The sequence below is a fragment of the Mytilus trossulus genome, chromosome 1, assembly GCF_036588685.1.
Source record: "Mytilus trossulus isolate FHL-02 chromosome 1, PNRI_Mtr1.1.1.hap1, whole genome shotgun sequence".
In the NCBI taxonomy this organism is placed as follows: domain Eukaryota; kingdom Metazoa; phylum Mollusca; class Bivalvia; order Mytilida; family Mytilidae; genus Mytilus; species Mytilus trossulus.
The window spans coordinates 24,957,982-25,030,070 of record NC_086373.1 but is presented as its reverse complement, the minus strand read 5'-3'; the positions used below and the strand labels follow the sequence as shown (position 1 = coordinate 25,030,070).

The window sequence follows — 72,089 nt, the reverse complement described above, 5'->3', positions numbered from 1 at the left end:
TAGAGAATCGTACACTTAATCACAAGTTATAATTGTCTTGAAACAAGAAAAATGCATGTGTTGACCCCTTTTTTGGTCCAAAATTTTTAACCAGTTCAGACAATAACCCCCCAAATCAATCCCAACCTTGTTTTGTGGTATGGAACCTTGTGATATGATTTTATAGAGATCCATACACTAATACTCAAGTAATTCTTACAATTTCACAGAATTAAAGGACCGCAAACGTTTGTTGCAAAAAAACCATCCTCCTTTCAAAATCAAATTCTGGACTGATAGTAGATATAAGTACTCGGTATTTTTTTTCTCAAAACAGCATTTCATGTCCCCCCAATTTAAAAGCATTTTTTTAATGGTTGTCAACTTTATTTTTTTAACTGATGGCAAATGATTGACCCATCAGTAAAAAGGGCGAAAGACAATCCATGCAATAAAAACAAGCTTTTTTTTAGTTTTATCAAACTGTTTTTGTGAGTTTATATAAAACGTCAATGATATGAGAATTATAATATATAACCCCTTCAACATTTTGGAGCAACGTACGTCAGTTAAACAACTTAATAAGTAAGAAGATGCGATATGATTAGCAACACTATCACTCACTACCAGAGACCAATTGACATAGAAGTTAACAACTATCGAGTTGCAACAAGTCACAAAAGCAATACCGCATAGAAAGCTATCAATTGTATATGTACGTTTTACTGGACAGATAGGTTTTTTTATAAACGTCAAACTAAAATTGCTCTTTCTGTCTCAATACCAGTGCAAAATTATTACAATAAATAAACATTTTTTAGATAAGGGCAATAATATATGTACTCAACTCAACCACTTTTACCAATTTTTCTATAAAATTTGAAAGGCTTTCAAATATGTCTTCTTGTTTTAAATGTACACACCTCCTCCTCCACGACTGCCACCACCACCACCACCACCGCTTCCTCTGTTTTGACTATAAGCTATCCTACTAGTTGACGAAGAACCACCGGATGGTGTCCGACTAGGGATCACTATGCTACTTCCTGGTGAATAACCTGCTGTTCTCGGACCATTTATAGTATCAGCAAGGGCAACTGTGCAGAAAACAATAATAATTTCAAAAGTAAATGTTCATTATGAGTTATAGACGTTTTCAAATTATCTTTGATCGAAATGATTCAGAACCAATTTAGATACACATCGTTTGATAATTATAATCAGTATAAATGTCGTAACACTAAAAATAATGTGTTCTGGAACTCATTCATCATTTGTTCTTCATGTGATCATCATTTCATAATATTTATGTTTCATTGCGTACATCGCTTTATGTGCTCCAGTTTTAGGAGTTTTATACAGGACAGTGTAGGAATCCGTGTTACTTTCCCCTCTCTTCTCAGTGACGAAACTGCTTAGCAGGCCGTGTGCACAACTGCAAAGAACATTCAGCGGATAGTTTGTCCAAAACCCGAGGTCCAAAGGAACAATTCGTGGCTAACCACAGCGTGAGTTACATTTAAAAAGACAAATCATGTCTTTACATAAGCGATGAACTGTTTTAATATATTTTCCTATGTTATAAAGAACATTTCACCGTTCAAACTGTTCGTATCTGCGAAAACACAATTAAATCCAAGACAGAACCAGACGTGTGCAAGCATACTCGTCCATTTATTATTATAAAGAACTTGAACAGCTTTATATATCTACGAACTGTTTGTCCGTATTTTTTTATGGAGTTTAACTATCATTGAACACATTGAAAAAGTGTATTTATTTTTGAATTTTCAGGTTTCACCATTTGGATTGGTAGTGAAATAAAAGTCAGCTCCTCAGACCTGATTGTTTTATCTTTACTTAAATCCAGTCATCTTGGTTACACTCACTGGTCCGGCCAGTACATAATGTATCTAAAAAGATACTACATGTACATGTTGACCACTGAATGTCTCTTTAATTTGCTGTTGGGTCCCATTTGTGTATGATCCTTGATTTCTTTTTATGTGATCAAATGTGTTAATTTTTTTCAGCTTTGTTTTGTTTTCTCCATTCATCGTGTTCTTCTTTTCTTTTTTTTCTTTTCATTCACAACATCCACTAGATTGAGGTGTCGTTGAACAAATAAAACGCTTTTCGACAAAAGATTTACATTTCGTTTAGTATAATTGCCAATGAGAAAACTCGACCCCAGAGAGAAAACTACGTAGAAGTAAGTACTATCATAGTATGTATAATCTTAATTTAAAGTAAACCAAACAGTTTAATGGTTGAATATAAAAATAAAGTTCAACATACGTCTTGCATCTTCGTCTTCTTCATAAGCTCCGAGATCTCGTTCGTCTGGTTTTGTAACAACCATAGAGGTCAAAGGTGTAACAAACTTGTACTGAAAATATAAACAGTTCATAATATGCAATTCAGAATAACAGAGAGTCGAAAGACACCAAAGGGGTATTTAAGCTCATAAATTGAAAAGAAATAATGACAATGCTACATGTAGGCAAAACATGGACAAATTAAATTTAAAAAAAACACAATTATTTTTCTCTTACTATAAAAGTGGCAATGGCTGAGCTCCATCAAATAGGTTTGATTATCAGACAAGGGCAATAACTCCTATCAGATGTCGATTCCCGAATTCGTCATTTGGGTTTATTTGTAGTTACTATTTTGCTTAAAAATATTGACTATTCTATCTTCTATAAAATAAATTATGGACTAAAAAGTAAGATAAAACCCGTCATTGCATGAAAATAACTCCTATAAGAAGTCGTCTGAAGATTCCGTGTAAAGTGGTGCTCCTAGATTAGTATGTTCAGTGTATTTGTGTCTATTCCAGGTCCGGAGCCTAAAATTCAGAAGTTGTCGTTGGTTGCTGGTTGTCATTTATGCTTTTAGTTGCATTGACAAGTTCGTTCATAGTTTAGGCTTTTTGTTTTTCTTTTGAATTGTTTCATATTTTGTCATGTCGAGGTACATGTAGGTCACTTTACGGTGCGGGATTTGTTCCTTGTAGAGAAAACCTATAATAGCTTCTTAAATTCCAGTCATTTGAATTTTTGTGGAAAGTTGTTTCATTGAAACTCATATCCTTATTCTATACAAAATGGGTAATTTAACTATGACAGTACATGCTCAATAAGTCCTTTAAAGAGTTAACTGAAAACTATTGCAAATGACCAGCTTGTCTTCGTGATCATGTATGCTATTCAAGCATTCTTATTCTCTCTACATAAAAGTATATTGTCGTTTTAAAAATAACATCCAATTGAAACACACCAATATAAAATAAACTATTATTTGAGGGATGCTGCTATAATTTCTTTCATAAGTGAATTGGACATTTCGGCAATATTTATTTATTTTGCCCGGAGATCTTGTCTTGATGGTCATTTACGTAAACCACATTTTGTCTTAATTTCATAGTTTTCAAGACGATAGCAAAAAAAATGTACTGCGAAGAGATTTTTCTTAATTAAAGATTATATAATTGTTTTTTTTTCAATCCATTCGAATACTAAATTTAAAAGTTTCAATATACGTCAATATGAAACGATTTTTACTACGAGGAAAATCAAAACCCCCTTTTCTTTATTATGTTTATTAGTTTTCAAAGAGTTATTAGATACAATCAAGTAATTACCTTCATTGACATTCCTAAAGCCTTGTCATTTAACTTTTTCTTTTCTGCTTCATTGTTTTCACCGATTGCTTTTTCTAAAAGTTGTTTGATTGTTAAATATGCCCATATTCTTTCGGTGATTTTTTCAAGGTCACCAACTTTTGTTAATTCCGGAACTCGACTCTTTATATCCGATTCGAGTTCTAGTTCCACGTGACCATCCACCCCATTGCCAGTTACTATTAGATTCAGCACTTGTACGTTGTCGTCGGATAGTTTCCCAGCAATGACGATTTCTTTTCCGTTGAAAAACGTATTAAAATTCATTTTAGTTGCATTTACAGTGACATCTGTATTTTTGTCAAGATATTTAAAAGAAACATTTTGTAAAGCTGACGACGAAATTTCATTGTAAAAGCCTTTTATCTGCAAAGATGCGTCAGAGTCTTCAAAAATCTTGCGAGCAACACCTTTATTTTTTACTGCAACCTTTTTTACAAATTCATAATCGGCGTCGTTCCCAAAGGCAAGACTGAAAACAGGCAATCCTTTGATATTTTTCTTGTCGATATTGTTAAGAATATTATCTCTATTTTGTTCACCCTTTGATGCTTGACCGTCAGTCAGAAAAACAAGTAACTTCATACGATTTCCTGAAGTTCCTTTACTTGGTATAGAATTCAGAAACTCGATTCCTCTTAACATGGCAGTGTTAATGTCCGTCCCTAAAAAGAAACAAATCATCAGATGGAGTATATTTGGTGTTTTTGTACGTATTCCATTCTAGAATGATTTTTTTTTGTAGATTATATTTCAACTTAGTTCTTCGATAGACAATTAAAAACCCATCCCGCATTTAAGAAACATTGCCAAAAATAAATTGAGCTAACATGATTTGGAATATCAAAGAGTCATGAGATTGCAAATATTTGAATTACAACTGTTTGAGGCAATGCTAAGTTAGTGAACGAAAACGATAACACAAACAAATCCCGATGGTGAATCAGAGCTTTGCGTGGGTGAGACATATTCCTCATTTTAAATGAATCTTATAACAGTGTGTACGCAAGAAACGAAGTTCTACATGTAGCTACTTGGCTATTGATACACTCAGGACTAACAGTCCACCAGCAATACAATACTTCGCTCTCCAGTAAATGTTATAATTATTTATCCATTACATTAAACTTACATCCAGTCGCTTTCATTTTTCTTGCATAATTACGCGCTTTTTGTTTGTTCTCTGTGTTAGCTGACAATAAGGTCTTCTGCCATAAATTTGCACGTGTACTGAACTCCATGATGTTGAATTGATCACCTTCGTGTAGGTCCTGCAATATGCTATCCATAGCATCTCTTTGTTGTTGGATTTTAGTGCCAGACATGGATGAACTTACATCTAAGATAAATAACACGTCTTTTGGTATAGGGTCCATACCTTCTGGCGCAAAGAAATGTACAAAATACCCATCTACAACCTGTGAAAATATGATTTTCAAATGTGCGTTTTGTCATAATTTAGAATTATTCGTTCATATTTAATAAATGGTGTCGAATAAACTTTGTGTTTATCAATATTAAATCACAAAGTTGCAATTGAACTTAAAAATTTATTCAAATTATTTCAAGTTAAAAGACTGAAAATGTTTCAACAACAAAAGACACAATAAAAATCAGGATTTCATTTTAACACCAACAAGAACAAGTAATACAATAAACCTACATCACGAACACGGAAATACTCTAAAACTAAATCTACAACACTGAAACTCAACTTTAACAGAACTTTAAGTTAATTAAAATTCTTTTTTTTTTCTTGTTGTTGCTTTTTTTCCGCTTTCTTATCAAATAAATTGAGATATATATATCCTTAAACAACTTTGAAAAGTATAAAGAGCATATATTTAAGGGGCATACATGAACATTATAAATGGAATTCTTTATAACATGGCCACTGTAATGTTTGATATAGGAAGATGTGGTGTGAGTGCCAATGAGACAACTCTCCATCCAAGTCATGATAATTTAAAAAAAGTAAACCATTATATTCAACACAGAGCCTTGGCTCACATCGATCAAAAAAGCTATAAAGGGCCCCAAAATTACAAGTGTAAAACCATTCAAATGGGAAAACCAACGGTGTAATCTATATAAAAAACGAGAAACCAGAAACACGTATATATTACATATACAAACGACAACTACTGTACATCAGATTCCTGACGTAGGACAGGTGGAAACATTTGCATCGGGATTAAACGTTTTAATGAATTCAAACCTTCTCCCTTTTTCCGAAACAATAGCATAACATCACAACATAGAAAACACACGATAAAATATCAAATGGCAGACTTAACTTATTTGAGTCATTTTAAGGCTCATGTTTGACCAATTAAGCTTTGCATAACGAAATTGAATTAAATAAGAATATAGTTTTACCATGACTTCACCAGCATCAAATTTTCTCTGGACATCATACTCGACAACAAACAATCCTGATATTCCCTGGTCAGACATCTGTTTCTGGTCATCGGTGGATGGGGCATAATGAATAGTGGCAGACTTCGATGTTGGTCGGTCAATAACAGCTAACGCGTTTTTCCCTTCTGTATAAGAAAGAAAATTATTTGATTCGGTTGAAAAAGTGAAGACACATTTATGGTATTCAATATAATTATTATATACAAATGTATACCAAGTCTCTTAAACGCCGACTATACAGTATAAATATGAGAATGGAAATGGGGAATGTATCAAAGAGACAACAAGCCGACAAAGAAAAAACAACAACAGAAGGTCACCAACAGGTCTTCAATGTAACGAGAAATTCCCGCACCTGGAGGCGGCCTTCAACTGGCCCCTAAACAAATTTATACTAGTTCAGTGATAATGAACGCCATACTAATTCCAAATTGTACACAAGAAACTAAAATTAAAATAATACAAGACTTACAAAGACCAGAGGCTCCTGACTTGGGACAGGCGCAAAAATGCGGCGGGGTTAAACATGTTTTTGAGATCTCAACCCTCCCCCTATACATCTAGCCAATGTAGAAAAGTAAACGCATAACAATACGTACATTTAAAATTCAATTCAAGAGAAGTCCGAGTCTGATGTCAGAAGATGTAACCAAAGAAATAAACAAAATGACAATTATACATAAATAACAACAGACTACTAGCAGTTAACTGACATGCCAGCTCCAGACTTCAATTAAGCTGATTGAAAGATTACGATTTCATCATATGAATATCAGGCACAATCCTTCCCGTTAGGGGTTTAGTATCATACCATCATAACATATATGAGAAGAACATGTCTTTTTCTAAACGTTGATGACCGTGTGATTGTCTATAAGTTCTTACATCCACTTCATTTTAACGGATTTTGATATATACTTTTATTTTTTGTCTATCTGATGAGTTCAGCCTTTTTCAACTGATTTGTATAGTTCGTTCTTATGTTGTACTGTTCTACCAATGTCCCAGCTTAGGAGGAGTGTTGGGAGCCCGCTTGCATGTTTAACCCCGCCACATTATTTATGTATGTGCCTGTTCTAAGTCAGGAGCCTGTAATTCAGTGGTTGTCGTTTGTTTATGTGTTACATATTTGTTTTTCGTTCATTTTGTTTACATAAATCAGGCCGTTAGTTTTCTCGTTTGAATTATTTTACATTGTCTTATCGGGGCCTTTTATAGCTGACTATATGCGGTATGGGCTTTGTTCATTGTTGAAGGCCGTACGGTGACCTATAATTGTTAATGTTTGTGTCATTTTGGTCTTTTGTGGATAGTTGTCTCATTGGCAATCATACCACATCTTCTTTTTTTATATTGTCTGACTTTCATTTGAAATTATACCACATCTTCTTGGTTTTACTTCTGCTGAAAATCCAATATATATGAGCGTAAAAAATGTAATCTTAATTAAGGTAATTATAGATGTATATTACGACTGAGATCGTATGATTTATAATATTCTATATCATCTAAGCCGTTGCGAAATATAGTCTACTGACTTCAAACTAGAAGGAAAAATATTTACCACTGACATCGGAAATAATATCATTTCGGAGTGGAGGCACTGAGACTTTAGTAATGTCTCTTGATTCCTGAAGATACACGTCAATTTGGAAATCCTCCACAATCTGGCCTGGGTCTACATATATAATATGCTCGTATTCCTCATAGACACGCTCTAATAATTCTTGGTAAGTAAGGTTAAAGGTCACTTTACTTTCGGCTGCTATGTTTACATCAACACTAAAACGATTGGTATGTCTTGGTCTGCAATTAAATGAAATGCAAATAACTAATAAACGAATAATATATTTTAATACTATGGCCAATTACACAATATTTAATTTTAGCTATTTTATTAGGTTCCTGGTATTTGGCTATGGTTGCATGTAGTAGGCATGAAAAGGTGTCCAAAAACGTGCTGACAATTAATTCAAATTCCAAAACTAGTGGAAATTCCTTTCATGCAATGTAACGACCAAATTAATGAAACTAGGTGAGAATTTGTTTTGACAAAAATGAAATAATAATTACAGAAAATATCTTGGTCATAATTCATCAAAAACTAGTACACAAAAGTGTCCGATTCCTTTCTACCATGTGCTTACTGGCGGCACCGCAATTCTAGTTTTAGATAATTAAAATGAATATAATCTTTTATATAGGACACACTGATAATGTGACGACAGTGTTATTGGTTCCGGTGCTTTTAAATAGATTTAACTGGCTATTTCATGTGTGTACTTACTTTTGTGCCACATGTCCAGCACTTTGACCCCTTTTCTTTGCTGTATCATATTTCTCTTTCGCTTTCGCTTTCTCGTTGATTTCTCCAGGATACGTCCGTCCATCGATTTCCCTGAAATAAAAGAGCAGTTATGTCAAAGAAGTACTAAAAGAAAAAAACACAATGGTTGATAAATTGTAGTTATTGGTTTTTCTTTCAACTGCGTAAAAATACATTATCATGTCTCTTTATTCAACTCTTTCAATTCGTTTATTATAAGCCTGCGAGTTCATTTTATATCGCAACATAATTTCGTTTTACTCAAATTTTTAGCTTAAAATTGAGATTTCATATTTTGGATGAGGAGGAGGAATGTTTTTTTAAAGCTCAGTGACAACTATTACATGCATGTTTATATGATATAAAAATATAAAACAATGGTAGGTATGAGACCGACACACGGATCAGGATTTTAACTCCTAATTGCCGGTCACGTGCACGTGATGAGTGGAGAAGCAGCAAGTACCAATTTTCTAGTCCGGTGTTAATAGGACAGGAATCGAACCCAGAAACTTCTAGAATCAAAGGCTAGCACACTACCAAAAAACCGCCATACTCGGTCGACCAACCAGAATCAATGGTGCATGTACATGTATCCAAATAATATCAACGAATTATAAACTAAGTGTTCAGGATGAACAGTGTGCTCAACTTTTGGGCTACTCTTTAATAAACGAAGGAATTATAATTACACAAGGGAACACGTAAAGAGTATGTTTTAAAAAAACCCAGACAAACCATCGTATAAATCAAAAACCATTGTACACAAAATTAAGATATTGAACCAAACGAACCCCACCAAAACCAAAACACCTTTTGAATTTTTAAGTATCCCCATCTGATTCAAAAATATGCTGGTGGTATGTTAGTATGATGCATTTTTGACGTCCCTCGTTACAATTCACGTAGCAGTTACATTAAGCAATCCAGCCTCCGGATGCGATTTTCCTTGCAGTGTTGAAGACTCATTGGTGGCCTTGGGCTGTTTTCTGCTATTTGGGCAAGTTGTTGTCTGATTGACATATTCGCCTTTTCCATTCTCAGTTCTATATTACCTTTTAGTCTATTCTCCCTCTTCTCTTTTTTTTTTATTTGAAATCAATACATAGTCTAAAGTATAACTTACATAATGAATTCTGTAATAAATGCTGCATCTGGAAGAGTTACTTCAAAGTGAGCTTCAATTGGAGTTTTGGCACTGTTAGCAACTTTGCTGGTTACTAAAGTTGTTGCAAATCGGAATTTCACATCAGATTTTATGTGCATATAATATATTCTAGGATTCTGAAGAGAAAAAAAACATGAATTACATAAAGTTAAAGCCAAGTTTATCATTTTAAAGCGATTTACCCTTCATCGCACCAACAACAAAAGTATGAAATTAAAGACAAAACCGACCATGATCAATGGAACTGTTTTATTTTAGAAAACTGATATCAATACAATCGGAATTTAAAACTACATACAAGTTCAGAAATCGCTTATTCATTTAACTGAAGTTTAAACTTCAATTATAAATAAAGTGGTATTCAAAAATGTTCATCACTTGTTATTCTTCCCACCGGTAGTTTTAAAATCCTTGACAAAGATGGATATCCTTTTAGTAGTGCAAGACGTATATACTCGCAGCCACTTGTACGATCAAAAACAGGGACGAAAGATACCAAAAGGACAGTCAAACTCATAAATTTAAAACAAACTGACAACGCCATGGCTAAAAAGGAAACAGACAAACAACATGTGGCCTATCATTCGATGCTTTGTTAATAAAGGATGTCACGCTCTCAATAACTTCTCAGAACCCATGCAAGAACACTTTTAAAAGTGTCAATAGTGTGTCTGTCGCAGGATTTATTTCTGTCCCTATTCAATGTGCCGTCATTTACAAGTGGCATTCTGAATGCCCCGCCCTTCATCCCAGATGAACCCTCAAGTCAGGATCTACAATTAGGATCATTCCTAACGCTTTTAGAACTGTCAGAATAATTTGTCAAAGAACCGTTCGACCATAGAATACCACACATCAAAAGAGTTGTATTTGCATTCATCAGTAAAAGAATGTTTAAGTGAACTATTAACTAATACATCAATTTTAAAATATTTCAAAAGAAAGTTCTGAACTCTCGCTCAGAATGTGTTTTTTTCATATATATATATATAAAGTCCCTTTTATTCTAATCGTCATGAATTTGCATGAAACATTTGCCACTGGACGTTAAGCAACCAACAATCAATCAATCAATCTTTTATTCTAATCATCTTATTAATAAATCAAATTAACATGTATCAACTAAGACAACTTTGGGGAACACACGCAGATTTATCAATTTAAATTGGAGTTTGAGGAAATCTTGCAAAATTTCAAATGTTTCATTCAGATATTAATGTAATTTATGTGTATTTTTTTAAATGTATTTTTTTTATTATTATTACTTGACGTAAGACCATATAAGAGCTATTGTCAGGTTTTACCAAAATTGCAAGTAAAAATCTAAAGCAACAACCAGTGATGTCAAAACAGTGACTATATGTATGCGTACAAAGTCATTTCAATAGTATCCGCGTGACCGTGCACTTTGTAATGTGTATCTTTATATGCATACATTTTCATAAAATACAAAAAAAACGTAAAGTTATTTTTTAAAGCTACTTATGGTGCAATACTTCCTCATTTTGTTCGCGTAATATAAGTAAGTTATCTTGATATCTGAACTCGATACTTTGTGAAAATAAAAAACACATTATTTTAGCCCAAAAAATAGTACAATCGAATTACATGTTGATATGTTTTGACAAATAGTAATATGCGGAAAGAAAATTTCATTGTATTTTTTTTATATACTAGTGTATATTTAAATAAATAAATAAAAAAATATTTATAAATTTTCATTTAGATAAAATTATCGGTTTATTATTTACAATACTGGTCCGAGACCACAATTATTTCGTAGTGCATTTCTTTTAAAACATAAATAAGAATAAAAAAAATCCCACCTGCGCTTTCTCAAAGAAACTTTCACAGTGTGTTGTACTACTTTTGGGACAAATTATATCAAAATTATAGAAAACTTCATCGTCTCTTACTCAAAATATGACAATTTTATGTTTAGGGCGTCTTGAAATCTTTTGACAGCTTCTGAAGTGCTAATTTTAAACCTTTTTAAGCTGGACCAAATCACTACTTTCCTTTAAAATTCTGGACCCAAATTTGTTTTACTCTACTTGTAATTTCATCGCCCTACTTGCAATTTAAGACATTAAACCTGGAAAAAAAAATTTGGAATGGTATAAAAATTAATGGCAAGTAACCCAATGTCAACACTAGGGACTGTATTTGCAAAAATATTATAATAAATAGACACCAAAAAATGATAAATATGTACAGTTAGGCAAAAATTGTAATCAAAAGATGCGCGCAAATGTATTGAACTCTCCTAGCACCTAAGCAGTCGCAGATTCCGGAAAGATAGGAGGGTTAACTTTGGTCTATTACTTTTAAGAGAGTCTTTCAACCTTCTGAAAACTTTTTTTTTTCCGAACCCCCAATCGTTTCCCTGCTTTAGATTTGAAGGAACAATACTAATAAAGTTAAATTAAAAAATTAATAGACTTGAAAAAATAAACAAAATCACCATTTTAAAATGTTTCTTCTGATATTAAAATTCGTTTAATGCTTAGTGCAGTGAATACAAAATAACGCATTCAACGCGTAGAATTAATACCAATAATTAAGTTCTACTGAATCCTAGAGATGTATACTAGTACACGCATGTAGTATGCATGACGATAAGCATATTTGAAGTGTAGTACAAATTGACATTTTATAACACTTATTATAGTCATTTTACCCAATTTCGTAAATTATAAACATTAAATTGTATTTATAATGAAAAGTTTATATATATAATTGTACTTTATGGAGTTATTTCATATATAACAAAATATTTGTAGATAATCAGTTTCCATGACACCAAAAACTTTTTCTTATAATTTATACATAGTCACAACTATTGTTATAATTATTTTCTTTAAAGGAGTGTTTACTAAAATGTCATAAAAACTCGATGAAATGTAGTAGTAGCATAGAGTTTTTGTGATATATATATATGAAATTTCTAGTTTCAGGTTACACAAAAAGATAAAGTCGAACAGAGGTAATCATAATATAATATTATGAAATCTAATTTGATACTCAGTTGTCATTTTCTAAAGAAGCTTTTAAAACACATTGTTGTTATTTTTTAATTGAATAGTGTACACCCAAAATCAAATGTCCGGCCTGTTGTAGAACTGTTTTGTTTTTTAGATAACTTAAATGTACACTTATACTATCATGACTCTCAGTCTAAAATAAGTCATTTTAAAACCGAATTTCATGGTAATTTTTTCAGGCTAGGATTTCACAGGACTTTTAAATGATCATACACCCAAAAAGAGGTTCCTGCAAGCATTTTTCCTTTATACGATTTGTGTTATGTTTGTAAATATATGTTTACTGCATAAGCAAAAAGCATCCCGATTATTTTACGTAATAGCATACATGTATCTCCTTCAAATAATATCTTAATATTTTTAAAAACATAAAAATATATTGAAATAAGGGAGCTACCATTTGATTTTTATGGGGGGGGGGGGGGGGGGGGGGCTAGGATGAAATTTGAAAAAATAGGCAGGACAGGAGTTTTGAGTAAAAAAAAAGTCAGGATGAGACACTTGCAAAAATAATATAAACTAAAAAAAAAAAAAGCAGGACCGGATAGAGTGAAAAATAAAAAGGTAGGACAGAGATTACTTTTTCATCCTAGCCCCCCCCCCCCCCCCCTAAAAATCAAATTGTAGCTCCCTTAATGTGTTTTGTACAACAATCATGATAAAAATGAAAACGAAAACTTTGTTTACATGTTTTTAAATAATATTTTTCTTATCTGAAAAGGTTACTTTTCTCTTCTCAATGAGATGCGTCGGTTTGCATTACTATATTTACCTGCAGTGTTTCTGAATACCCAATTAAAGGAATCACTAAAAGTAAATTAAGAATTCCTATCCCGTCCATGTTTGTTGGTATGTTATGAAACAGATAGATTACACTACTGTATCTACAGCAGCTGTACTGTCGCCTACGTACAAAAAATCCCAAACTAATAACACTTGTTTTCGGTTAAAATCTCTGAAGGAAGTCGGTTTATATAAATAGATCACTTATGAATATTGCACCTGTAGATTTTCTTGCTTGGTGGTGTATCGGATATTTATATTAGAATTAAATAGTTTATATCAGTTTATATCTGAAAACAAAGGGACATGATACATTTTTCATTGTCCTAGTTAAATCATACGACAGGTGAATGTATTATTGTTAGACAAAGCCGAGTAATATGCCACAAGTTAAGATGAATAGCCTAACAAAACATAGTATACTGTAGCTTCTGCAGGACATGATTCTAACACCGTATTGCTTAGGTTTTTGGTCCTTATATACTATATTGATATTTAAATTTAGTTTTTTAGCTTACATGCTCGAACTGCCATCTCTAAACTCCGTCGTCGTCATGATCAATATAATAATTGCAAAAAATCTTACTCTTTAAAAGTTTCGTTTAAATGGGTTTAATGTTTTCAATTTTGCAAATAAGTGACTGTCAGTTAAAAAAAATAGAGTATAACAGTGAAATTCAAGTTATTATCAATATCTTAAAAACAGCAATTTTACAGAATTTAACTGGTAACATTGTTTGGATACATTATATATAGTTATTCATTCCACCAAATTATCAGTTGTATATGCTGAGAAAATCAATCTCGTTAAGATAATCAACGATAATCTATAATTATCACTATTTTATCATTATTTTACCTATGACGATAGTGTCATTTTCATGTCAATTTCACAAGCAACGCCATGTGGCTCCTTAGTTTCTAGCGATAATTTTTCCATCTTAAGCGAGTAACATGATATTTTTTAGATTGGCTGTTTTTTAACCCTAACTCAAAAGTTGATAATTCTGTCAAAATTTGGGGTTTTGAATGTAAATTTTGATCAAAAATTGAGTTTCATCAAAAACATTGCCTGTTTTTGAACGTAATTTGACGGTTTTCGTTGTTGCGAAACACAAAGATTGTCCCGACAAATAAAAATACACATCAGATGAATGGTCGGTAATTAACCAATATTTTCCGAAAGCATACATGTAAGTACAAAAATGACACTTGTGTGCCCATTTATAAATTGCCCATTGCCTATATGATACAGTAATTGGATTTTTTTTTTAAAATAGAGCATCTTATAATTATTAACTCTTGCAGTTTTATGTATTATGTTCAGTATGTGCCTTTTTTCAGCGTACAGATTTAAAGTCATTAACCTATTTATATATGAAAGATGCAAGCAATTATATCACTAGTTGGATTTCCCTTCAAACAGTAAATAACATAGAATTCCCACAATCACAACTGCATTGCAAACAAGTGCTACTTCAAACAAAAATTACATGAAGGTCAGGAAGTATCTTTTCTATTTACGTTATACATACTACCAACCTAATAGTTCACTTACACTGATAGCTCTAGGACATTGAAATGATATAGAGTGACATAATACCAGACAGATTCAGCTGTCTAATTTGCTTTATTCAAATTATTGGACGAAGAAGGTTTTCCAGTTTAATTGAACTGAAATAATAAAACCGATAGAATCTCCGACAAGTCACATGATTATTTAAAAATATACTTAAAAGTGGTGGGTTGTTCGTCCGGTATTTGAAAACAGTATATTTGTTAAAAACTTCGCTCTCATATTGAACATTGAGGGAGTGAACCAACCTAATATTGCAAAAGAAATCAAAGTACTGAAGTACTGAACATCGGATGACCGCAAGTTCTTGTGGGTGGTCAAAAGCAAATATCGCAGAAAAAGATCACATCTCTATACCTGAAACTGAGGCCAGTAATGTACAGAGACATACTTTTTTCTGAGAAAGTTCGTGCGTGGATGATGAATAAATGGCAGGAATTTCAACCGCACAGTAATTACTATTATATTGTTGTGATACAAATCAGTATACCTGGGATTATTATACTGTCTTATTTAATAATAGTACCAGAATAAACACTGGTTTGTTGTTGTTAATTATTATATTAATATAACAGTTGCATGTAAATATAATTTTCATCCATTTGTATTTTATTCTATTCTAATATTAGTGCAGTGCAAGTGCACGGTGGACACTCTTCTGTAAAAAAAGTGGATTTTTCAAAAAGATTGGATGCGAGAACCAATTCATGTTTTCCTGCAAAAACAATTACAGAGTTACCGGTCCTTGACGGGAGTGTCTCAAAACGTTCTTGAGATATTCTTCCGCAAGCTTTAACACATTTTTTAGGTAATAGCAATACATCGAATGACCTCAATGACATAACATATGTACAGTTATCATTGTTAATTAAAGTCGAACAAACTGTCTCGACTTCTGTCGATAAGAACAGACAGTTCCTAAGTTTACTGGTTTACTCTTCGTCCTAACATGTGGAAAAAAATATACTAGACAAGTATATATTTTCATATAATAAATGGAAAATGTTTACTAAACACACTAGATACATTTTTTTTGTACCTTTACCATACTTATCATGTCAACAAAGATATATTTACAAACATGCACCCAGCTCTGACAATATTGAAGAAATTCATGTTTTACTTCAATTCGAAAAAAAAAAAATACAACACGTGTATAAACGGCAGAAAACAAATACACGAATTTTGCACCTGTTATTTCTAATTTGCCTTAACTAAAACAAAACAAGAACAAAAAACAACACACACGACAAAGCCGGGCGAGATTCAATATCATATGAGCACTATCCCCTTACTAAATTGGGAATCATGAAAAATATTTGTCTTCAAAGTAGACGTTATAGATTTTACTGCACACATTTGAGTTTGCAACATATTTCATATTTTACAGAACGAATGGCATCGGTGCAATTAATAAAAAATGTTAAAGATACATAACACTTTACTATATCTGTACAGATAATTTTATAATTTTAAAATATATTTAATAACGTACATGTATATCGGGTTATTACTGATAATATAATAGGTTAAATAAAAAGTTTAAATTCCATATTTATTCTCGATCCCCCGCCCCTTTCCCCTTTTTCTATGTACATTAAACCTTACATGCAATTCCATATTTATTCTCGATCCCCCACCCCTTCCCCCTTTCTCTATGTACATTAAACCTTACATGCAATTCCATATTTATTCTCGATCCCCCACCCCTTCCCCTTTCTCTATGTACATTAAACCTTACATGCAATTCCATATTTATTCTCGACCCCCCAACCCCTTCCCCTTTCTCTATGTACATTAAACCTTACATGCAATTCCATATTTATTCTCGATCCCCCACCCCCTTCCCCTTTCTCTATGTACATTAAACCTTACATGCAATTCCATATTTATTCTCGATCCCCCACCCCTTCCCCTTTCTCTATGTACATTAAACCTTACATGCAATTCCATATTTATTCTCGATCCCCCACCCCTTCCCCTTTCTCTATGTACATTAAACCTTACATGCAATTCCATATTTATTCTCGATCCCCCACCCCTTCCCCTTTCTCTATGTACATTAAACCTTACATGCAATTCCATATTTATTCTCGATCCCCACCCCTTCCCCCTTTCTCTATGTACATTAAACCTTACATGCAATTCCATATTTATTCTCGATCCCCCACCCCCTTCCCCTTTCTCTATGTACATTAAACCTTACATGCAATTCCATATTTATTCTCGATCCCCCACCCCCTTCCCCTTTCTCTATGTACATTAAACCTTACATGCAATTCCATATTTATTCTCGATCCCTCACCCCTTCCCCTTTCTCTATGTACATTAAACCTTACATGCAATTCCATATTTATTCTCGATCCCCCACCCCTTCCCCTTTCTCTATGTACATTAAACCTTACATGCAATTCCATATTTATTCTCGATCCCCCACCCCTTCTCCTTTCTCTATGTACATTAAACCTTACATGCAATTCCATATTTATTCTCGATCCCCACCCCCTTCCCCTTTCTCTATGTACATTAAACCTTACATGCAATTCCATATTTATTCTCGATCCCCCACCCCTTCCCCTTTCTCTATGTACATTAAACCTTACATGCAATTCCATATTTATTCTCGATCCCCCACCCCCTTCCCCTTTCTCTATGTACATTTAACCTTACATGCAATTCCATATTTATTCTCGATCCCCCACCCCCTTCCCCTTTCTCTATGTACATTAAACCTTACATGCAATTCCATATTTATTCTCGATCCCCCACCCCTTCCCCTTTCTCTATATACATTAAACCTTACATGCAATTCCATATTTATTCTCGATCCCCCACCCCTTCCCCTTTCTCTATATACATTAAACCTTACATGCAATTCCATATTTATTCTCGATCCCCCACCCCTTCCCCCTTTCTCTATGTACATTAAACCTTACATGCAATTCCATATTTATTCTCGATCCCCCACCCCTTCCCCTTTCTCTATGTACATTAAACCTTACATGCAATTCCATATTTATTCACGATCCCCCACCCCCTTCCCCTTTCTCTATGTACATTAAACCTTACATGCAATTCCATATTTATTCTCGATCCCCCACCCCCTTCCCCTTTCTCTATGTACATTAAACCTTACATGCAATTCCATATTTATTCTCGATCCCCCACCCCTTCCCCTTTCTCTATGTACATTAAACCTTACATGCAATTCCATATTTATTCTCGATCCCCCACCCCTTCCCCTTTCTCTATGTACATTAAACCTTACATGCAATTCCATATTTATTCTCGATCCCCCACCCCTTCCCCTTTCTCTATGTACATTAAACCTTACATGCAATTCCATATTTATTCTCGATCCCCCACCCCTTCCCCCTTTCTCTATGTACATTAAACCTTACATGCAATTCCATATTTATTCTCGATCCCCCACCCCCTTCCCCTTTCTCTATGTACATTAAACCTTACATGCAATTCCATATTTATTCTCGATCCCCCACCCCCTTCCCCTTTCTCTATGTACATTAAACCTTACATGCAATTCCATATTTATTCTCGATCCCTCACCCCTTCCCCTTTCTCTATGTACATTAAACCTTACATGCAATTCCATATTTATTCTCGATCCCCCACCCCTTCCCCTTTCTCTATGTACATTAAACCTTACATGCAATTCCATATTTATTCTCGATCCCCCACCCCTTCTCCTTTCTCTATGTACATTAAACCTTACATGCAATTCCATATTTATTCTCGATCCCCACCCCTTCCCCTTTCTCTATGTACATTAAACCTTACATGCAATTCCATATTTATTCTCGATCCCCCACCCCTTCCCCTTTCTCTATGTACATTAAACCTTACATGCAATTCCATATTTATTCTCGATCCCCCACCCCCTTCCCCTTTCTCTATGTACATTTAACCTTACATGCAATTCCATATTTATTCTCGATCCCCCACCCCCTTCCCCTTTCTCTATGTACATTAAACCTTACATGCAATTCCATATTTATTCTCGATCCCCCACCCCTTCCCCTTTCTCTATATACATTAAACCTTACATGCAATTCCATATTTATTCTCGATCCCCCACCCCTTCCCCTTTCTCTATGTACATTAAACCTTACATGCAATTCCATATTTATTCTCGATCCCCCACCCCTTCCCCTTTCTCTATGTACATTAAACCTTACATGCAATTCCATATTTATTCACGATCCCCCACCCCCTTCCCCTTTCTCTATGTACATTAAACCTTACATGCAATTCCATATTTATTCTCGATCCCCCACCCCTTCCCCTTTCTCTATGTACATTAAACCTTACATGCAATTCCATATTTATTCTCGATCCCCCACCCCCTTCCCCTTTCTCTATGTACATTAAACCTTACATGCAATTCCATATTTATTCTCGATCCCCCACCCCCTTCCCCTTTCTCTATGTACATTAAACCTTACATGCAATTCCATATTTATTCTCGATCCCCCACCCCCTTCCCCTTTCTCTATGTACATTAAACCTTACATGCAATTCCATATTTATTCTCGATCCCCCACCCCCTTCCCCTTTCTCTATGTACATTAAACCTTACATGCAATTCCATATTTATTCTCGATCCCCCACCCCTTCCCCTTTCTCTATGTACATTAAACCTTACATGCAATTCCATATTTATTCTCGATCCCCCACCCCCTTCCCCTTTCTCTTTGTACATTAAACCTTACATGCAATTCCATATTTATTCTCGATCCCCCACCCCCTTCCCCTTTTTCTATGTACATTAAACCTTACATGCAATTCCATATTTATTCTCGATCCCCCACCCCCTTCCCCTTTCTCTATGTACATTAAACCTTACATGCAATTCCATATTTATTCTCGATCCCCCACCCCCTTCCCCTTTCTCTATGTACATTAAACCTTACATGCAATTCCATATTTATTCTCGATCCCCCACCCCCTTCCCCTTTCTCTATGCACATTAAACCTTACATGCAATTCCATATTTATTCTCGATCCCCCACCCCCTTCCCCTTTCTCTATGTACATTAAACCTTACATGCAATTCCATATTTATTCTCGATCCCCCACCCCCTTCCCCTTTTTCTATGTACATTAAACCTTACATGCAATTCCATATTTATTCTCGATCCCCCACCCCCTTCCCCTTTCTCTATGTACATTAAACCTTACATGCAATTCCATATTTATTCTCGATCCCCCACCCCCTTCCCCTTTCTCTATGTACATTAAACCTTACATGCAATTCCATATTTATTCTCGATCCCCCACCCCTTCCCCTTTTTCTATGTACATTAAACCTTACATGCAATTCCATATTTATTCTCGATCCCCCACCCCTTCCCCTTTCTCTATGTACATTAAACCTTACATGCAATTCCATATTTATTCTCGATCCCCCACCCCCTTCCCCTTTCTCTATGTACATTTAACCTTACATGCAATTCCATATTTATTCTCGATCCCCCACCCCCTTCCCCTTTCTCTATGTACATTAAACCTTACATGCAATTCCATATTTATTCTCGATCCCCCACCCCTTCCCCTTTCTCTATATACATTAAACCTTACATGCAATTCCATATTTATTCTCGATCCCCCACCCCTTCCCCTTTCTCTATATACATTAAACCTTACATGCAATTCCATATTTATTCTCGATCCCCCACCCCTTCCCCCTTTCTCTATGTACATTAAACCTTACATGCAATTCCATATTTATTCTCGATCCCCCACCCCTTCCCCTTTCTCTATGTACATTAAACCTTACATGCAATTCCATATTTATTCACGATCCCCCACCCCCTTCCCCTTTCTCTATGTACATTAAACCTTACATGCAATTCCATATTTATTCTCGATCCCCCACCCCCTTCCCCTTTCTCTATGTACATTAAACCTTACATGCAATTCCATATTTATTCTCGATCCCCCACCCCTTCCCCTTTCTCTATGTACATTAAACCTTACATGCAATTCCATATTTATTCTCGATCCCCCACCCCTTCCCCTTTCTCTATGTACATTAAACCTTACATGCAATTCCATATTTATTCTCGATCCCCCACCCCTTCCCCTTTCTCTATGTACATTAAACCTTACATGCAATTCCATATTTATTCTCGATCCCCACCCCTTCCCCCTTTCTCTATGTACATTAAACCTTACATGCAATTCCATATTTATTCTCGATCCCCCACCCCCTTCCCCTTTCTCTATGTACATTAAACCTTACATGCAATTCCATATTTATTCTCGATCCCCCACCCCCTTCCCCTTTCTCTATGTACATTAAACCTTACATGCAATTCCATATTTATTCTCGATCCCTCACCCCTTCCCCTTTCTCTATGTACATTAAACCTTACATGCAATTCCATATTTATTCTCGATCCCCCACCCCTTCCCCTTTCTCTATGTACATTAAACCTTACATGCAATTCCATATTTATTCTCGATCCCCCACCCCTTCTCCTTTCTCTATGTACATTAAACCTTACATGCAATTCCATATTTATTCTCGATCCCCACCCCCTTCCCCTTTCTCTATGTACATTAAACCTTACATGCAATTCCATATTTATTCTCGATCCCCCACCCCTTCCCCTTTCTCTATGTACATTAAACCTTACATGCAATTCCATATTTATTCTCGATCCCCCACCCCCTTCCCCTTTCTCTATGTACATTTAACCTTACATGCAATTCCATATTTATTCTCGATCCCCCACCCCCTTCCCCTTTCTCTATGTACATTAAACCTTACATGCAATTCCATATTTATTCTCGATCCCCCACCCCTTCCCCTTTCTCTATATACATTAAACCTTACATGCAATTCCATATTTATTCTCGATCCCCCACCCCTTCCCCTTTCTCTATGTACATTAAACCTTACATGCAATTCCATATTTATTCTCGATCCCCCACCCCTTCCCCTTTCTCTATGTACATTAAACCTTACATGCAATTCCATATTTATTCACGATCCCCCACCCCCTTCCCCTTTCTCTATGTACATTAAACCTTACATGCAATTCCATATTTATTCTCGATCCCCCACCCCTTCCCCTTTCTCTATGTACATTAAACCTTACATGCAATTCCATATTTATTCTCGATCCCCCACCCCCTTCCCCTTTCTCTATGTACATTAAACCTTACATGCAATTCCATATTTATTCTCGATCCCCCACCCCCTTCCCCTTTCTCTATGTACATTAAACCTTACATGCAATTCCATATTTATTCTCGATCCCCCACCCCCTTCCCCTTTCTCTATGTACATTAAACCTTACATGCAATTCCATATTTATTCTCGATCCCCCACCCCCTTCCCCTTTCTCTATGTACATTAAACCTTACATGCAATTCCATATTTATTCTCGATCCCCCACCCCTTCCCCTTTCTCTATGTACATTAAACCTTACATGCAATTCCATATTTATTCTCGATCCCCCACCCCCTTCCCCTTTCTCTATGTACATTAAACCTAACATGCAATTCCATATTTATTCTCGATCCCCCACCCCCTTCCCCTTTCTCTATGTACATTAAACCTTACATGCAATTCCATATTTATTCTCGATCCCCCACCCCCTTCCCCTTTCTCTAAGTACATTAAACCTTACATGCAATTCCATATTTATTCTCGATCCCCCACCCCCTTCCCCTTTCTCTATGTACATTAAACCTTACATGCAATTCCATATTTATTCACGATCCCCCACCCCCTTCCCCTTTCTCTATGTACATTAAACCTTACATGCAATTCCATATTTATTCTCGATCCCCCACCCCTTCCCCTTTCTCTATGTACATTAAACCTTACATGCAATTCCATATTTATTCTCGATCCCCCACCCCCTTCCCCTTTCTCTATGTACATTAAACCTTACATGCAATTCCATATTTATTCTCGATCCCCCACCCCCTTCCCCTTTTTCTATGTACATTAAACCTAACATGCAATTCCATATTTATTCTCGATCCCCCACCCCCTTCCCCTTTCTCTATGTACATTAAACCTTACATGCAATTCCATATTTATTCTCGATCCCCCACCCCCTTCCCCTTTCTCTATGTACATTAAACCTTACATGCAATTCCATACTTATTCTCGATCCCCCACCCCCTTCCCCTTTCTCTATGTACATTAAACCTTACATGCAATTCCATATTTATTCTCGATCCCCCACCCCCTTCCCCTTTTTCTATGTACATTAAACCTTACATGCAATTCCATATTTATTCTCGATCCCCCACCTCCTTCCCCTTTCTCTATGTACATTAAACCTTACATGCAATTCCATATTTATTCTCGATCCCCCACCCCCTTCCCCTTTTTCTATGTACATTAAACCTAACATGCAATTCCATATTTATTCTCGATCCCCCACCCCCTTCCCCTTTCTCTATGTACATTAAACCTTACATGCAATTCCATATTTATTCTCGATCCCCCACCCCCTTCCCCTTTCTCTATGTATATTAAACCTTACATGCAATTCCATATTTATTCTCGATCCCCCACCCCCTTCCCCTTTCTCTATGTACATTAAACCTTACATGCAATTCCATATTTATTCTCGATCCCCCACCCCCTTCCCCTTTCTCTATGTACATTAAACCTTACATGCAATTCTATATTTATTCTCGATCCCCCACCCCCTTCCCCTTTTTCTATGTACATTAAACCTTACATGCAATTCCATATTTATTCTCGATCCCCCACCCCCTTCCCCTTTCTCTATGTACATTAAAACTTACATGCAATTCCATATTTATTCTCGATCCCCCACCCCTTCCCCTTTCTCTATGTACATTAAACCTTACATGCAATTCCATATTTATTCTCGACCCCCCACCCCCTTCCCCGTTTTCTATGTACATTAAACCTTACATGCAATTCCATATTTGTTCTCGATCCCCCACCCCCTTCCCCTTTCTCTATGTACATTAAACCTTACATGCAATTCCATATTTATTCTCGATCCCCCACCCCCTTCCACTTTTTCTATGTACATTAAACCTTACATGCAATTCCATATTTATTCTCGATCCCCCACCCCCTTCCCCTTTCTCTATGTACATTAAACCTTACATGCAATTCCATATTTATTCTCGATCCCCCACCCCCTTCCCCTTTCTCTATGTACATTAAACCTTACATGCAATTCCATATGTATTCTCGATCCCCCACTCCCTTCCCCTTTTTCTATGTACATTAAACCTTACATGCAATTCCATATTTATTCTCGATCCCCCACCCCTTCCCCTTTTTCTATGTACATTAAACCTTACATGCAATTCCATATTTATTCTCGATCCCCCACCCCTTCCCCTTTCTCTATGTACATTAAACCTTACATGCAATTCCATATTTATTCTCGACCCCCCCCCCATCCCCACCCACCCCCTTCTCCTTTCTCTATGTACATTAAACCTTACATATAACCGTGTCTTTGACATGTTTGCTTTGAGACATCACTTACTATCTCACTTTAAGAATTTTCTAACGTTGGATCGAGAATCTTGCTCAACTACTTAACGGTATTATGGGAAAACATCCTAAAGTTGTACCAAAAAAGAAAGACTCGGAAGTGGTCACTGAAGAGACAGACTCACTACTTAAATAATTACTAAAGGAGAACCTAATTTGTACACTTTAAAGATGGTAATCGGGTTATCACATGAATGACACGGAAGGCTAGTGTCATCTTCGTACAATTAAGAAGTTTAAGATTTAGGTACTTATCACCAGATGACCAATATAGCACACATATTCATGACAAGAATAGAATAAACACTTAATAATAGTAAAAGTCGTCGAAATAATTTACTTTGAGACATCAAGGACACTATGATTTGTGTGCGCTAGTGCAATCGTCTTATAATCAAATATAAATTCAAATTGTCATTGGTGCAAATGGTATCATATTTATATTATTAACCTTTAATCTGGATTAATATATAAAAAAATGGGAGGGGGTATGTTTCCAAATGTTTGCATCATTTTAGCATAACTGAAACATTAGCAACAGTGACTTGGAACAGATTTGACAAACAATGTATTAATGTATTTGTTTTTTTGGTTGTCTCAGTCATATGTAAGTACTGGTTCGCATTTCCCCCACATCTATTGATACCCATTAATATTTTGCAACTAACGGGAAATAAAAGATTTCAGGTAAATACTGGCAATAACATTATTTCATATGGACCTTACAAATAAAAAGTCTTGAAATAAACCTAATCCTTAAAAAATATACAGTATGTCCAAAATGTTGCGTAATTGCTGTTGCCTCCAGGTGATGATTACAGAGAACAGTTATCTTTAGATACATTTGATCTTGCACTAACCATAAGTACAATTGTACATTTATATCGCAAAGAATCGTAAAAAGCAGGTATTTCTATTACGCAATAAGTTTGATTACAAGTTGTATTAACAGCTATGATGATTGATGCTGTTCTTGATACAAACGTGAATAACCGAATTTTATGACATTGGAAAACCTGTTTGTAAGAAATCTATAGGAAAAACCCGAACTGCAATTTCTTTGAAGTTGTTAACCTGCTGAGGCAATAATTTCGTAATTCTGAGGATGTAAAAATAAGTTAAAGAAGTTTGTGTGTACCAATAACACTTGTCGCTGCATGCATGTAATAAATGCTGTCATGAATAAAACAAAATTCCTATATGTAGACATTTTATAAGAATGAGAAAATGCAGGAATTTACATAAAGGTATCATTTCATTTAGGTTTTTTTATTAATTCAGACACGATATTTTTGTTCCTTAACAAACACACATCAAATTTGATAATTCAAACAATTATTAAACAAGAAATATTACAAATTAATAACACATTAAACAAATCTGGAAATCGTATATAGGTTTCTAGGATCCCACATTTTGTAGTTGACAAAGTGTAAAACATTTCAAATGAGAAAAAAAACATTAGATTTTTACATTTATAACCAGATAATATATTTACAAAATTATCTTACCAATTGTTCGGCGAATACTTTAGAGTGTAGAACGATACAACTCGTAACTGTCCAAAACACTACAGTCCAGATCATCGCAATGATTTGTAAAAATATCACTAATAGTAAAAACTTCGAAATTGGATAATTGTTATGGTGTTTGTATATTTCTCAATTTATAGTCTGTATTCGTGATAAATTGTGACCACGATCAGCCTTTATGTGTCACGGTAAATAGTAGATGTGATTTATCCATTGTCATGATCTTAAATGTTAAGATTATTATCATGCGTTTAATCAATTATGATGCATATTTAAATGACACTTTTAAAATTTATTTGTTTTGAACCGAGTGCCTTGTACCCAACAAATATTACCTGTCAATTACACAATTGGAAATACCATCGAACAATTTTCAACGAATGTATCATTAAATCTAGTAAATAGTACATTTGTACATGCCATTGCACGATTGTGCATATTTGAATGATATGGTTCTCTCGCTAACTGAAGCATTTTGTAGTGGGTTTTTTTTTCCGCTGCTGCTGGAAATTAATTTGTTTCATGCATTTTGTGTACCAGAACACTGAAACATTAGCAACAGTGACTTGGAACAGATTTGACAAACAATGTATTAAAGTATTTGTTTTTTTGGTTGTCTCAGTCATATGTAAGTGCTGGATCGCATTTCCCCCACATCCAGTGGCGGATCCAGATGGGGGTTCCGGGGGTGCGCACCCCCTTTATTTTGGCCGATCAATGCATTTGAATCGGGACATATGTTTTGCACCCCCCCCCCCCTTTTGCCCTGGGCTAGCACCCCCCTTTCGAAAATTCCTGCATCCGCCACTGACATCTATTGATACCCATTAGTATTTTGCAACTAAGGGGAAATAAAATATTTCAGGTAAATACTGGCAAAAACATTATTTCATATGGACCTTACAAATAAAAGGTCTTGAAATAAACCTAATCCTTAACAAATATACAGTTTGTCCAAAATGTTGCGTAATTGCTGTTGCCTCAAGGTGCTGAATACAGAGAACAGTTACAGATAACATATACTTTCATTCCAGTTGAACTACGTTTGTCGAACATCTGGTTTTAGAACATGTTTTCGATATACATTTGAACTTGCACTAGTAACCATAAGTACAAATGTACATATATATCGCAAAGAATCGTAAAAAGCAGGTATTTCTATTACGCAACAAGTTTGATTACAAGTTGTCTTAACAGCTATGATGATGATTGATGCTGTTCTTGATACAAACGTGAATAACCGAATTCTATGACATTGGAAAACCTGTTTGTAAGAAAATTTACAGGAATAACCCTAAATGCAATTTCTTTGATGCTGTTAACCTGCTGAGTAAATAATTTTATTCTGAAGATGTAAAAATAAGTTAAAGAAGTTTGTGTGTACCGATAACACTTGTTGCTGCATCCATGTAATAAATGCTGTCATAAATAAACCAAACTTCCTATGTATATACACTTTGTAAGAATGAAAAAAAATACAGTGATACAATGTATACATAAATGTATCATTTCTTATAGTTTTTAATTCAGACACGATTTGTTTGTTCCTAAATAATTATATAAGATGTATATAATCATGATACAATTGTTTTGATTGGCTTACAGCAATTTCGCGTCCTTCTGAAATTAATAATATTCATTAAACAATGAAGATGACACGAAATGCACCGGTAAAATAGAGAAAAACTTGATAAAAATCGCGTTTTCATGATCCTAGCTAAAAAAAATGTAATTATAAGTAATGAATGCTTATTTTTGTAACTTCATAGGGGTGTTAAGCGTTGACCGTTGGACATTTTTAAAATGAAGTCATACAAAATGTACTTCGGTAAACACTTTTACACCCCAATGAAGTTACAAAAAGAAGTATTCAATTCTTAAATAAATACACTCCAACCTTAATAATTCTAACCGTTGAATTATTAAACAAGAAAAATTAATAACACATTATACAAAGCCGAAGATCGTATGAGGGCTTCTAGCGTCCCCCTTTTGTGAGTAACAAAGCGTAAAACAATTCAAATGAAAAAAAACACCATCAGATGTTTACATCCATAACCAGGATTGTTTTTCTTCACATAGTATATTTACCAAATTATCTTACCAATTGTTCGGCGAATACTTTACAATGTAGAAAGATACAACTCGAAACTGTCCAAAACACTACAGTCCCGACCATCGCAAACATTTGCGAACACGATTTCACAAGAGATAGTCTATATTCGTGATAAATATGATCACGATCAGCCTTTATGTGTCACGGTAATTAGATGATGTGTATTACCCACATTGTCATGATCTAAATATTAAGATTATTATCATGCGTTTTAATCAATTACGATACATAAATAAATGACACCTTTAAATTTATTAGTTTTAAACCGAATGCCTTGCACCCAGCAAATATTATCTGTCAATTACTCGATGGCGATTAGAAATACAAATTACATTCCCATTGAATAATTTTCAACGAGTGTACATATATCTCTCAGTCTAAATAGAAAGCACACTTTGCATGCGGTTGTTCGATTGTATTCATACATGTATTGTAATGGTGATCCCCAGACAACATGAGTATGTTGGCCCAACATTGGCACAACGTGTATCATTGCATTGGCCCATCGTTGTATTTTAACGTTGGCCCAACGTATAAGTGCAAAGTGGGCCTACGTTGGCCCAACATGATGGCTGCATGTTGGCCCAACGTTGTACGGTTATATGCAATACATAGAGCCAACGTTGGCCCATTGTATGATAAACGAAATCCATGTTGGCACAACGTTGGACCAACGTAGAAATATCTTTTCTTATGTTGGCACTATGTTGGTCCAAGGTAGGTATTTCTCATTTTTTTGTTGGCAATACGTTGGTCTATTGTTTCAACCAAATTACAATGGATGCTGCATGAGGAGCTGTATATGATAATTACTCCGGATCGCATTTGATCTTTTTTTGTATTTCAAACTGCCAAAGTTTAAGGTAGCAATTCTGTATTTTTGTATTACCCATTGCTGTTACTGTCCTTGTTTTTTTCATGAACTTTGCCTCTTTAATTTTATTTATTGTGTGACACTAAGATATTTCTTTGGTAATGTTTGATGGATCGACCAGATAAACTCTGTGACATTTGGTGTCTTGTAAAGAGTTGTCTCATTAGCAATCATACCACATCTTCTTTTTTCATATCAATTTCATTTATTTCTTTAAGAGAACAAATGACGTATGGCTTATGGTTAGGCGATCATACAAATAGTTTTTTTCGGAAATGTAATTTTAGTTGTATTGTTTCCAGATCCAGAATGAAAATTAAATAATTCAGAAGATGAAACTTTTATTTATTTTAAATTTGATATCATTGGTCGTCACCACGAGTAGTGTCCTCCTAAATTTGATTTCAACAGTGTCATTATTATTTATATATGTTATTCTTTTTTTCCCTTCTCTGTTTCTTGCCACCTTCTCTGTCAAGGCTTAAGCGCCGCCAATCTTTAGCTGCATCATCTATCTCCTTATCCGAAGACTCTTTACAGCTATGTTTTTTTTCTAACCGACTCTGTAATAAATGTAAACTTGCGTATTTGTCTAATGCATGCGTGCGTAATCTCCTTTCTAGATATGTAATATAAATAAATGTATATTCCAAATAGTTTAAACACTATTTAATACCAAGGATTTGTATAGTTATACAAATCCAATACAAATCCTTGTTAATACAAAATAAAATCTTAAATAACCATTTTTTTTTTATAATGGTTATTTGTCTAATGGTCAGAAATTCATTAGTATTAGACGGATTTGTGGGTATAACAAACCCTTATCACTTTTATTTCAGAATTCGGTATCATACTTTATATATTCGTAATATACATGATAAATAAAGAATAATTTAGATGTGTATTAATGAACAGTTATATATTTGATATATAAAAACACTGTTACACATTCAAGTGTGTATATGATCAGGTTTCACAAATATATCGTATCTGTTTGCATGCGATTTAGAAATACAATAAAACTAACAAATTCATTTATATTTTAATGAAGTAGAAATCATTATACCACATTTTTGAAACATTACGAAATAAGGTACATCTTAAGACAATTTTATTCCATTAACTTCAGTAATGATCATACATGTTGCGGTTATAGATTTATATAATTTACCATTAGTTTGAAAATACTAATGTTCAGTGGCAAATATTTCATGATAATTAATAGGATTGAAATGATTTAAAATCTAGAAAATATTTCGCCCGAAACGTATAAACTTCAAGATCAGCATTATAAAATGATAGAAATTAATATATGTTTTGATTTTTAACAACATTCCTTAGATTAAAAAATCATATTGCATGTATTTGTCATTCTGAATCGTATATATATATCAGATTTTTTAAAGTTACAACTTACATGTTACTATCTTTCTCTTTGAATCTCAGATGACATGATTTTCTCTTTTTGTTTTCTTCGTATCACTGCTTTCTTACAAATACACAACAGGAAATAATCACAAAAGTGACCATCCCATTACATTCAGATTTCCTATAAACTTAATTACCATAGCAACTATCTTTGAAATTTGTCGAACATATGGTCAACCTTATCAGAATGGGCTTGATTAACAGACTGGCTGTATCAAATATCACTCTGCATATAATTGCTATTATTATGTTTCACAAAGTTTAATGAATAAAGTTATTATAAATAATGATTGCAATAAATTTTAATTTTTAATCAGGCAATCTATGTTTACGATATACATTTTTTTATTACAGTAATGATATTCCAGTATAAATCTTACCTGACTTATATATAGAGTATAATACATGTATATGATCACGCAACGTTGGGCCAGCATTGGCCCAACTGTAATTTCAGTTGATAAACACTTTCGGTATAACATTAACTTTTCATAACGACTGCTGCAATCGAAATTATCCGCCTCCAAAGAGAAATAAAGCGTAAAATATTATATAATCAATTCTATTAACAAAATTTCATATCGGCCCTATGTTGCTACTAACATAATGCCAACATTTGCCCGATTATTTATAACCAACATGAGATAATAATATGAATTTACAACAACAGACCAACGTTGGGCCAATGTTGTGCAGCCGACACCAACGTGCGACCAATGTACCGACAATTTGCCAACGTTTGGCCAATGTTGTGCAGCCAACATAAACTTGCGACCAACGAACCGACAATTTGCCAACGTTGGGCCAATGTTGTGAAACCAACACCAACGGTCGACCAACGGGCCGACCATTTGCCAACGTTGGCCCACTGTTAGTCTGCTGACTGGGGATATGGTTCTCTCGCTTACTGGAGCATATTATTTTTTTCCGCTCTTCTACTGAATTTCTTTTTTCATTTTTGTTCACATTTGTTTCCTGTATTTTCTGTTTAACCCGGTCTTGTGCAATGTTGAATATTTTTAGTTCTTTTCAGGCATAATAATTTTAATTTTCAACTCCATCCCCTTAATGTATACACATTTAGTAAATTTTCCATTGGTTGAATTCGTGCGTTTGATTGTTTATTCATTCGTTCTCCTGTATTTTGTTTTATTTTATTCTTTCTAAAAGTAAAAACACAAAAATACTAAACTCCGAGGAAAATTCAAAAAGGAAAATCAAAAATCAAAAGGCAAAATCACATATCAAACGAATGGATAATAACTGTCATATTCCAGACTTGGTACAGGCATTTTCTAATGTAGAAAATGGTGGATTGAACCTGGTTTTATAGCTAGCTAAACCTCTCACTTTTATGACAGTCGTATCAAATTCCATTACATTGTCAACTAAGCCAGTTAAATGATAAGCTAACATCATCAGCTGTAAGTTATATTTTTGTTCATTTGTTCTTCTTTATTAGTAGTAGCCATTCCCATCTACATTTGACTTCGTGATTATCATATTGAGTTGGTTTTTTTTTTAATCAACGTTTTTGCTTTCTTAACGTCCAATGGCATATATTTCATGCATGCTCAGGTCAACAACAAACAAACTATACAATAGGTAGTTCCTATAAAAGAGGCCGTCTGCTACTGGAAATAGAGGTATATTTTCCCCTTGGAACAGGATACCTCAAAACAGTTGATGCAAGGGTTCTTTATGTGTAAATAGTGCGACTCTTTTTTGACACGAGGCATCGGATTTAACATTTTCATTTTTTCCAGAATTGGTAGTGTACTTGTACATCCCGCACAGACAAACGGACGCAAATCTTCGACAAGGGGTTTACTGCCGATCGGAAGATGTCTTTATTAACCATATGTTTATTCCCCAGTCAGTTTTCTATGTATCATATAGAGATCGTTTCGTTTTAATTCTTGCTGATAACAATTATAGACTATTGTGACCCTAAACTTTTTGCCTATAACTCTTGCTTCTAATAAGAATGCTTATTATTAATTTTACACCTCATTTTCATTTTATTTTGCAGTTTTTTAAATAACATGCATGTAAATTTAAACTGAGAAATGTAGCCAAGTATCATGAGAAGCCAATTATCGCTCACTTAGGTATAATAAGATCACTTAAAATATTGTGAAGTTAACAGGTCGAGATAAATAAATCATATTAAATTCAAGGAGGCCATACATATATGAAGAACATCAATAGTTCTAATTGGTTGATTGATTATAATCTTATTTAATCTTATCCGGATTAATCTTAAACTAATATGTATACTTGTCTATCTCTGGAGTCCTTACATCTCTGATTATGTCTTTCAAATTGTCTTTAAACAATTTAATAATATAGTTTGATTTGTAATGCATTCGTACATGTATATAGAATTTTGACAGGCAGACTGCATTTATTTACTAAAGATATAGGTTTGAACAAATTCCTCTTAAACTATTTTAACTTCGGGATAAAATTCACTTGCTAATGAAACCCAGTCAATTTGCATACAAAAGTGTTGTTTTACACATCCATGTATCTCTAAAATCTGATTTTTTCCCAATGTCTACCTAGCTTTATATTGCAGTTGATCATAACAAATTGATGAATTTTAGTGGTTTTTGTAATATTCTACATCAAATGATACTCATATTTCATTGCTTGTAATTGAAAGTCGGTACATATTTGTTTTATTAATAAAAATTTTTAAATGTTAAATGTATAAAAAAAAAAGATAATAGAATCTTGACTAACTCTTCAAATCCCAGTTATGCCAAATCTAAATGCATGAAGATTTTTAATTCGTAACAAGTGTTATTTACAGATATAGGATTGTAAAAGCTATAAAGTGACAAATTGTGAAACAATCAAAATGTCCTGAAAATAATTATATTCATCGACAACACTTTTCACACGCGTACAAGTATAGCATTGCAGAGAAGTACTGTAGCAAAAAGGTCTATTGAAGTGTAAGCCAAGGAAATGAATTATAGCGGACCAGCCAATCAAAGTAGAACTGAAGTAAAATGATCTGAAGTATAGTCCAAAAATAGTCCTATGTAGACGAAACGTGCGTCTGGCGTATTAAATTATAATCCTTGCACCTGTGATAACTTTTTACACCACTGGGTCGATGCCACTGCTGGTGGACGTTTCGTCCCCGAGGGTATCACCAGCCCAGTAGTCAGCACTTCCTTGTTTGGCTTTAAATTCATTTTGAGTCTTATTTAACTTGTTCAGTCCACTTCTAAATATACCCAAACTCGAAGACTTTTGTAAACTCAAAAGAAGACTATTCAAGAGTCTTATAGTGGAAGGAATGAAGCTATTGAAAAAAGAACTAGTTCTAGCAAGAGGCGGGTGAAAATTGTTATTGTCATTCCTCAAAGTATAATATCAGGGGCTGGTTCAGGAAGATATATGGCTGAACTAACTCATATAAGTATGCAGGTGTCATCCCATTTAATATTTTTTTAAATAGTATGAGCTTATGTTTATTAAGTCTATTCTCAAGAGTTTCTAAACCTAGTTCAATATAAAGTTTTTGTACAGAGGAATTATGTCGAAATCCTGTAATGGTTCTAGCAGCTTTTATTTGAAAAATTTTAAGAAGCTCAGAATCGTTTTGAGAGCAATTGCCCCAAACAAAATTTCGGTGTTGACATGAATATCAATTATATGGTCATTTTTATAAATTTCTTGTTGACAAAACTTTGAATTTTTGAAAAAACTAACCGTTTTCTTATCCCAGGAATAGATTACCTGTAATAAGCCGTATTTGGCACACATTTTTAGATTGTTGGATTCAACTTTGTACTTGTTTGGCTTCATAACTATTTTGATCTGAGCGTCACTGATGAGTCTGGGTCGATGCCACTGCCAGTGGACGTTTCGTTCCTGGTGGTATCATCAGCCCAGTAGGCCATTTTTATTAATTACCTGTTGACAAAACTTTGTATTTTCGAAAAACTAAGCATTTTCTTATCCAAGGAATAGATTACCTTAGCCGTATTTGGCACAACTTTTGTGACTTATGGAACCTCTATGCTATTCAACTTTGTACTTATTTGGCTTTATAACTATTTTGATCTGAGCGTCACTGAAGAGTCCTATCACGGTAGACGAAACGCGCGTATGGCGTATCAAATTATAATCCTGGTACCTTTGATAACTTTTACTCCACTGGATCGACGCCACTGCTGGTGGACGTTTCGTCCGCGAGGGTTACCCGTCCAGTAGTCAGCACTTCGGTGGTGACATGAATATCGATTATACGGTCATTTTTATAAATTTCCTGTTGACAAAACTTTTTATTTAAAAAAAAAACTGAGGATTTTCTTATCCCAGGAATAGATTACCTTATCCGTATTTGGCACAATGTTTTGGAGTGTTTGGGTCTTCGATGCTCTTCAACTTTGTACTTGTTTGGATTCATAACTATTTTGATCTGAGCATCACTGATAAGTCTAATGTAGACGAAACGCGCGTTTGGCGTACCAAATTGTAATCCTGATACCTTTGATTGCTTTTAACACCACTGGGTCGATGCCACTGATGGTGGACGTTTCGTCCCCGATGGTATGACCAGCTTTGTAGTCAGCACTTCGGTGTTGACATGAATATCAATTATATAAAATTGAGAAAGGAAATGGTGAATGTGTCGAAGCGTCAACAACCCGACCATAGAGCAGACAACAGCCGAAGGCTACCAATGGGTCTTCAATGTAGCGAAAATTCCCGCACCCGTAGGTGTCCTTCAGCTGTCTTAAAAATATGTATACTAGTACAGTGATAATGGACGTCATACTAAACTCCAAATTATACACAAGAAACTAAAATTAAAAAACATACAAGATTAAAAATAACCAGAGGCTCCTGACTTGGGACAGGCGCAAAATTGCGGCGGGGTTAAACATGTTGTTGAGATCTCAACCCTCCCCTTTACCTCTAACCAATGTAGAAAAGTAAACGCATAACAATACGCACAGTATATGGTCATTTTTACAATTTATGGTCAAATTTCCTGTTGAAAAAACTTTGAATTTTCGAAAAACTAAGGACTTTCTTATCCCAGGAATAGATTACCTTAGCCGCATAACTTTTTGAAGTGTTGGGTCCTCTATGCTCTTCAACTTTTTACTTGTTTGGCTTCATGAATATTTGGATCTGAGCGTCACTGATGAGTCTTATGTGGACAAGAGGGGCTTCTGGCGTATCAAATTATATTCCTGGCACCTTTGATAACTTTTCACACCACTGGGTCGATGCCCCTTCTGGTGGACGTTTCGTTCCCGATGATATTACCAGCCCAGTAGTCAGCACTTCGGTGTTGATATGAATATCAATTATACGGTCATTTTTTTTTTATAAATTTTCTCTTGACAAAACTTTGAGTTTTCGAAAAAATAAGCTTCTTATCCCAGAAAGGATTACCTTAGCCGTATTTGGCACAACTTTTTGTGAATTTGGCATCTATGCTCTTCAACTTTGTATTTGTTTGGCATCATAACTTTTTTGATCTGAGTGTCACTGATGAGTCCTGTGTAGACGAAACGCGAGTCTGGCGTATTAAATCATAATCATGGTACCTTTGATATCTTTCTGAAACAAAAACTAGAAGTCATACAGTACACAAATAAGTTGAAACAATACAAATACGGTATTAATAAATAACAGATGTAAGAAAAGTGTGGAATAGACATCTCTGACATGGGACAAAATGGAGTAAAATAAAACAGCGTACACAGGTTATGTGAAATATAATAATTTTGTTTTTAGGAGTACGAACGTAAACACTTTTCACAAAATTAATAAATTATTATTATCAGTTCAAATAATTACCATATAACTTATATTCGTGTCAACACCGAATTGCTGACTACAAGGCTGATGATACACTCAGGAACGAAGCTGCAGCATTGGACCAGTGTTGCAAATAGTTCTCAAAGGTGCCTGGTATCAAAACGAGTTTGTAAAGTCATTCTGATCAGCAATACTGCATAATATTTCGAGTAGTCACATTAAAAATTTCAAACAGAAAAAAAATCTCAAACTGTCAAGCTGCTGACCAATTATGACGTCACTGGATTCATTAATCGCTGATAAAGTACGGCGTACATATTTCTTGGACGACGGGAAGAGAGAAAGACAATATGTATGCAATATTATAGTCAATTCTAGATAGTTTTGAAGTGGGAATGGGGTGGGTGTAAATAACATTTAATAGTTATAACTGTGATGAAAACAGACAATTTATAAGAATAAACTTATAAGCCAGCCATAATCGAGAACAAAAGTTTGATCCATTTTCATTGCAATATTTGTTGGCTATCCCATAGATCGTTACACTATATATAGTTATAAATTGAAATTATCTCTTATAATCTACACCTATTTCCTGTTTTTGAGAGACGTCGGATAAACCGCTACGTTTATTCCACGGTTGTCTGATATGATAATTGTGCTTGGACATTGTGATATCTTGTATTTGTGTATTTCACAAACATAACTATTATAGTTTAGTTGCGACTCAATTTGTCGGATTCGATCTCAATTCACAAAAACAAAGCACTGATTTTGGTAATAACTGTTTAATTGTTTCGCATCACGGTGCGGATCTATATGAGTTTAAGTCGACATACACGCCTTCTTGAAATATTTATTTATCACATAAAGATTCTGATTGGTTGCTTTATGGAGCGGCAGATATAAAGCAACAGCTTTTGGGTTAAATGAGATAGAGAATAACAGACTTTTCTTGTCTCAGGATAAGACACAAATACCGGAAACTTATCTATATATAAGTATATCAGTTCCGATCTGATGTCATTAATTCATTTCGCTTTATTGTGCATATATTTAACACTGAAATTTAATATTGAAATATCTTTTATTAAAACGTAAAATTAAGAATGAAAAAGGGGAATGTGTCAAAGAGACAACAACCCGACCAAAGAAAAAAACACAACAGCAGAAGGCCACCAACAGGTCTTCAATGTAGCGAGAAATTCCCGCACCCGGAGGCGTCCTTTAGCTGGCCCCTAAACAAATATATACTAGTTCAGTGATAATGAACGCCATACTAATTTCCAAATTGTACACAAGCAACTAAAATTAAAATAATACAAGACTAACAAAGACCAGAGGCTCCTGATTTTGGCCAGGCGCAAAAATGCGGCGGGGTTAAACATGTTTGTGAGATCTCAACCCTACTACTAGCAGTTAACTGACATGCCAGCTCCAGACTTCAATTAAAATGACTAAAAGATTATGATTTCATCATATGAACATCAGGCACAATCCTTCCCGTTAGGGGTTTAGTATCATACCATCATAACATATATGAGAAGAACATAACCCGTGTCATGCCAACAACTGTTTTTTGAATAAATGTGTTTAGTTCCGATGCAAAGACCCTATCAGTGACTCAATATTAACGCCAAAATATGCAATCTTTAATGACTTGACAACAGTATCGTAACTATATCCCTTCTTAATAAGTCTATTCAAAGGTTTTGTTAGTTTCTGAGGTGAATACTGACACGTGTTTATTTGCTTTGTTTTTCTGAAAAATGCACGATTTGTTTTGCTAAACAGTGTTCCTATACAATGTGTACGAAATTGCACTATATGTTTTTAATAACTGCTGCTAATATTGACACAGCTCCGGAGAGGAACACCTCCAGGTCTATTGTTGTTTATTTGAAAAGGTTTTAATTTGCAACAAGTAAAGTTAACACAACTTTTAAATCATGGGTGTATAACGCTCACTCTTTACTAAGTAAGTCCATTTTATATCAATCAAAATCTAAAAATTCCACATTTACAATACTAAATTAATAACCACCTGCACACATATAACTTTAATTTGGGATATAACTAAGTAGTCCATAGCTTTTTAGAAAGCTCAAACTTGTGACACCATTGTTATTCCCCTATTAGAGATTAGAGATTTCAAATAAAATTATATACAAAATGTACGTATGTAACTCAAAATACGGACCGAATGGGACTGGAAGTTTACTGCTTAAATATTTAATTAACTCATTTGCAACACGATTTTGGCCTAAGGACAGCGTATCACGATCATATTAACATGTTATATGGGTGAAACTTTAATTTGGTATATAAATTTGAACGTTTAATATATATTCTGAACAGAACGGAAAAACGGACGGATGCACAGTAAATATAATATCACCTTGCTATTAAAAGTTGGTCCAAAAACTTCAATCGAAAATCCCGTACATGTCCGTGTTTTAAACGTATTGACGTTTAAGCAATGACGTTAAATTGTGCTAATTATAATCCTGGTACCTTTGATAACTATTTACGTTTGTACGATTTTTTTGTCAATGACATAATCCCAAATATTATAACAAAATCTGCAAAGAAATGAAATAGAAGTGTGTCCCAAACATCAATTCCAACTAAAAATGTCACGTCACAATGTATATTTAACAAGTTAAAACATCACGCAGTTTATATACTTCCTCCATCATCCTCTAACGCAATAGGCCGAGATACGGCCAGTTTGGTTGGTTAGGTCGAGCAATGCCATTTGTTTTAAAATCTCTAGTAGCCTTTGTTAACTTGGCAAACTGTGCCTAGTTTTCAAATAAAAAATGACTTGGTATGAATACATGTTTTTACAATGTCCATTGTTATATTACACTGTTGAGTGTTAATTCAACTACAATCTTTAGGATTGCCAACACGCTCAGTTAAAAAAATAATTGTATAAACATATACATTAATACAATATAGATCTCAATGCTCTTCAACTTCGTACTTTATTTGGCTTTTTTTTTATTTATTTTTTTAACTTTTTTTTTTTTTTTTTTTTTTTTTTTAACTTTTTTGGATTCGAGCGTCACTAATGAGTCTTTTGTAGACGAAACGCGCGTCTGGCGTATATATAAAATTTAGTCAGTCTGTCCTGGTATCTATGATGAGTTTATATACATCAGCAAATTTATGTAAATGCTAATTAAAATAGTAAAAAACAATTCTATATTTGAATTGGTCCCGTGTTTTTATTGTATACATATGAATAGACCTAATCGCTTTCAAGCATGAATATTAGGTACAATATACTTTGAAATATTTTCCTCAAACAGGCCTTCCATAGGCTTGGGAACATTCCAGCATGTCGTATCCTCTCCAGTAATAGCGTTTTGTTTCTGTTTCAAATTCGTATAGAAACGATGTGTACGACCATCTCCAACTTCTAAGAAATGACCATGTTCATTACCTTGCTTATCCAATGTAATCTTGACCAGCTTTGTTGATTTATGTACAAGTTCTCCTAAAACAATATAATTTACAATACAATTATGTGACCAAAGTTGCGGAATTTTGTTTTTAAATTCATTTGTAATACTAGTACTAATATGAAATGTAAAATAGAAAAACCCGCCACATTATCACGTGCCTCACACCGTCTCAAGTCGAGGTCTACATTGACTTAACATGTTAACATATTACAGAAGTCACTTCTCACCTAGAAAAAACAATTTTTTGTCTTAACATTCTTTTAAAAAAATAAATTATCTAAAATGTATTCCCTTCTGAGATTGTACCAAATTATTAAACAAATGTCTGTATTGGTGAGAAAATAATCGTAAGTATCACATATGACTATATGTAAAAAGCATTTTATTACATGATTTTATAAAGTTCCTCACCAAGAACCCCTGATGCAAACTGAGATATCCCTGTCTCTTTTTCTATAAAGATGTTTAAGTAACTCATTGCCATGGTTGTATCCTGTTTCATATGTCGTCTGATGGTAACGATGATGTCATTTCCAAAGTCAATCGTCATAGTTCTGTCATGGCGACCAACATACTTCACGATGATAGAAACATTGTCTATTTGGAAAATGTTTTTGTCATCCCATGATTGGGATGCTCCATTGAAATAAATGCTACTAGGTTTTACCAATATTTTCACAGATGGTGAATGAAAAACAAGTTCCCCGAAGAATGTTTTTAAGTCTCCGTGTTCATTTCTAGCAGTCGATTCCACAACTCCAGCATTGATGGTGACACCTTTAGAAATATTAAAAGAAAAACATAATATGTTTTGTTATAGTTAGAATTTAAAAAAGTTTCGAAACAAGTGTGTAAAAAAGCTATATAAAACCAGGTTAAGTCCGCCATTTTCTACATATAAATATTCTGCACTAAGTCAAGAACTAATATAATAGTTATTATCCATTTGTTTGATGTGTTTGAACTTTAATTTTACCATTTGCTTAGGGACTTCCCGTTTAGGATTTCCCTAGGAGTTCGGTTGTTTTGTTATTTCACGTTTTGTTTGGGCAGTTAAGCTTCAAACTTCTTCTTTTGCCTGTGCATACATGCACAATAACAGCTGCAATAACCTCATTTGGAGGTCCTGTAAATAATATTTATATATGAACCAAGGTATTACACACACATATATTTTGCCACAAGATTAATGAATCTAAATGATGCTTCCTACATGAATAACCTTTGAGTATCTAACCAGACTACTTCTATGTTATTAACTTTAAATGTTAACGTTCTCATATCTACTATTTTGACGAAGCCTACATTTGATTCGTTTAGGAAAGTGTTCAACATTTCACAATTGACAGGAGCCTGTAATTCAGTTGTTTTTGTTTGCATTGGTGTGTAGCATTATTGTTTTTCGTTCATTTCAAACATAAACTAGGCCGTTTCCTTTCTCGTTTGAATTTGTCTTTTCGGGGTCTTTATAACTGACTATTCCGTATTAGCATTGTTGAAGGCCGTACGCAGTGACCTATTATAGCTGTTAATTAGTATGTCATTTTGTTTCCTCTGGAGAGGTGTCTCATTACCAATCAGACCACACATTTCTATTTTTATATGAATTGACAGTATAATAAATAACTATATTGTTTTCCTTGTGTGAAAACTATAATGAAATTTCGCTTAACATAAAGATTAAAATTTACCTAAATCTATTTAATACGAATTTTTATTGAAAAACGCATTCTTACATTAAATATAACATTCCAAGCAGGTTTTTTGATTGAAATAATCTACTTTATTGATGTTTTGTATCAATTGTTAGTATATTAGCGTCCAATGTTAGACATTTCATATATGCTATGGTAGCGTAGCTACCATTTGACTTTTATCGGGGCTAGTATGCAATCAGAAATAAAGCCAGGATAGGAGTTTTGAACTATAAAAAAAAGGCAGGATGAGACACTTTGGCAAAAAAAAGGCATGATGACAATTTATTAAAAAAAAAGAAGTATAGGTAATTCTTTTGATACGAACAATAACATTACCCATATTCCCTTACATTTTGAAAGTGCGATTTATCAAAAGTTCTTTTTTACCTCTCTGATGCCAGTTTCTTTTGGATCCATCTCCTAATATTTAATCTGACATAGATTTTTATTTACAGTATCTACTTCATAGTATATTCTTTACTTTTAAGAATTACAATAAGTAAACTGCACATGCCGTTTGGTGGAATATAGAATTCTTTTGAATTCGACAATGCACTCAATATTGTCGTCCAAGTTTTTAAGCGGATAACGTGTGAATGCAAGAGGATTACAAAACAAAGAAACATTTAAAAAAACAGTACCTGACACTGGGTCCTTCAACAACTGGAGGATTTCACCATCCTTTACTTTAATGTTAAAGCAAACTGGCAACTCTAAACCCTTCATGCGAACCATAAAATGTGGATCTCCGCCAGCTAAAACGGGATACACATTTCATAGTTAAAAAAACTATTGTTTAAAAACTTATTCTTGTATGTATATTCAATTTGAAAATTTTTCATGTCGCAATCTTTTAATTTTTTATATAACTCAACATATATCTCTATCAAACCATATTTGAAAACTATTATTTAAAAACTTATTTTTGTTTGTATATTGGAAGTTTTTCATGTCAAATTTCAATATATCACAACATTCGTCTTGATCAAAACATTTTTTTAAAGTATTCTTACTAAATGTTCAAGAGTTTAGATAGAAGTAGCAAGATATGGGGTTAACCAATAGGTATAAACTATGAACGCATCATAGATCTCAGGATTAAACATGTGTACCGAAGAAGCTCATTCGCTTTCAAAAGACTCGTAAGTGATGCTCAAAACTGAAGTGCTTCAATAAGCTTTACATATTTCAATACTTTAAATACAAGTAGTTTATAGATTAAAACACAGGTCCTGTGATCAAACTTTGCTAACAAGGATCTGACAACACTCCGTTTTATTTTCTAACCTGGTCAATATTAATTTTTGATTTACATCAGCCAATAAAATCTCAGCTTTCAAACATTTGAAGGTGAGGTATAACTCGACATAAGCAAAGGATCAATGAGTTTTTAAAACAGACAGTAGATTTAGTGTTTTCAGATCATTGTAAACAAAGCTTATACACATAATCTGTTTTAACATCAATCTGCCAATGCCAGTGCAAACTTCGTTAATGTATGTTAAAAGTACCTCCTCCACTGTAACTTCGTCCCGACGGGCCTCTAGAAGATGGTTCAACTAAAACAAGAAAAATAGAAACCTCCCTATTAAAGGGGCATTAGCTACGAGATAAGAAAAAAATTAACATGATTTTGTTTTGTTCAATCATTAATATATTAAGTGAAATGATGAAATAATAATTCGTTTTAGCTACCAATTTGGTTCAATTTTGTCAAAATAAGCAAAGAAACATTGTTGATAAATTATTAACTTGCAAGTGAATAATTCGACCTCATTGAATCCGTATCCATGTTACCTTTAATTTAATCCAATAGCTAAAGATTTGTTACGCATGTACAAATCGTGATCAGCCGTTAAAGGGAAAAGAATGTCAACATTAAAAGTGAAACAAAGGTGAACCATGTCGTTGACCGATTCGATCTACAAACGATAATTATCTTTTTATCTAACCTATAACACGAAATCAAACAGACCTAGAACAATCCAAATCCACGAGGTCGAAATATTTTCTGATATTTTTATGTTTATTTTTATTTCGGGTTATGCCAATCGGTAGTCTCCGGTGGTCACACAATATTGTATATCAGTTTACTAATAATACAGGTTTATTCGAAGTTTAAATCCGCATTTATCATCGAGGGCTCCTTTTTAATCTGTTTTCTAAACTTTTACTAGGTCTGTCACGTGACGTTAACGTATTGTGACGTCACTTTTAGAATTTATAACGTTTCATCGGGAAGCTTGCTCAACCCCAAACACCTACCCGACATTCGCCTTTTTGGATTATATTTCTGCTGTTGATGTTTAATGTATTTCAGGTGTATACTTAGTGGCGGTCAAGAAGACTTGAAAACATATTCAGCTTTTGATAATGGTTTTTCAGATTAAGAGTATCATTTACGTTAGAGGTAGAACTTTTCGACTCGTCTAAAATTACATAAATATTGCAATGGTTGTGTCCAGTTTATAACATTAACTGTTAATTCGATTACACGACATCGCGCATGCTTTGGAGGATAAAACATTTTATATAGATCGAGTCATTCGAATACCAGATACTGATAAGAAAAAGACAATGCTAGTTTTATTCCATCTTCTAGTCAGCGGATATCTTGATGAAGGACGCTTGCGAATTAAGAACAGATAAACTTTTGTTATTGTGTCCTGTTAAATTGTTCCCTTTAAAAAGTTTTGGATTCTATGTATAATTTTTGGACTAGTTTGAATCTCGGTCTATTTCTGTAATTTATTCTTACATACTTTTGATTTTTTAACCCTGTATGCGTACATTGCCTATGTAAATTTTAAAATTGTTTGTATGCACATTGAACGACAAATTTATGTGACGTATATAATTTTTCTGACGTCGGACACTCAAGTAGATCCATGTGTTCGTGGATATGTTTTTGTGTCCTGTTAAATTGTTCCTTTTAAAAGTTTTGGATTCTTACATACTTTTGATTTTTTAACCCTGTCTGCGCTCATTGCCTATGTAAAATTTAAAATTGTTTATAATCCAGGTACTTTTGATAACTATTGTATGCACATTGAACGACAAATTTATGTGACGTATATAATTTTTCTGACGTCAGACACTCAAATCAATCCATGTGTTCGTAGATAGTAGATGTTGTTGTGTCCTGTTAAATTGTTATACGATGATGACTGATGTTCCCATATTTTGACTATTTTATTGATTGTGACTGTTTATTTAACGCATCATGTAAATGTAACGGAATTTGATGAGACTGTTATTAAAGTGAGAGGGTTAGCGCTATAGAACCAGGTTTAATCCACCATTTTCTACATTTGAAAATGCCTGTACCAAGTCAGGAATATGACAGTTCTTGTCCATTCGTTTTTGATGCGTTTTGTTTTTTTATTTTGCCATGTGATTATGGACTTTCCAAATTGATTTTCCTCTGAGTTCAGTATTTTTGTGATTTTACTTTTTATATCTAGAAATTCATTGTGCATATATACTTATATATGAAGGCGTTTCGAAAGAAGAATAATTTAAATGTATTTAGATATATTTGACTGTTTGTATTATCTTTTATACAACGCAGTACGCATTTTATTAGTATATGGTAATTACTCCAGCAAATATATTTCAGAGTGATTTCAAAACACCATTAGAATGAAACATTCCATATAAAAAAAGAAAGGGAAACTTCCATGACAAAATGCTACTCATTTTCTCCCTACAAAATGCACACACAACAAATAAAAACAAACATGAAGTCTGAGTTCTGTTCTGACTTATAAACAAGAGACTCTCAAGAGCCTGAATCGCTCACCTGAATTGTTTTGGTTTAATCTCTCATCAATGATTATTTTGGCTTTTCAATTTATTTAAATGTTCTTTGAATCGTCATATTTTCTTCATAAGCAACAAAAAATCATTTTCTCCTATGTTCTATTTTAGCTATAGGAGCTGTTTCTTGACATACAAGGAAATGAAATATACAATTTATACAAGATACTCTGAAACTCTGAAACTCATTTCGCCTAAGTTTGGCTGAAATTGATACAGCAGTTTCAAAAGAGAAGATTTTTTAAAGTAAGTCAACATGATGAACAAATTGTGAAAAAAAGTCTTTAAATAGCAATAACTCCTAAAGAGGTCAATTGACAATTTTGGTCAAAGGACTTATTTGTAGATCTTACTTTGCTGATCATTTTTGCTGTTTACAGTTAATCTTTATCTATAATAATATTCAAGATAATGACCAAAAACTGCAAAATTTCCTTAAAATTACCAATTAAGTGGCAGCAACCCAACAATTGGATGTTTGATTCATCTGAAAATTTCAGGGCTGATAGATATTGACCTAATGAACATTTTTACTCCATGTCAGATTTGCTCTTAATGCTTTCGTTTTTTAGATATAAGCCAAAAACTGCATTTGACCCCTATGTTCTATTTTAAGTAACGGCAGCCATGTTTTTTGACGGATCAAAAATCGAAGCTCACATTTTGTGCAGGATATACTAAGGAACAATCATATTAAGTTTCATTCAAATCCATTCAGTAGTTTCAGAGGAGAAGATGTTTGAAAAATTGTTAACGACGACGGACGCCAATTGATGAGAAAAGCTCACCTGGCCTTTTAGGCCAGGTGAGCTAAAAAGAAGATGTAAGGAAATCCAGTCTGTCCGTTTGGGAGCCCGGGATGTACAGGAACGTACTCTTGTTTGGTCAGAATATGGACTTTAAGTACGATGCCTTGCATAGAGAGAGTGCTATGCAAACTTTCAATTAATAAACCAATCTCTCACAATCAAATCAATCTGTTTAATACGGGGTCCAAGATCTCATTTTTTTCTTTTTCGCTTGTTCCAAGAGATCCTATCCCATGTGTTTAATTAGTATATCAGTCAATCAATCAACCAACCAACCAACCAACCAACCAGTCAATCGGTCAATCAATCAATCAATGTGTAGGAGGGACAGACCGTTAACAATTTGTTTTAAAACAATTGATTTATATTCAATAGTTAATATCGTAATATTTTCTTAAGAAAAAAAATTCAATGTTTACTTCATCATGTCCATTTCTAAAGTGAATAACGTGAATGCTGTGACCGTCTTTTTAGTTGTTCTCTTTGTAAACAGGTTTGATGTGTATATCCACTAGTGATTCAAGTGCTAGTATCAATTTCCTTGTATTATTGGTCAGTTCGAGGAAAGAAGATAGGGGTAGGAACTGTTTTCCTTTCCGGACCATCTGCATTCTCCCCACCATAAGAATTGGTTGCATTTGTGTGCTTCTATGCAGTGTTTAGATTATATTTATATTCTTACATGTCTTTTTCTATGTCAGCTATGGTGTTACAGTTTTTTCTTTCACATAAAGTTTTAGATGATAGCATCAGTATCTCCTTTTAAGTGTTTCGTTAGTGTTTGTTAAAAAATAATGTTTCTTACGTTGAGCATCTTTATTCTCTTCGAATGATTCGACATCTTTTTCATCTGGTTTTGTAACTACCATGGATGTCAAGGGTGTAACAAACTTATACTGTAAATAAAAAAAATGTATTTTAATTTTAATGGTAACTAAGGTAACTTATGCATGCTCTCTGAATATTCTTTGTTAAAAAAAACTCATAACAATACATTTAAATAGTAGTGTAGTTTTGAAATATCAATTTCAAGTAACATCTGTGTAATTATTACATAAATACGATACCATGCTGATAATAGTAATTTAATCCTAATATGCTGTTAGTAGTAATTAAATCCTAATATGTTTTAAGCCATATAAATAGTTAAAGAGCAAATGTATTACACGTCGTCTATACCTTAAGAGAAAGATCTAAAGCTCTTCGATTCAATTGGTTTTTTTCTTCAGCATTGTTAACTTCTGTAGCAGACTCCAACAGTTGTTTTATTGTTAAATATGCCCATATTCTCTCTGTAATTTTGTGGAAATCCTCAGGTTTTGTCAGTTCTGGAACACCTTTTTTTACATCTGAATCAAGAGACAGTTCTATATGTCCGTCAGAACCGTCCCCAGTTACAACCAATTCCACTTCATTGACATCACCATCGAACATTTTACCAGCAACAATTATTTCTTTTCCATCGAAAAACGTATCAAAATTCAGCCTTGTAACATTTTCAACAACTTCAGCGTCTTTTCCAAGATATTGAAATTTCAAATTTTGTAACGTCGCAGACGATATTTCATCATAAAACCCTTTTATCTGCAAAGAAGAATCTGAATCTTCAAAAATTCTTCGGGCAATTCCTTTGTTCTGAACAGCAAGCTTCTTGATGAAAGTAAAATCAGCATCATCACCAAATGCAAGACTGAAAATTTTAATCCCCTTGGTGTTATATGTTTTCACATTTTTCAGAATTATATTGGGCATTGTTTTTCCTATTCCATCGGTCATAAATACAATCAATTTGATACGTTGACTGTAGCGTTCTTTGCTCCAATTCCTAAAGCCGGTTACCCCATTTAGAAGTTGTATTCCTTTCTCCAAGGGATCGTTAATTCTTGTTCCTGTACCAAAATTAATCATTTTAGTTATTACAGTTATCAATTGTAAAGTTATCTCGTATCGTCAGAAAGATAATTAGTTATTTTAAACTACTATACTTAAATTATATTCAGTATTGAAGTGGACAAGAACATGCATATTTTCGTTTTCAATTAGATCATTAAATTTGTTCAGTCTATTTTACTTATTCCAGAATAACTTATTTAAAACGTGCACATTCCTTTAGATGTTGATTGCTGTTGACATTCAAAACACAAACTTAATAAACCTTTTTTCTCAATGCAAAAGTAATTTTGTAATTCATAAAATAATGTTGACAAATAACAGCTAACATACTTTTTTCTGACCTATCTATTCTGCATCGTATTATTAGCTGATTTATATGTTTTTCATTTACAAGTCAACACAAAATCAGTGCAGAAAACTGCCTACTTGGTTTTTTCTTCTTCGTGTAATGCCGTGTATTCGTTTTGTTGTGTAGGAGTGTGGGTTTATGTCTTTAATGTTTTTATTTTTCTTTATTTTCTTTTTTATGAAGGGGTGACCTTTCTTTTATTCGTTGTATTACCTTGTTTAACTTTATTCATGATATAGAAACTTTTTGTACTGCTCGCTTAGAGTGTGGGAGATCGTAAGTGCGATCCTCGGTTGGGTAAAACTAAGACTGGAAAAATAATATTTACAACTTGTCTGCTAGGGAAGCAGCAAATTGATGGAGAAAAAATTGGGAGTCAGAATAATGTGCTGGGATAAGATAACGAATCATCTTGTAGTTCTATGGGACCAAACATTGGATGGAAAATAACCTATACAGAAATAGCCGAAAAAAGAATTGAGAATATGGGAAAATATGGTGTATTGGTATAGGGACATCACTATAATATACACATGGAAAAAAGTATTGCAACACCTTGATTTTCTAAAATTTGCAAAATCAGCCTTTTTTATGAATGAAACATAATAAAATATTTGTATGATATTATTGCAACATAGTTTATGATAACATTGGCATTTAAACGAACAAAACATTTTTGAAAAAAAAATATTTATATAACCACAGTTTTGATAACAAAATGAAGTGTTTTTTGTACCAAAAAATGCATTTCACAACTTTTACTGTAGTCGAACATTAGTTTAAACATATTTATTTAAAGTGGATTGGGAAACAAGTTTTGCAACTTATATTAATCCCTTTCCACTTTGCGGGTGCGAGTGCTGCCTTGCAGCGCATTAGCCTACTCTTTTTCGAAATCTACAAGGGTGTCTTTAATGTGCAAGAGATATGGCTTTCTCTTAACACGGGTCCGCCATTTATCGTCCCCTTCCGACGGACTATCATCGTTTCCCCAAGACCATACTCGCAAATTGTGTCAAGGGAGAGCCGAAAATTGAGTTCCTGAAATTTTCATCCCGAACGGGAATCGAACCAGGAACCTTTGTGTTAGTAGTCCGATGCACTAACCACTACACCACGGCTCTCTCTGTCGAACATTACAATGTCAGACTTTTTACATTTCATCTTCAGATGACTGTTCACATCATGGGTGATTGTTATACGCCAAAGAATTATGACTTTGTGCGCAGCCTCCATTCAAACGTCTTCTGATTTCTGCCATAAATCGACTTATTTGTTGCTAAGGTAGCAGCAACCATTTCTGATGAAGGGCATTGTTTATTTCATGATGTGTTTGAACTGGGGTGTCCTTCGCGCACTTTCCGCCCAATAGTGTCCCATATATGCTCGATATGGTTCAAATCCAGGCTAAGATCAGGCCAAGGAAGATGAACCGAATTCTATTGGAACAATGGATCTTTCTCCACGATGCTAATTTTCAACTTTGACGAGCTCTGCACTACATTGGATACGGAAAACTGTGTGTCTATTCGTAAGCGAAGGTCTCCGAAATGGTTTTATCGCACAAAACCAGTAGCGATGAGTCTATCTGGACCAGTTCTTGTTAAAAGGCTCTCTTTTTTGGATTGTATTGTATGCAATGGGTTTCTTTCTGGTCAACTTTCATTATGCTTCATTTTTCCTAGAAAATGGTCTAGGGGGGTCTTCTTTATCTCGGAAGGTCTTTAACATCGTTTATTGCCTGATTTTTAGTCTCAAAACGTCTTATAGTGGAATGATGATGACCAACAAGACGTGCAGTTGTCACAGCGACATTCCTGCTTCTTTCATGCTGATTATCTGCCACCTTGCTGCAGTTAAGAGTTGTCGAGGAACCATTACAAGGTGTCAATCACATAACTTTAAAAACTTGGTTTTTTAAAGTGTTGAAAACAATGAGGATAAAAACATCTGTTTTGTTGTTTACGGGAACAGTAGCTGCATGTGCAGATAAGAACTTATCGAGTCGATAGTTATTGATTAAACTCAGGTGATAATTAAATAATGCTTAACTTATTCTATTTTATCAAATTATATCACAAAAAAATAAAGAGTGTTTTTTTAATTTCAATTTCAATTTGGTGTTGCAATACTTTTTTCCATGAATATATAATCTTTATTTTTATACTAAATGTGTTATCATTTATTTTAGATATATAGGGGACTGGTACTTATGTGTTTGTTGTTTCCTGTTTTTGTTTTTTTAATTCCTCGAATTAAATACATGTTTTCTACAGTAAGAGTGTATGATATTTTTTTACGCCACATATGTACATACATGATAACAACTTCACCTGTAGTAAATTATACGAGTTACCCATGTCATCAAAATATGCCTCCATCTTTTGACTAAACTCTCTTGCCTTCTGTATTGTATTGCTATTTACAGAAACCAGAGACTTCTGCCAAATTGTTGTAATTGCACTGAATACAATGATAGTAAATCTGTCTCCTTCATTTAAGTCTTGCAATATGTTTTCCAAGACATCACGTTGCTGTTGCATTTTCACTCCATACATTGAGCCACTTACGTCAAGAATGAACACAATGTCTTTAGGAATTGGTTTTATACCAGTCGGAGCAAAGAAGTGGACAAAGTATCCATCGACAACCTGTAATGACATTTTGGAAATCGATAATTATTAAAAGTAAATAATACCCTTGCATATCACTGAATAAACATGATTTATCGAAATGGACACCTTTTGCAGTATAGTTGATACTGTTCATGTTATTACTATGATGCCTAGTAGAATGTTAGTCTGTAATGGGATAACCAGCACCGTAGTCAGTACTTCGGTACTAAAATGATGAAATCACGAACATTGTTCTATTCAAATGTGCTGTCATACGCCATCTACTTTATAAAAATGGAAAACATGTATTGTAGGTTGATCTGATTAATCTGATTCCTTAGCTGTATTTGGTTTCATTTGTCGTCCTCTTTGTTTGTATCCTCTCTCCAATTTTTGTATTTGGTTTTGAACATTCATATATGTCAGCCGCCTTGAGCATCACTAAACAAACTCATCATAGATACTAGGATATAAAGTTCATATTTGCGCCAGACGCGCATTTCGTCTACAAAAGACTCATCAGTGACGCTCGAATAAAAAAATGTAAAAAAGGCCAAATAAAGTAGGAAGTTGAAGATACATCAATCATCAAAACATGCGTATGGTGTAGTAATCCATACCTTAAATGTCAATTACACAATGGAATGCAGATTCATTCTGTTAAGTTTCAGTCCTTTGGTTTTCATTCTCTCAAATGTTTTGAGTATTGGATTTCCAACACAGTTTTTCTTGAGCGTATGTAATTGTAAGTCATTTCAGAAACACGGATTTTTTTACATGGATTTCATATTGAACGTTCATTAAAGTGATTAAATCGTTATAGTAGAGCTTTCTTACATTTTGACGAAAGGTACGAACGAACATGAAGGATGCACTTATTGCATTTCAACAATAAATCGTTGTTTTATCCGGTAAAACTGCATCCTTTTCTACAACAAATTTATCTTTAAAAAATAAGCATATCGCAAATTCAGCTTAATATGAACGCTACAAAGTTCAAACTGTTTAAAAAGCATTAAATGGCTAAAAAAAATCCGAAAAATTAGGAGAGCAACCATTTTAACTTCAAAAGGGGGAGGTTGCTGTGGTTTTTCGTCTGAGTCAGAATTTTTGTCACTATAGGGTAACGGGTACATTTTTTTCAAAAGTACTATGAGAATTAGTCAAACATTTGAGATCTGAAGGGAAAAGGGTCGTCATGTTTCTAGATGGTAGTTTAGGTGGCAATCGAGATTTGAGCTCGTTAAAATTAGTCAAAAAATAAAAAAGAATATGGAAGTTCTTGTATTTTTGATTGACATGCAAAATGCTGCTGGTTCCCTTAATAGAATGTGAGATGGTTAGGTTATTTTTAGGAAACTTTTTGTTAGCGATGGCAGAATTAAAAAAGCAAAATAAGCAGCCAATCATATATATTTTAAGCAATATTAGTAAAAGAATACTTTTGTAAAGTTTTTTAACATTGGCCAGTGATGATGGTGGTTCTGATGCAAATAGTTTTAGATGATATTGTAGAATTAAACACACGATTTGTATATGATTGTGTTCAAGCGCGAGAGTGATGGAATGCACCTATTATAATAGCAGTAGACGATATTGATGATATTGATTAAAAAAAATCTATGGGAACACTTTATGTTGCAAGAGTTGATATTTGGTCGGTTAATTTAAGAAGTAAGCTTCTATGGATATTTCTCAGTTTTGGATTTTCAGAATAAAAATCATGAGATTTTTATAAAAATGAGTCTGGGGTGAACAATTTGCGAGTTTTACATGGTGTGAGTTAGAGACGGTAAGAAAGAGTTTTGAGCACAGATGATTCTTTTCTAGAAAATAAAACAGTTAAAATGAAATCTGACAATAAGAATGTGATACCTAGTTGAAGGTTTTTGGTGCTGAAATTACAAATTAAAGAAGGTCGTAATATATATTCTCAAATATTGCTCGGAGCACAGCATAGGTTAACAAACACATTTGGTACCGAGATCTGAAAAAAGCATGCTGATCAATGAATCGTTTCGTCTACAAAAGACTCAACAGTGACGTTCAAATCCAAAAAAAAAGGCAAATGAAGTACGAAGTTGAAGAGCATTGATGACGAAAATTCCTAAAAGTTTTGCCAAATACAGCTAAGGTAATAAAGATAGAAAGCCTTAGTATTTCAAATATGCAAAATTTTGGTAAACAATTGATTTATAAATATGACCATATCAATGATCGTTTTCCGTGATCTAATTATAAGTTGCCAGATTGGTCCTTTTACTATTGACTGATTTGCTACTCATTACAATACACAGTTATGTCGCTTTTTAATTCGGGAGTTTAGTGCCTAATAATAAAGGCCATAAACGTTTTAGTACATTTTGGGCTAGTGCCACCTCCATTGTTAGTTGCCATGACTATAAAACAAGATCATAAATGACAAAGCCAAGTTCATTTAAGATATTCCTGAATGAAACTCTGCTCCTTAATTGCCACTTTGATATAATAACGAATGGCAGATGTATAGATTTTACACAAGAGTTTTTTTTATTATACTGGCAAAAATTGAATTTTCGGTGGAAATCCTCTTAATTAGATTTAGGATGTTTGCTTTAGTTAACAGATTGTAATAAGGATCTTTTATTTTTTACGATTAAAACTAAGACAAAACGTGGATCACGCCGTGGAGAGCAGTTGTGTTGGAGAAAACAACGTGCTGATATTTTTTGCATGAACGATGGTTTTCTATATACTTGATTCTTAAAGTGAAAAAACGTCAAAGAAGTAAATCGCCGGCTTTAACCGTTTGAAGTCATTTATTAAAGCACATGTTTGTTTCTGATTTACTAGTTGATCATGTGCACCTAGCATTACAGTTAACTTTTCTGATTAATAAACATTATTCACCATTTATTCTGCAGTCTGCAGTTCACTCTGTAAAATGTGCTCAGGAATTAAACAGTTACATAGATCCTACAAGCAATTCATTTATTGGAAACTTGCAAAAGGCTGAACGGTAAACCGGTAGTGAAAAAGAACCCGATTAATATCATTATGATGAGGGACCTATGCAGTATGCATCAACATTCTAGTGAAATATTAGTTATTAGGGATTTGACTATGATACTTATAGCTTATACGTTTTTTTTACGTTTTGACGAAATGAATTAATAAAATCGTTTGGACATTAAGATATATGATGAACACACGTTTTTTTTTGTCACATAGCAAAACTGATCATGTCTAGAGGTAATTATCAGGCATGTTCTCATTTGATGTATACTCATTATTGTGGTTTACCTAGTTTGGATATACATTCCGATCTATTTGTTTTCAGACCCATATTTACATCAAGTGGTACAGCCAACTTAATTTAAAAAAAAAAGAAACTTAGTTACTGTTTACGGCAGCCAGGCTTATCATTGTTAAAAAGTTAAAAGCGGTTGATCCTCATGTTAACTTAGGTTTACAGTTATTACGTTCAGGTGGCGCTTTGGCTTCAGCTAAGTCAGATACTAATGAGAGATGCATACAGAGGCATGGAAATTGGAAATCTGATTTGATCAAAGACGGGTACATTGCAGATTCTTTAATAATATAATTTCAGCTTCTAAGAATTCAGGTTTATAGGAATATATTTTTTTCTTCTTTAGCCTTTCTTTAAGTTTTCTAGTGTTGCTGGCGAACGGAAATGGTAAAATGTGTTTGAAATATTTTTGCATATATTAATTAGTATAGTGTGTATTGCGGTTGTCTGCTCTATAGTCGGGTTGTTGTCGCTTTGACACATTCCACATTTCCTTTTTCAATTTTACTGATATTATTTTACGTTTCGAAGTATAGAGAATAATTGTTGTACTATTGGTTCCTTCATGTATACATGATTTGAGGTGGTAATAACTGTAGTATCACATGACAGGTCAATTTTCATGGATTCATTTCCCAATTTGACCATTTTATCGCCAACTTCGAACTTAAACTTTGTTGACTCATATTATTGTGTGCGTTTTTATATTTTGTAATTTATGTATTTGTTCTTTTTTCCAGTATACCTTTTTCTTGCATTTTTTTTATTGTAAACATAAGCCAATTTTCAGTATCGTCCAATATACATCTCTCGAGATGATCTGTCGAGCATTAGGATTAGTACACAGGTTTTCCATATGATCTGAGGTAACTTGGCTTTTGGTTTAACCTGGTCGGTTTTTGTTTATGACAGAGTCAAACTTTTCAAATCATATTGGCAGGTTTGAAGTTTGATTATATAATTATATAGATATTATTTCCATGACATAAGTTTGTGCTTGAAAAATATATTGTGCGGTTATGCAGTTGTAAACTTAAATTGTACTGGCTGCCTTGCCATCTGCTAAATAACCATGTTCGCCGTACACTACGTACCCAATCAAATTGTCCTTATTGAAGAAACATTCTTACTAAACATGTGCCTGTAGCCAATCAGAAATTGCGTTGTAATATGTTGACCTTTAACCCATGTGTTCAACCTTACTGTTGATGTAAATATCCTTTGTTTTTTTTAAGTCTTTGTTTACTCCTTGGTTTTGATTGTTATTGTCTATTAACCTGAATTCATGTGTGCTGTAAAAAGAATAAAGTAAGGTACATTCTGTCTTGTGGTAACCTTGTTTTATAACGATTTCTATCAGCTTTACGCACATCGGTATGAAAGTGCCCAACACTTCACCTTGGTTTAAGGTGTCGTAATGTTCAATTCCTGGGTTCATTTTCTTTACTTTTAAATACTCCTGGAAAATAGTGGCTGCTGCTATATTCTGCTTTATTGTTTTGTCAGCAATCATTTTCAAACGTTTTTGTTTGATTTCTTCATCACTTGAATTGACAAATCGTCTTTAACCAGACTCCATCCTTAGTTGGCATAAAACACATGAGCTATGCATTGCATGGCAAATCAATAGATCAACAGGTTTCACGATTAGTGGCCGGAGCATACACATTAAGAGTGAGGATCAAACACGCGGTCAGTGGGCAGATTCAACATTTATTTTTGCGAAGTAAAATCTAGGACACCTGTGTATTAAACGTTTTATTAATTATATGCCTAATACGGTTAGCACAACCGCACAAAATTGTGATCATGCTTTGACCCAAATATCATGATTATTTAGACGGAGTTGAAAATTGTTGAACGGTTCGGGCTTTCTCACTCACCATTCAACAATTTTCGACACAGGTCACAGCATGATAACTTATATTATAGTAAAACCCGGTTTCCTTCTAGTCTAGTGTGTGATCGGCAGTTGTGAGATGTGATTGAGGTTTTTTTTTCAAGTACATTAGTGTATTGTGTACCTAAGTGTACACGATGCATTAGCAGTTTTTTTTACAACAACTAGGTCGAAGATAGTGCTGGGAGATGTTTCTCCCTTGATGGTACATGTATAATCAGCGTGTAGTCATCACTGCTTTGTTTACATGCATTATCATTGGCATTGCCATATTTATAAATGAACTAAAACAAAACTTTGTAATGTTCGAAATACTCAGAGTTTGATAATCAAGGAACAGATTATACTGTATCGGTATTTAGCAAAACCTTTCGATATTTCGGATCATCAATGCTTTTTTTTAACTTTGTATTTTATTTAGCATTTAAATGTTTTATTCGAATGTCAGTGATGAGTCTTTTGTAGATGAAACTCGTTCGACGTGCAAAATCGAAAAGCATGGTATCTTTAATGAGTTTTTTAATAGTACTCATTTCACTACATGATGCTATTCACCATACATCAACTATGGATGTATATTCATAAAGATCTGCAAATTATATCTGTCTCTTAGCAGTTACTTTGATAAGAAAGTACTTAGTTCAAGTTGTATGAATAGGTATAGGAAGATGTGATGTGAGTGCCAATGACAGAGCCTTGGCTTATAACAAACAACAAGCTATAAAGGGCCCCAAAATTACTAGTGTAAAATCATTCTAACGAGAAAACTAACGGTCTATTATAAATAAAAAAGTTTCATAAAATCGACATATAATGTTGGATCTGTTTGTATGTTGTTTTTTTTAAACTCCCCAATCCGTACTTTATCTCTAACTTCATCAGATGTGTTATACAAATGGCAGCGTTTTCAGTAAACTAGAAATGTATTAATTTCTGATACATATCATTGTAACGTTTTTATGCTAATCTTACCAAGACCTCTCCGACATCAAAGTTTCTTTCAACGTCATATTCAATCACAAAGAGCCCGGATATTCCTTGGTCGGATTGCTGTTTTTGGTCATCAGTAGTAGGTGCATAGTGAATCACTGCTGATTTTGTTGTTGGCCTATTTATTGTCACCAAAGCATTCTGGCCTTCTAAAACATTAAATACACAATGACCTATCAAATACCATCATAATTATATCTGTAGTTGTCTTATCTAAATTTAAAAATTGTTTTTATTTTGTTTTTTTACTTTTAAGAATTTAATCAAGTAGTACTGAGCAAAAATCATGCAATTTCAAATATAATCTATCGTTAAATAAAATTGCTACGGATACATTTACCATTATATTATACAACCTTCGTTCCATTTAGTTGCATTATGTACACAACTTTTTGTGTATGTTTGCCAGTGTTTATTTCGCTTTTTAGAGGGAGGTTCTTAAAGTGGCTGATCAATCCTATATATTACATAAATTATTGTTTGGAGTAAAGATCTCCTAGTTTTTTCTATGTTTGATAAAATGCAGATTTGCTTGTGCAATGAAGCTTCTTTTTTATCAAGGTCTCCTATTGATAACGTATTACGGGCATCATCAGTTGGTTGTCCGTTTTTGGAATATAGATGTTCCAATAATCATAGAAACACTTTCGTGCTTTTCTGTGATTATTGCATCACCAAGTGAGACTGATCACTGAATTTGTAAATACAATTATCAACATTAAGGATACCATATATGAAGTATGCTCTGCTTACCAATCAAGAGATCCGGAGACCAAACCGGTGTTTGGTGGTGTTCATTTTACTCGTACATTTCTTTTCTATATTGTGTTTTGGAATGGTTTTGTCTGGCTCTCTTCGACAAATGCATTTTGATTGTTACTTTTGAGAAATTCCACCGTCTTTTCATGTCATGCACAATGTGCGTTTCTGCTCGATCCGAACCAGGAATACCATATCATGCGTATATACGAAGAATCTGCTTACTCTTCTGTAGTACCTGAGATCACCCCCAGTTTTTGGTAAGGTTGATGTTGCTTAGTCTTTAGTTTTCTATCGTGTGTGTTGTGTACTATTATTTGTCTGTTAGCCATAGCGTTGTCATTTTTTTTTAAACTACGATTTTGACCGTGCCTCTGGTATCTTTCACCCCTCTTTCATACATGTATATTCGTATATTTCGTCGCTTACCATCACTGTCAGAAAGTATGTCATTTCTTATTGGTGGCACAGAGACTTCAGTAATATCCCTTGACTCGTGTATAGCGACGTCTATCGTAAAATCTTCTACTATCTGACCGGGGTCAATATATATGATATGCTCATATTCCCCGTATACTCGTTCTAGCAATTCTTGGTAAGTCAGGTTGAATGTTACTGAACTCTCGGCTGCAACGTTAACATCAACACTAAACCGGTTGGCGTGCCTAGGTCTGTAACGATAGGTCAAAGTTATGTTATTACTGAACCAAAGGTTGTGAGCAATTTTAAACGGTGATCGATGTAATCTAGATTTGAAGCGTATGACTATCTTCAAATTACCCATCAAACAAAAGTGATACTCTGTCTGTACACTTCAGAACCTTTACTAAAACACTTCGAAGGATCTATTTGGTGGTCGAAGTCAATCATATCATAATTTAGAATAATGGCATGCAAATATTTCCCGTTCTTAAATCAGTTTACTTACTTTGTAGACAATACTAAATTCATTGGATGTTGGGTGTGTACTTATTGATAGTTTAGTCTTAGATAAGGGTTGAGCGCTCATAAACATGTTTAACCTTGCCACATTATGTATGTGTCTTCCCCAGTCAGGAGTCTGTAGTTCAGTGGTTGTCGTTGGTTCATGTCTGCCGTATTTGTTTTTCATAAATTGTTTTGTTATGAATTAGGCCGTTCGTTTTCTCATTTGAATTGTTTAATATTTTTCATGTCGGGACCTTTAATTACCGAACAAACAGAATCATTTTTTCTCATTGTTGAAGTCCTTATGGTTTCCAACATTTTCTTACATCCAACTTTGGTGGATTATTGGCTCATTGACAATCATAACACATCTCATTACATTTTTATTATAATTGTAAGAGTAAATGTGCATGAACTGTATTGACCATAGGACGCTTGATCGAAATATTACTATGTATTTAGAATTCTGAAACGTTTTTCGTGTATTGGATTTCGTGTCGTAAAGAGAATTCCAAGAAACACGAAGGGACACGAAGATTCTGACCTAGAACTCCACGAAAACTGGTACCTACATGTATTGAACTCACTGTCAATACAATATTCTACGAGAATCTGAAAGAATATTCCGCGCACACATGTATTTAAAAAAAAACCAGGATAATAAGAGTATACAGAGTTAAATTTATTATTAAGGCTTTTCTACCTCAGGCATAGATTACCTTAGCTGTATTTGGCAACACTTTTAGGAATTTTGGTCTAATGCTCTTCAACTTCGTACTTTTTTTGGCCTTTTTAACTTTTTTGAATTCGAGCGTCACTGATGAGTCTTTTGTAGACGAAACGCGTCTGGCGTATATACTAAATTTAGTCCTGGTATCTATGATGAGTTTATTTACAGACTTGTGTATACTATCTTCAGAATGAATTATTGACATGTACGGAAATAGAAAATCCCATCTATACACCCTAACGCCTTGACATCAATACTAGTATATAAGAATGCCAAAAGATTAGAGCATTTAATCCTGAGCATTAATTTTACGAGAAAATATTTTGTTAAGTTTGTTTGAAAATCTCCGTTAAACTTTTTATAGAATTGTCATAATTTCTATCTATTGAAATACGCACAACGCGTGTTCCATCAATCCCCATCAAAATGATTGGCTTGCATTGTCTTTACACATGCAAATCATAAATAATAAGAATGGATTTTAAGTCGGCCTACTCTCGTGGACAATAAACTGTAAGTGATTCTTGATATTAATTAATTAATTGATTAATTAAAACAATTATATCGAATGAAAGTGTTGTCTTTAAGAAATCCTAGTTATATCTAATAATGCATAGTTGTGTACAAACTTTTGTGAAATGATTCGAATGGTTTGTCCTCTTTTCTTTGCTGTTTCATACTTTTAACTAATGACTACTTGTATCAGGATGAATTGATCAAATTAGACCAAACACCCCTTAAGTGTAACTGTTACACTTTCTGTTCGCCACAGAAACCTTTTAATAACTCTTTTTAATTAACTAATGACATGCAAACATTTTTCATTCTTTAATCATGCCAGTCTACTGACTATGTACACCTTATTTATGGTGTATTGGTTGATATGCGCTGTCCTAATTAACAAACAAACAAAAAATCAAATGAAAGATGTGTCTGTCTTTAAGAAATCAGAATCATTTCTAATAATAAATAGTTGTGTACATACTTTTGTGAAACGATTCCAGCTGTTTGTCCCTTTTTCTTTGTTGTTTCGTACTTTTTCTTTGCTCTCTTTTTTTCATTGATTACTCCTGAATATAGTTGACCATCTATCTCCCTGTTGATTTAATGATAACATTATTAGCTAAAATAAAAGGAATCGAACACAACTTTTGCCGACTAATGAAGTGTTTTCCATATCATATAACTCTTGAGAATGAACATAATTTGAATATATTTGCTCGTACATTTTAAAATTATATAACGATACATACAGAATTACATTCAAAGAACTTTGTATATTAGTGATTGGATTAAAAACCAAGAATCGGGCTTAAATTGTCGTTCTTTGTCTTAAAGTCACATACACGCCACGTCTATGTTTTGAAGCACACTCATACAGAATATCTATATTTTGTTTGACTCTCTTTAAAGCGGGAACATTATGGTTTTAATACAATAAAATCAAATAGGACTATAGACTCGTCTGAAAAAAAATTATTCATAAACACTGAATCGATTGATATGCCTGCGCCTGTAACGATAGCTTCATGTTAGTAAAAACTGAATCAAAAGCTGTAAGCAATGGTAAAAGGTGATCAATACAGTCTAGATTTGAGTCTTATCAATATCCTTCATAATTTATCAAAATTATAAAATGCTGAAACTTGACTCTTGTGATAGATTTCCTATCTGAAAAGGAATACCACAATACACAAAGGTTCATTTTCAAGGAAGATGATGACTCCACGAAAGTTGGTACCTACAGAAATTAAATTGCAAAAAATAAGATCATACTAGTTGAAGTTTACAGACTTGCGCATAGTATTTTAAAATGAATCGTTGACATGTACAGGCATAGATAATCACCATCATTGTGCAATTAGACAAATTGACTACACTGCTCTATTGTATTTGTAGGATGCAATGAAATTGCAATATTAAGGCCTGAGTAATTTAAGAAGGAAATAGGACCTATCAGTTAATGGGAGCCATGTATACATTTAAATAATAGTGAAACTTAATATCTTCTGTTTCATACTATTTTTTTTGAATACAGTCACATGTATTGTTTTTATTTTATTTTTTATTTTTTCTTTATTTTTTTTGACTTACATGACAAACTCGGTGATGAATGCTGCATCAGGAAGAGTGACATCGAATTTAGCCTCTACCGACTTGTTATCGCTATTTGCCACAGTACTGGTAACGAGAGTTGTAGCAAACCTATATCTGATATCAGATTGAATATGAAGAGAAGTGATGTCTAGGTTCTGAAATTATCAAAGTATACCTAGAGCAATCATCACTAAATTGGTTAATGTCATCTTTAAATTTCTTCAAAAGTGTAGTTTAAAAATTTGCACTATTAAGATCAACTTGTTGTTAGTTTCATGTCTTTTCAATGAAACATTGTGCATCCATATTTAGGATGAAAACCCCAATACAAGACTGTATGTGAGCTATACAAATTGTTTTCTGGTGTCATTGTTTTGTGTGGCTGTTGTCTTGTTAATCGATATAATTGATACACATTTGTCAATTTTATTTACATGTAAAAACTATGTGAAATTTATTACAATAGATGTGTAGAGAAACGAACGGTTCAACAAGTAAAGTGTGTTTGACTTTAATTGTAAATTGTATCCGAAGAAGCACCGCTCATTATGTTAGAACGAAATGTCCTAATTGCTGTTTAAGTAAGTTCGATTCCTAAAGCCTGATAATTTTGCACAATAAGAGTTGCTTTGTTGAGAATGATATCACTGCAAACATAACATGAAAGATATTTGTTGATTTTATTATCGAAGACTTTTGTATGATATATGGGCATGACACTAATTAATTGTCATCTGGTATATTTCGATATATTTAAATATTAAAACTGACTCGAGAAAATAATTGTGGAAACAAAAGGTACAAAATCCCTAAATGCGCTTGACAAATCCCAAAGCAAAGAAATACGGTTTTTATTCCGGTTTTTGTCCCAAGGTCAAAGTTAGACCTTGAACAGTGACGGTATATCTGCACAAAATATAGAAACATAACAAACATCTAGACACCATGTGGTCGCGTCAATTTTTAAAATGAAGATATGAATAGGGTCAAATTACTTAGGTGGAGTATACAACAATTGCGATAAAAAATGTCAAAAAAAGAGATAGTATAAGAGAAAAAATCCTATCAATGTATACGTTAAGCAAATAAAAGAGTATAACATACTAAACTGAAACTATAACTAGTTCACAACAACGCCATTACTCATACAAACATGTGAATAAACACTCTAGCATGATGATATTTTTCGGCCTGCACATATAACTAGAAATATTTGAAATAATGTTGATTTATCGGTCGTCCCTCTGTCTATATCACTCTGTTCAGCTCTTAATATTATTCCGTATCATGTCTTTGTGACGTCAAATACGTTGACCCGGCTTTAATAACTTTGACTCGGACATATCAGCGACGTCATAATGTTTGAACCGACGTTAATAACTTTGACCCGAACTTATCAAGTCATACGTTTGTGCTGGCGAAACAAAGAAAACACTTCCGAAACACGCAAATATAGCCCGATAAATCGAGTATCAGATTATCTGCATATTGATATTGTAAAATATCAGCTGCTTGACATTATATGAAGGCTTGTTGATCTCGTTCGCTACGCTCACTCGACAAAAAGCTTCATATTATGTCTCGCAGCTGATATTTTACGATATCAACATGCAGATAACCTGATAATCGGTACATATCGGAAAAAATAAAGTTTGAAAAGAGGCGAAGGATACCAAAGAGAAACTCAAACTCACATGTCGAAATAAACTGACAACGCCGTGGCTAACAAAAAGCCAATAGACAAACAACGGTACAAAAATACAAAAATACAAGAAAGCCAAAACCTGCGCACCACGAACCCCTCAAAAAACCCGGAGGTGATCACAGGTGCTCCGGTAAATAATCAGATCCTGCTCCACATGTGGCACCCGTCTTGTTGCTCATGATAAAACAAACCTGATGTTAATCTAATTCGGTTAAAGGATTAACTCTATTTCAGTTCTTCGTGTCAAAAATCTTTTTGCCATAAGGGGTCTTTCACATAGGGCGGAGATACACTTAAAGTTGTGGATAGTAGAGTTCGTTTTTGATCACGCTTACTACATCTGCCCATTGAAAAAAAATGTGTGGTGATATCATCAAATTAAAAACTATATCGTAAAAGGACAGGCATGTCTCTATAAATGCTGTGAAGTTATAAAATAATTAATATTAACTTCAACATGTCTGGGCTTAAATGAAGTAGGTTTAGTGGAGACTTGAAAAACTCTGACCAAGAGATATTAATAGCTTGCATATCGGAATTATAATTACTTCGAATTCTTTTCAAAAATACGTGTATTTTTGTAACCCCAGTAAACCGCGCATTTTAATAATAAAAATCACTTCGGTGAAGCTTGATCCCAAAATTTTTGAAAAACTAAATCTTACTTGAAAAGTAAAGAGCTTATAAACAAAACACGACTTAGATTATAGCCATAGACGGGTAAGGAAGCAGAGTTTCGCATGGAGGAGAAATATTCCTTAATCTAAAACATCTTCTTAAACATTTTAACAGCAACATTACAGAAAAAAAAGCACAATATCAATATTTCTCGTTGAACCGAAATCTAAATTATCAAACATTTATACATAACATCGCATGCTTGTCCATTTAAAAAAATCAACGTTTGTGAACTTCATTGATATGAAATATGCTTGATATTCCTTCTGTGTTTCTTATGTCTTTATAACTTATCAATCGGTGGATCCAGGGGTTTCTCGGAATTGGAACCCCTTTTTTCCGATTTTTTTTTTTTATAATAATTATTATGTGAACGTTAACTTTCATGGCGTTCCGGTGTTGAAACCTTCGTTCTGAAATGGCTGTATTCGCTCTTGTTATCAGAAATTCAAAATAAATGTGACTTCTCTTTCTAGTAAAAGACAGTCATGTTTATTTTTTACTTCTACGTATTTCTATATATATATAAATGTTTTGCAAGTAATATATATAGCATTCGTCTTACGAATTAAAGTATCTGACTAATTATACGTTATAGATAATGCATATTTTAAGGTTTTTCTTGTCGTAGAACACACCGAGGGGTGTCAGGATTGATCAAATGAAAGACCGACCGTAGGGAGAACAAAACCTTAAAATATGCATTATCTGACTTATTTACCGTCATAAATTTTTTTTATTTTTTTATAAAGATTTGCAAAATTTAGTATCCTATTTTACCGACAACACTAAAGTGGGATAATCCTTTCTAATGCGTTCTGGTTTTAATACGCCCTACGGCTCATCGGTGATGCTCGAATTCAAAAAAGTTAACAAGGACAAATAAAGTACGAAGTTGAAGAGTAATGAGGAGCACAATTTCTAAAAGTTTTGTCAAATGTAGCTAAAGTAGTCTATACCTGAGGTAGAAAAGCCTTAGTATTTCAAGTCATAAAAACTATTTTTAAATTCCTAAGAACTGTAAAAAGATCGATTAATTGAATGGTTGTTGTTTGCGAGAAAGATCAAGTCTAAAGGACAAATATTTCAAGCATGGCCAATTAACGGAGATAGAGCCGTATACAATGGAGAAAATAAATAGGTATCCAGTGACATATATATTTTTTAGAATGTTATATTTTTCGACAAGATAAAAACAGAAATTCAACCAAAATAATAGTACTGTAGTAAAATGTATCGTTATTTCTACTATATTTTGTTTCACTTTTTTCATTTTTTGCTTCTCGAAGGAAGCGGAGCCACATTGTGCATTAACAATTTCTGACATGTAAGATTATGTGCGGTCAACGACGGGATTGCATATTACAATAACTAAAACAAAGATCATTCAGTTAACGTACTCCTCAAAAAACAACTAAAGTTAAGTTATAGTTATTGACCAAGCAAGTCGGTATATAGAAGTTAATCTGCACAGCTCAGGTGACCCTTATTAACCCGAACGACGTAGGAGTTCGGGTTAAAGGGTCACCCTGAGCGTGCAGATTAACCTCTATATACCGATTTAATTGGCCATTAACTGTTTTAACACATGACGTCATTAATTCACGAGAACGTTTAAGATGTGGACGATGTTCTGCAATCCACGGATCCTAGGAAAGTTCCTTGTAGGATTGTAGGGTAAAGAGATTGGGAAATACGACTTTGGTAAGTTTTAAATTGTTAGCTTTTTTTGGTTTAGACTTATTAAATTTGCGATTTAATAAAAGGTGTTTTTTTTTTTAATGTTTCTGTTAAATCTATTCCCATTTTTTTTATTTAATCAATGTTAATAAGTGACGATTAAGACTTTGACAAATTTTGTACTTTTAAATCGTTGTATGAAGAAGAAAAAACATTACTGAAAGAGTTATTGAGCTTTTGAATTTCTTTCCCTCAATGATATGCTTTAAAAGAGAAAGATAAACAGATGAAGATTACCTACATTTTAAATGTTGAATAAACAGAAAATACGTTTCTCTTTCCAATCTTTTACCCCCCTCCCCGAAATTGCTTTATATCTACTGTATAAATTTTAAAGACACGTCCATCTAAATAAAGTCTGCTTGATTTCCAGCTAATCTACCTGTTTACAAAGAAATTAAAATGACAACCCCCCTTAAATTCGATCCAAAAATATGGGGAATAGATATTCATAAAAAATTCTATTGAGTCTAAAACTAATCCAAATCAGATTTGTTTTATTCGGATATTCTTAGATACATTTCTTTTTTGGCAGAAATTACCAAAAAATATTTTAATCATCTTTCTGAATTTAAAACACTGATTTAAGATTTATGTTGTACACAAAATATAATAAAAGGTTTTATGTTCAAGCTAAAATGAAAAAAAAGGAGTAAGAAACCTTTCATTTTTCCTATTTTGACACTACGATGTTTGTACAAAGTTCAACTTTTTCGTAATTTCAAGGCAGATGGATGATTCGGGGGGGGGGGGGGGGGGGCTAACATTTCGTCACCCTAGTATTGGAAAAAAGTATCGTGTTTTAGCTTAAAATAGTCCACTATGTTTTAAGTCTCGCTACACTCGGCGATATTTTTTTTTAATTTGATAGAATAACGCCCCTTCAAAATTTAGGAACCGCCCCTAAAGGTAAAAATAGATTTGAACTGTGCAGATTATCTGAGGTAGTTAATGCACACCTTTGCTGTGCATTATCCAGATTATAGCACAGTAAGAACAAAGAGATTTTACTCATGTCATGTGTTAAATGACTTTAAGATCAAATGAAAATTAACATTCATGTTACAAAAGATGTTATACTATTATACTTACCCACACACATACATAAATGATATATTATAATGAAAATAACAAAAATTAAAACTTACATTATTTTTGGAATATGCTATTGTAAACAACAGAAAAACTAAACATTTTGCACCCATGTTGTTGCATAAGTTGGCGTAGATTAATAACGGTTCAAACAAACATATATATGTATGTTAAGTCTTTAAATTAAATAAATGTAATTATGATGTAAAGATGAAAGTATATATGATCCTACTTCTGATTCCACGGTCGTGTGTACTTTTTCTGATAACACCTGTTACTATTATTTTTACTTTAATTTGTTTAAACATATGTATTCACAGTGGATTGGGAAACAAGTTTTGCAACTTATATTAAACCCTTTCAACTTTGCGGGTGCGATTGCTGCCTTGTAGCGGCATAAGTCTAGTCTTTTTCGAAATCTACAAGGGTGTCTTTAACGTGCAAGAGATATGGCTCTCTCTTAACAAGGTTCATCCATTTATCGTCCCCTTCCAACGGACTATCATCGTTTCCTCAATTCCATAATCACAAATGGTCTCAAGAAAGAGCAGAAAACTGTTAATAGGAATGAAGAGCTATTTCATAACACTAATTGTTAGTTGTGTCATATACGTCAATTTTCGTGAATTGCTGAAAACTTGCAATTTCGTGGATATTTGATTTCTTGGTTTTGCCAATCTCTGTATGCAGGGCCTAATGACAATATGTACTTCATTGAACATTTAAATTCGAGGTTTACCTGTACCCGCGAAACCCACGAAAACGTGGTATACAACGAATAATAATGAATCCACAGTACTTAACATAGCTTATAATTCAAACTCGTTTAATACATAATAATAGTCATTACATATTTTATGTTTTGAAAGATGCTGAATAATCCAATTCGCTTTTCTCCCGTTGGTAGATCATATAGATAGTAAATCGTGCTTTCATACTGTATGGGTGTTGTTTGCAATAACATCATCGTTTTAATTAGTTCCGAGTCCCTATGCTGATTCCTATTCCATTTCACACACACTATATGCATTGGTAGAGGCAGCTGTTTTGTTATTTTAATGCCGTCTACAAGATGGTATCTTCCAATATGATTCCTCGAGAGTGAAGGGTCAAAAATTTTATTGACAAAAAATTAAATCGATATCTATAAGAATCGTTCCAGTTCTTAATTTTCCTCGGTAAGGATGTTCGTTACTCTGTTTAAAAATAACAAACTTTTGAAAATAATGGTATTAACTGATTGTATATATGTTACAGGCATTTTCTAAATTTAGGCAATTTAGAAAATGCCTAAACTTGACAGGCATTATACATAACGATTAAATTTTCTAGGCATTTTACAAAATGCCTGGAAAAATTGAAAGGCATTTTACAAAATGCCTGAAATTGTTTTATAGAATGAAATGTTAAGAAAAACAATGTTAAGCTTTAAACACCAGAGCAGTTTTATTTATGATAATTACTGAAATAAAAAAAGAGCTACAATAGTCAAAAATACATTTTACTGAATGATTTCAATTCACACAAGTTCAGAACTTGACATTTTTTTTAATTTCTCAAAATGTTAGGGTGACAAAACTGTTTACAATGATTCTCCTAATTTTTTGCAAATATATTTTTTGCCGCTAAAGCTGATTTAGAACACCGGGCACATTTGCAAACTTTATGTTGCCTTACGTTACGTATTTTATCTCTAGATCTTAACACTTTTACCATGTACGTTAAATTTCTTCTGCCATACGGTACATTCAAATAATACATTGATATTAATTACGAATTACTCCTATAAAAATCCCACAGAGTCCCTACTTTTAGCTGTATTATTACCGTTACTGATAAAATACGTAACGTAAGGCAACATAAGGTTTGCAATAAGCACACATATCACACATGCATATCTTCTTTTTCATAATGTTCCCCTTCATCTGTAAATGCACTGTTATTTTTCTTTTCTTTGTCAATTTCAAGCTCTTCTTGCCAAAGGGACCTAGTAAGCTTAAATTTTCTCATCAGTGGGCGGCTATCGTCCGTCTTCGTCTGTTAACTTTCACAAACATGTTCTCCTGTTGACTACTAAGTCAAATTTAACCAAACTTGGCCACAATCATCATTAGAGTATCTTGTTTAAAAAAATCTGTCCCATTAATCCCTCATTGCCAACATGGCGGCTATAAATGAATCATAGGGAGAGAGAGAGAGAGAGAGAGAGAAAAAATTAACAGCTATGTAGTAAGACCAATAATTTAGAAGTGTTAAGCAACCCTGATTGAGATATTGCTCTGTCAATTAACACGTTCTGCATGTTAAGAGCTATATGACGATTCTGCAGTGGGGATTTTCTGTTCCTGTCCTAAATACCTTCATTTCAATTGCAAGCTGCAGTCTAAATTTCTGTCCTTTACTCAGGTCAATCCAATGTAGAAATAACTATAACGAATTATAACCAAATTCTTCATGTCTTAAACATATATGCATCACATATTTGTGAAGCCAAAAAAAAAAGCAATCAGTTAACTAAAAACGATTTTATAAAAAAAAAAGATGTGGTATGATTGCCTATGAGACAACTCTCCATAAAAGACCAAAATGACAAAAACATTAACAACTATAGGTCACTGTACAGCCTTCAACAATTAGCAAATCCCATACCGCATTGTCTCTACTTCATATGTTTCACTTTACCGTTTTCAATCTAGATTTTCTAAAATTTCGATTGCATATTTTGTTCTTATGACAGAACAATGTGTTCTGCCATTTTGACAAAGTAATCATAAATTAAACTATTGGTATTTAAAATACAGATTGAGCGTGTACCTAACGTAGTTTCACTAAAAAGAACATATCATTAGACATTAAAACCTTCTCATCTGTTTTTGGGATAATGAATTAATTCTAACGAACCATTAGTTATTGTCTGCAAGATATTTTTTGTCCATTTTTGTCAATTATATGCATCTCAATGATATTCTACAAATTGCCTGAAACTCAAAAGGCAATTTGTGGGATTTTGCCACAAAATTTCAGGCATTTTACAAAATGACTAGGTATTGTATAATGCCTGTCAAGTTTTGGCATTTTCTAAATTGTCTGAAAATCCAGTCAATTTACCAAACGCCTAAATTTAAAAAATGCCTGTTACATATACATACAGGAAATAAATAAGCGGGAAAAAATTGAAGGGTCAGTGTGCATGTTGTCGAGATATAAGCCATTTATAATTTGGAGGGGAATTTTTATCTTCTATGGTCGGGTGGTTGTCGCTTTGACATATTCACCATTTCCTTTCTCAATTTTATTTTCATACATTTAACATTGGCATCTATTTTCTTTCAAAAACTACGAATCAAAAATTTGATAAGCTTTTCAAAAATGAAATTTGAAACTTTATCTAAAAAAATTATAAAAGAAAAAGCAGGGGTTAGTTTACAAACTTTTTTCATGGCATTACATAAATAAAACCAGAGGATTCCGAATATTTGGCAGAGTTCAAAACGAGAGGAGCGAACTTCTTTAAACAGCATGCATGCAGGCGCACATTTAGTATTTATTCTATTTCACCATGACTATGAACCTTTTCTGTTGGCCTCATATATACTAGTTCTTATTTTTTTTTTATACAAACCTATTCGGTAATGAAACGCACCATATACTAGTATATGGAGTAAACAGAAAAAAATCCAAGTAAGCATGGTGATTTTTTTCATAAAAAAGTGACGCACGATCTAAAGGCTTAATATATCGACAATCTTATCATAATAGCGTGTGACCAAGTGTACTTCGTCGATTTTTGAAATGATACCTACGATAAGTTTTCTGATGGTAACGATCCCCTCTATTTGGATTTATGATGAGTGGTGTCCAAATTGGGTATTTTACAAATAATGATTGTGAACAACAATTTTATTCAACATGAAATGTAGACACGAGTGTGTTACAAGTGTAAAAGATATACCACAAAACAACAAAAGTAAAAACTCTGTAGACAAAATGAAGAGAATATGTATCATATTAATGATTCATCACATGCACGATTAACCAGTTCATGATGGCGTTCATTCATCTTTCGAATTGATTACTTTTCTTTTACCATTTTGTTTACTCTTCTTTAAATAGCACACAAGAAAATATTCATTGAAGAAAATCATGGTAGGAAAAGCAAATCATAGAATATCGTAACAGAAACTGTGAGATATATACTCTATAGTATTAGTTTCTGTATTAATATAATAAATCAGCTTTATGAGGATTAAGTTTTAGATATACTTTACCAATGTAAGATGCAGGAATGCTGTCACATAAAAAAGCAAATTCATAATGGCAACTGAATTAATCTCTCATACTGTGTACTCCATCAAGAATGTTTCAGATTGTTTTGTTATCTGATTACAAAGAATTAATGAAAAGTGAAATCACAAAAATATTGAACTTCGAGGAAAATTAAACAGGAGGCTCTCGAGAAACTGAATCGCTCACCGTTTATTTTGCTTAAATCTTCCATCAATGATTTTTTGGCTTTTCAATACATATTAATGATTGGCTTAAAAGAGGGACAAAAGATACCAGAGGGACATTCAAACTCGTAAATTGGAAATAAACAGACAACGCCATGGCTAAAAACGAAAAAGACAAACATACACACAATAGTTAACACGACACAACATAGAAAACTTAAGAATAAGCAACACAAACCCCACCAAAAACTAGGGTTGATCTCATGTGCTCCGGAAGGGTAAGCCGATCCTTCTCCACATGTGGCACCCGTCGTCTTGCTTATATAATAGCAAATCCGGTAAATAGCCTTATTCGGTTGGTTACATTAATGAAAGGGAAGGGGATTGTAGTTATGACGAATGGAATGTATCCGATATCATTTGTGAAACGGTTATTCCATAACGATCAACCAACTCGTGATGGCGTTTGAAAATTTAACGAAGGGATGATTTCAACTTCACCATTTGGAACTCTTGGTTTAATAGCTTCCTTATGAGCAGCAACCATATATATATAAAAAATCATGATAAGAAATGCAAGCACGTGAATAGCGTATCAATTGGGAGATATATACCCCGTATGCAAGTGCTGATGGCATGTTGCTACTTAGAAATGGAAAGTTCACAATTGGAAAGCTGAAATCATCTCTTTTGTCGTAAAGTTTTGTTTTCAACCAACCCTCATTGTCAATTTCTAGATGTAAGTCAAGATATGAGGCCGACTTAACTGTATATGTAGTATCCTTTATCTCTAGTTTGATGGGAAATATGCCATT

General features: G+C 33.7%; 2 protein-coding genes across 3 annotated transcripts in view; both read right to left on the bottom strand.

Annotated features, from left to right (window-relative positions):
* LOC134719944 (inter-alpha-trypsin inhibitor heavy chain H3-like) overlaps positions 1-26,174 on the bottom strand; it is a 33,290-nt gene extending 7,116 nt beyond the window's left edge. Inside the window, exons 1-9 of one of the 2 annotated variants that reach the window (XM_063582798.1) lie at positions 26,024-26,174; positions 9,538-9,695; positions 8,373-8,483; positions 7,650-7,891; positions 6,044-6,210; positions 4,797-5,082; positions 3,626-4,329; positions 2,278-2,368; positions 903-1,076 (exon numbers count right to left, since the gene is read on the bottom strand). In XM_063582798.1, the coding sequence (XP_063438868.1) occupies positions 903-1,076; positions 2,278-2,368; positions 3,626-4,329; positions 4,797-5,082; positions 6,044-6,210; positions 7,650-7,891; positions 8,373-8,483; positions 9,538-9,695; positions 26,024-26,098 (2,008 nt within the window). In that variant the 5' untranslated portion in view covers positions 26,099-26,174. Of the gene's footprint in view, positions 1-902; positions 1,077-2,277; positions 2,369-3,625; positions 4,330-4,796; positions 5,083-6,043; positions 6,211-7,649; positions 7,892-8,372; positions 8,484-9,537; positions 9,696-13,395; positions 13,593-26,023 lie in introns of those variants that run through there. The other variant, XM_063582799.1, reaches the window with a different exon arrangement.
* Positions 26,175-39,497: 13,323 nt separating this feature from the next.
* Positions 39,498-66,936, bottom strand: LOC134706414 (inter-alpha-trypsin inhibitor heavy chain H3-like). Its single transcript, XM_063565371.1, has 12 exons — positions 66,880-66,936; positions 61,606-61,763; positions 60,497-60,607; positions 58,284-58,525; positions 57,078-57,244; positions 50,658-50,952; positions 47,239-47,948; positions 46,865-46,955; positions 42,943-42,990; positions 42,073-42,186; positions 40,146-40,511; positions 39,498-39,766 (listed from the first exon to the last, which is right to left on the bottom strand). The coding sequence occupies exons 1-12, from the start codon at positions 66,934-66,936 to the stop codon at positions 39,528-39,530; spliced, it is 2,598 nt and encodes an 865-aa protein (XP_063421441.1). The 3' UTR covers positions 39,498-39,527.
* Between the last annotated feature and the right edge of the window lie 5,153 nt (positions 66,937-72,089).

Coding starts and splice junctions, on each gene's coding strand:
- LOC134706414 (XM_063565371.1), bottom strand. CDS start 66,936: ATGGGTGCAAAATGTTTAGTTTTTCTGTTGTTTACAATAGCATATTCC. Junction 60,608..61,605: donor TTCATCACCGAGTTTGTCAT/GTAAGTCAAAAA, acceptor TTAAATCAACAG/GGAGATAGATGGTCAACTAT. Junction 58,526..60,496: donor GCTGGAATCGTTTCACAAAA/GTATGTACACAA, acceptor CTATCGTTACAG/ACCTAGGCACGCCAACCGGT.